This window comes from Petromyzon marinus, unplaced genomic scaffold (genome assembly GCF_048934315.1).
Source record: "Petromyzon marinus isolate PM22_M1 ecotype Great Lakes invasive population unplaced genomic scaffold, UKy_Petmar_22M1.pri1.0 PM_G_Scaffold_21, whole genome shotgun sequence".
Lineage (NCBI taxonomy): Eukaryota > Metazoa > Chordata > Hyperoartia > Petromyzontiformes > Petromyzontidae > Petromyzon > Petromyzon marinus.
Window position 1 is genome coordinate 3,114,535 of NW_027422773.1, and position 72,089 is coordinate 3,186,623.

General features: G+C 48.9%; 2 protein-coding genes, 1 long non-coding RNA gene and 1 pseudogene across 5 annotated transcripts; 1 reads left to right on the forward strand and 3 right to left on the reverse strand.

Annotated features, from left to right (window-relative positions):
- LOC142912587 (uncharacterized) overlaps positions 1–6,473 on the reverse strand; it is a 6,970-nt pseudogene extending 497 nt beyond the window's left edge.
- Positions 6,474–23,839: 17,366 nt separating this feature from the next.
- On the reverse strand, positions 23,840–27,569 carry LOC116937111 (beta-1,4-galactosyltransferase galt-1-like). The gene is made up of 2 exons (XM_076060703.1): positions 26,872–27,569; positions 23,840–25,688 (listed from the first exon to the last, which is right to left on the reverse strand). Exon 2 carries the CDS (start codon positions 25,602–25,604, stop codon positions 24,225–24,227), a length of 1,380 nt encoding a protein of 459 aa, XP_075916818.1. The 5' UTR covers positions 25,605–25,688; positions 26,872–27,569; the 3' UTR covers positions 23,840–24,224.
- An 8,057-nt stretch (positions 27,570–35,626) lies between these two features.
- On the reverse strand, positions 35,627–53,316 carry LOC142912575 (protein LSM14 homolog B-like). Of its 3 annotated transcripts, XM_076060705.1 has the most exons (9): positions 53,238–53,316; positions 52,244–52,426; positions 48,313–48,470; positions 46,545–46,752; positions 43,626–43,778; positions 42,757–42,909; positions 41,198–41,300; positions 39,762–39,999; positions 35,627–36,267 (listed from the first exon to the last, which is right to left on the reverse strand). In XM_076060705.1, exons 2-8 carry the CDS (start codon positions 52,377–52,379, stop codon positions 39,792–39,794), a joined length of 1,119 nt encoding a protein of 372 aa, XP_075916820.1. In that variant the 5' UTR covers positions 52,380–52,426; positions 53,238–53,316; the 3' UTR covers positions 35,627–36,267; positions 39,762–39,791. The 3 variants fall into 3 exon arrangements, with proteins under 3 accessions (XP_075916820.1, XP_075916819.1, XP_075916821.1); XM_076060704.1 differs by lacking the exon at positions 53,238–53,316 and having other exon boundaries at positions 52,244–53,209; XM_076060706.1 differs by lacking the exon at positions 53,238–53,316 and having other exon boundaries at positions 52,259–53,207.
- A 9,486-nt stretch (positions 53,317–62,802) lies between these two features.
- Positions 62,803–71,818, forward strand: LOC116937266 (uncharacterized). The gene is made up of 5 exons (XR_012934145.1): positions 62,803–62,915; positions 63,600–63,744; positions 64,007–64,232; positions 64,344–64,461; positions 70,173–71,818. It is a non-coding gene; the product is annotated as an uncharacterized LOC116937266 (long non-coding RNA).
- The last annotated feature ends 271 nt before the right edge of the window (positions 71,819–72,089 follow it).

Consider the following 72,089-nt stretch of genomic DNA (forward strand, 5'->3'; position numbering starts at 1 on the left):
TAAAGCATTTGTGACTGCAGTAATTCATATTCTTAGCTCTTTCGGTAAAGTCACATTGAAGGGAAACAATAAAATAATAAAATATATATATAAAAATAAAAATTCTCACGACGTTTCGACACACCTGATGACGACCGTTTGTGTTATGGTCGAAACGTCGTGAGAATTTTTATTGTTTTATATATATTTTATTATTTTGTTTCCCTTCAACGTGACTTTACCGAAAGAGCTAAGAATATCCACTCACGGTGTTTTCAACAGCCTGGTTGGGCACTGGAACGGTATCCCTGACAGTTCCGGATTAAGCTCGTGCGGGTCCTGTGGCATATATTATAATGGTGCCCAAAATAAAATAAAAAAAACACAATTATTAAAACGCAAAGGTTACACATCTACCGGGTCTCCACTTGACTTTGTATTGTCTCGGAGGAAGTCCACCCACACCTCCACTTCCACAAACTGCTGGGAGTTGCCTCACTCTGCCTCAGTCAGAATTCTCCTCCTGCTTCACGTTGCCTCCATCGATGTGAAGGTCCCATTTTGGAGTTGAATCTTCATCTTCACATTTCACCTTCACTTCTTCCCTCTTCACCATCACTTCTTCACATTTCACCTTCACTTCTTCACATTTCACCATCACCTCTTCATATTTCACCTCGATACCTTTAAGTGTCCAAGCTGGGATTTTCCTCCGGTTCGTGTTTCATGAGGGATGGGCTCATTGCGGCACTTTGACTTTCACAAGCTGATTTCAGACTGCACTCCTTGTGGATCTTCTGATGCTTGTGCGTTCTCTGGTGTACTTGAAGATTTGATGAATTTGCAAATGCCTTCCCACACACACTGCACTTGAAGGGTTTCTCTCCCATGTGTGTCCTCTGGTGTATTACAAGAGCAGATGACTGTGCAAACGCCTTTCCACACACACTGCACTTGAAGGGTTTATCTCCCGTGTGTGTTCTCTGGTGTATTACAAGAGTACATGAATGTGCAAACGCCCTCCCACACACACTGCACTTGAAGGGTTTCTCTCCCGTGTGTGTTCTGTGGTGTGCTACAAGATTTGATGAACGTGCAAACGCCTTCCCACACACACTGCACCTGAAGGGTTTATCTCCCGTGTGTGTTCTCTGGTGTTCTACAAGATTAGATGAACGTGCAAACGCCTTCGCGCACACACTGCACCTGAAGGGTTTCTCTCCTGTGTGTGTCCTCTGGTGTATTACAAGAGTAGATGACTGTGCAAACGCCTTTCCACACACACTGCACTTGAAGGGTTTCTCTCCCGTGTGTGTTCTCTGGTGTACTTCAAGATTTGATGAACGTGCAAATGCCTTCCCACACACACTGCACCTGAAGGGTTTATCTCCCGTGTGTGTTCTCTGGTGTGCTACAAGAGTAGATGAATGTGCAAACGCCTTCCCACACACACTGCACTTGAAGGGTTTCTCTCCCGTGTGTTCTCTGGTGTGCTACAAGAGTAGATGAATGTGCAAACGCCTTCCCACACACACTGCACCTGAAGGGTTTCTCTCCCGTGTGAGTTCTCTCGTGCCGTGTCAAATCTCGAGTACAATCCGTGCTGTATGCACGCCGGTCGCATTGTTGCCTTGTCCTACCGAGCTGCGCTGAGTGCATTTGCTCCATCAGACCAATTCTGCGGAGGAAGCGTCAGAGGAAGTGTCAGCTGCAGACAGAAAAAAACAATATCCACACCATCTACACGTCAGTATCTATGCACAGAGGAAAGCATATATACACAGTAACACGTGACTTACACGTCTATACTTATTCATATATTCATGATATAGTGGAAAAGTGTCCCAAATTCATCACACGGGCTGTTATGGCACACACTGAGAGGGCAAATGGTCATAAACATGCCTGGAAGCCCTCGAATCTTCAAAATGAATGTTCACCCAAAACTCCGAGCACACAATTTCGGCTGTCTGGCGACAAAAGGAATATTTATGAGAGCTAAATTCAGCTGACATAGCAAAGGGTGTTGAAAACAATACTATTTGTGTTAGGCAGAAATGCATAAATTAACGTTCAATCGCAACTTAGAGGTGTGAATCCAGGCTCAGATGTCCTTAAATGCTGGGATGAACAGTTCCGACTTCAGCTGAATGTGTGTGCTGTGTTAACTTCCTGTTTCCATTCATATAAAGAGTTCCAGAGGAAAACAAAAGTAAACTATTGTTACGCTATAACCTCCGTGTTCAACAGAGTGAATAGACTTTACTGCAAACACAAACTGTACACTGTCACTGGGTAAACAGGCGGTGGCGTGTCTAGAATCACGCCTGGCCACCTTCATCTGCTTGGCATTAATTCTTCCTCACTCCACCAAGAAATTAATTGAGGATTAACGAACATAGCCGAGGCTAACTGGAGTTTGCGTGTCTCTCTCCGTGGTGAGATGTTAACTACCTCACCTGGTATACAGGAAGTCGTGGGTTCGATCCCGACCCTGACGCCTGCTGTATATTTGGAGTTTGCGCGTCTCTCCGTTTAGCGTCTTTGACCGATAGACATTGACACACGTATTCTTGTTGATTTCGGTAAAGTTACGTAGATAGAAAATAACAATAACAGATAATACAATTACATTAAATAAAGACTTGTGTTGCGATCAAAACGACGTGAGTTTTTTGGTTTATTTACAATTTTATTTAATTCATTTTTATTATGTTATTTTTATTGTATTTTCTATCTACGTGACTTTACCGAAAGAACCAAGAATATTAATTCCTACAGTCACCAAAGTTTTAAGTCAAAACATTCACACACGTTGACAAAGCCTCACCTTGTGTTGTTGTGGGCAGGTCGCTTCTGATAACAAGAGCGGTATAGCAGCTCAAGCGGACTTGGCCTGGTGAAAAAGAAAATAAAAACTGCGTGAATATTGACAATAAAACAAAGTTACAAAGTGGCGAGCCGGGTGAAGACAAATTAAACTTAAGCGAGATAATTAAAGTGAATGCAATCAGGCGAGGGCAGGAGGCAAGGCCCCGCGTGGCTAGGCCCCGCGTTGTAAAGTTCCAACCTGGACATCGATTCCCATGCTCGCTGCTACTCAACTGACATCCCTACGAGAGAGAGCGAGGCTCTACCTTGGTAAACAACAACAACCAAAACCACCATGAGAATTTCTCACCTCGGATTTCTGTGCAAGCGTGGATCGGCAGCCTCCTGTTACCTCGCGACGTAACGCGGGTAAGCAGGTAACATGACGTCACTTCCGGGGTAAGAGACACGCCCCTCCCAAAATGAGCAGCTCTGCAACTGAATAAATTATGTTAATGAGGCCAGCCCATATGTGGAGGGATGGGGGCGCGGCTACGTTATGTTAATGAACCGCCAGTCACTGGGCGTACCTTTGCCCAAATAAGGATTGCCACTGGATTGATATCGGCAGTGACCCAAGCGGAGGTGACGTCACGCTCGAGAGCGCCGTGGACGGGGTTGGGGGAGTGTGAATACCTTGGTGACATGACGTCACTAGCGAGGTACACCTCCCCCTGGCGTTTCACGCCGATGAAGTAATGCTGAGTGGTGACGTCACAGAACGGGGTTGGAGTTTAAGTTGATTTAGATTCATTTTCATTGCTCCCTCCCTTGGGTGCGTGGGCTCAGCTACAACAAAGTGGACATTATTGTGTATACACTGTGTGTGTGTACACTGTGTGTACAGTGTGTGTACACTGTGTGTGTACACTATGTGTGTGTGTACACTGTGTGTGTACAGTGTGTGTACACTGTGTGTGTGTGCACTGTGTGTGCAAGCCAACTGTGGACCGGTTTTGGTGGACAATGTCTCAACAGCAGTGGGGCTTGCTTCAAGCCATGGTTGTGAACATCCAGACGTTAATCAGCAAGGAGCACTTCTAGTCCAAGTTCGACAAAATCTACGTCAACACGTAAGACAAAATTATAATTCGTGTTGTAGAGAATGTATCTCCTCTACGTGTAACTTTAAGGTGGTATGCCTTGTAACTGATGAATGATCCGAGTGTGCTTCCTATTTCAAAGACAATGAGTTGCTCCAGATGCTTCGTGAAACACAAAATTACCCTTTGACCTGTATCACAAGAACAACGGGTCTCACCTGAGTTCTCTGTACAGGTTACTTACAAAACACACACGCACTTTGTCCTAACATCGCTTATTCAATGGTTGACCCTTATAAATGAAATGATGCATGTACACACAAAATCAGACAAGTGTTCATTCTGAATTATTGACAGGCATTTTAACAAAATGTAATTACTGCAGTGAAATATACTGCATCAGATAACATCTGATTAAGAAACTATTTTAAAAAAATATGCAGCGTCTGCTTAACAGTAGATGTAAAACATACTATTGTCATTCAAAACGAGTAGGCCATTGCATGCTGGCAAATTCTAAACATTAGCGACAAATTACACAACTGAGATGAAACATCAATCATCGCCCCCTACTGACAGCCTCTTGTTCACATACTCTTTGGTTCTTTCAGTAAAGTCACGTAGGTAGAAAAAATAATAATAGATAACGACGTTTCGATCGTAACACAAGCGGTCATCCTCAGGCGGAAAAAAAAATAAATGCAGGCCGGTGCAGGGCCACCACCCTGTGCCACACAGGGGCAGCTGCTACTTGGGGATGCTCTTCGAGTGTTTCAGACGAGATACAAAACTCGGAGTTGCCAAGCACCGTGTAAAAGCAATTATTATAACATAGTGAATGCTTGGGGGCGTATTGGCTCTCGCTCCTGGTCAGAGATCTCCCCAACCCACAGGTCCACAAAGACTGGCCGCCCTTACTCTGCAGGTTGCACCTAGGAGCTGAGTGTTCAACTTCGCATTCTTGTCATTAAAGGCCTGTGACAAAGGTGCTTCTATTGTAACGACATTGTCTCAAGCTTACACATCTACCGGGTCTCCACTTGACTTTGTATTGTCTAGGAGCAAGTCCACCCACACCTCCACTTCCACAAACTGCTGGGAGTTGCCTCGCTCTGCCTCACAGTCAAATTCTCCTCCTGATTCACGTTGCCTCCATCGATGTGAAGGTCCCATTTTGGAGTTGAATCATCTTCACATTTTACCTTCACTTCTTCGCTCTTCACCATCACCTCTTCACATTTCACCTCGATACCTTTAAGTGTCAAAGCTGGAATTTTCCTCCGGTTCTTGTTTCATGAGGGATGGGCTCATTGCAGCACTTTGACTTTCACAAGCTAATTTCAGACTCCACTCCTTGTGGATCTTCTGATGCTTGTGCGTTCTCTGGTGTACTTGAAGATTTGATGAATGTGCAAATGCCTTCCCGCACACACTGCACTTGAAGGGTTTCTCTCCCGTGTGTGTTCTCTGGTGTCTTTGACAATTTGATGAATCTGCAAACGGCTTCCCGCACAGAGTGCACCGGAAGGGTTTCTCTCCCGTGTGTGTTCTCTCGTGTCTTTGAAGATGTGACACATGTACAAACGCCATCCTGCACAGAATGCACCTGAAGGGTTTCTCTCCTGTGTGTGTTCTCTGGTGTACTTTAAGATGTGATGACTGTGCAAACGCCATCCCGCACAGAGTGCACCTGAAGGGTTTCTCTCCTGTGTGTGTTCTCTGGTGTTTTTTAAGAACAGATGAATGTACAAACGCCTTTCCACACACACTGCACTTGAAGGGTTTCTCTCCTGTATGTGTTCTCTGGTGGGTCTGAACAACTGATGAATGTGCAAACGCCTTCCCGCACAAGGTGCACCTGAAGGGTTTCACTCCCGTGTGTGTTCTCTGGTGGGTGTGAAGATCTGATGGCCGTGCAAATGCCTTCCCACACACACAGCACTTGAAGGGTTTCTCTCCAGTGTGTGTTCTCTGGTGTATTTTAAGAGCAGATGACCATGAAAATGCCTTCCCACACACAGTGCACTCGAAGGGTTTCTCTCCCGTGTGTGTTCTCTGGTGTTTTTTAAGAGTAGATGAATCTGGAAATGCCTTCCCACACACACTGCACTTGAAGGGTTTCTCTCCCGTGTGTGTTTTCTGGTGTTTTTTAAGAGTAGATGAATCTGGAAATGCCTTCCCACACACACTGCACTTGAAGGGTTTCTCTCCCGTGTGTGTTCGCTGGTGTCTTTTAAGAGCAGATGACTGTGAAAATGCCTTCCTACAAACACTGCACTTGAAGGGTTTCTCTCCCGTGTGTGTTCTCTGGTGGGTCTCAAGAACTGATCGCCATGCAAATGCCTTCCCACACACAGTGCACTTGAAGGGTTTCTCTCCTGTGTGTGTTCTCTGGTGGGTCTGAAGAATTGATGGCCATGCAAATGCCTTGTCACACACAGTGCACTTGAAGGGTTTCTCTCCTGTGCGAGTTATCTGGTGCTGTGTAAAATTTCCAGTCCGATCCGTGCTGTATGCACGCTGGTCGCATTGTTGACTTGTCGTACCGAGCTGCTGTGCTGACTGCCTTTGCTCCATCAGACCAGCGTCAGCTGCAGACAGAAAATAAGAATATACACACCATCTACACGTCAGTATCGAGGCACAGAGGAATGCATATATAGAGTCACAGGTGACTTACACGTCTATACTTATTCATATATTCATGATGTAGTAAAAACGTTTCCCAAATTCCTCACACGGGCTGTCATGGCACACAATGAGAGGGCAAATGGTTATAAACATGCCTGGAAGTCCTCGTATCTTCAAAATGAATGTTCACCAAAAACTCTAAGTACACAATTTCGGCAAAGGGTGTTGAAAGCAAAACTATTTGGGTTATGCAGAAATGCATATATTAATGTTCAATCGCAACTTAGAGGTGTAAATCCAGGCTCAGATGTCCTTGAATGCTGGGATGAACAGATCCGACTTCAGCTGCATGTGTGTGCTGTGTTCACCTCCTGTTTCCATTCTTACAAAGAGTTCCAGAGGAAAACAAAAATAAACTATTGTTTTGATATAACGTCCGTGTTCAACAGAGTTAATAGATCTTCTTTGGTTCTTTCTGTAAAGTAACGTAGAATGAGAATAAAATAATAAAATAAAACAATTTAATTATCACGACGTTTCAGCCACAACACAAGTGGCCTTCTTCAGGTGAAAGGAACAAACCTGTCGGGACGACATAGCTACAATGAACACTGCTAAGATTTGCTGCGTCTTTTAAGCTGGTTGAGAGAAGTGAGGCACCTTGACAAAGGGGATTACGTATCAAACAGGATAATTTAGCATAGACTTTACTGCAAACACAAACTTGACACTGTCACACACTGGCACAGGTCAAGAGGCGGTGGCATGTCCAGAATCATGCCTAGCCACCTTCATCTGCTCAGCATTAATGTTTCCTCACTCCACCAAGTAATTAATTGAGGATCAATGAACATAGCCGAGGCTAACTGGAGTTTGCGTGTCTCTCTCCGTGGTGAGATGTTAACTACCTCACCTGGTATACAGGAAGTCATGGGTTCGATCCCGACCCAGACGCCTGCTGTATATTTGGAGTTTGCGAGTCTCTCCGTTTATCGTCTTTGACCGATAGACATTGATACACGTACTTGATGAGACCTCCTTTGCCAGTAACAAGATATAGTAATAGGTTTTACCCTTTTAACTGGCACAAAAACTGACACCTTTATTCAAGGCATCATGTTTGCAATAACCACAACACAAGCAGTCAAAATGCAAACAAAAGGGTAAAACCTATTTCTATATCTTGTTACTGGCAAATGAGGTCTCATCATGTAAATGCTCACCCCGAGCCCTCAATAACTCTGATAGTGCGCTGTTTTTGAGTTGTACGCATTTTGGCATCTTCTGGTCCAACACCAGTGGAGACTAGGCTCTAAGAAAAGTCGTCTCGGGTGTGGACCAATCAAATTCAAGGACAGTGCCAATATTATTATCAGAATTGTCTCTTTTTTGTTTGCATTTTGACTGCTTGTGTTGTGGCTATTGCAAACATGATGCCTTGAATAAAGGTGTCAGTTTTTGTGCCAGTTAAAAGGGTAAAACCTATTTATATTGACACACGTATTCTTGGTTCTTTCGGTAAAGTTACGTAGATAGGAAATAACAATAACAAATAATACAATCAAATTAAATAAAGACCACTTGTTGCAATCAAAACGTGGCTTTTTTTTGCTTTATTTACTATTTTTTATTTTTATTGTTTTTATTTATTTTCTATCTACGTGACTTTACCGAAAGAACCAAGAATATTAATTCCTGCAGTCACCAAAGTTTTAAGTCAAAACATTCACACACGTTGACAAAGCCCCACCTTGTGTTGTTGTGGGCAGGTTGCTTCTGATAACAAGAGCGGTATAGCAGCTCAAGCGGGCTTGGCCTGGTGAAAAAAATAAAAACTGCGTGAATATTGACAATAAAACAAAGTTACAAAGTGGCGAGCCGAGTGAAGACAAATTAAACTTAAGCGAGATAATTAAAGTAAACGCAATCAGGCGAGGGCAGGAGGCAAGGCCACGCGTGGCTAGGCCCCGCGTTGTAAAGTTCCAACCTGGACATCGATTCCCATGTTCGCTGCTACTCAACTGACATCCCTACGAGAGAGAGAGGCTCTACCTTGGTAAACAACAACAACCACCACTACCATGAGAATTTCTCACCTCGGATTTCAGTGGAAGGGCGGATAGGCAGCCTCCTATTACCTTGCGACGTCACGCGGGTAAGCAGGTAACGTGACGTCACTTCCAGGGTAAGAGACACGCCCCTCCCATGAGCAGCTCTGTAACTGAATAAATTATGTTAATGAGTCCGGCCCATATGTCGAGGGATGAGGCGTGGCTGCTGAACCCGTCGCAATAAACTCTCAACGGCTTCAACGAATACATTATGTTAATGAACCGCCAGTCACTGGGCGTACCTTTGCCCAAATAAGGATTGCCACTGGATTGATATCGGCAGTGACTCAAGCGGAGGTGACGTCACGCTCAAGAGCGCTGTGGACGGGGTTGGGGGAGTGTGAATACCTTGGTGACATGACGTCACTAGCGAGGTACACCTCCCGCTGGCACTTCATGACGATGAGGTCATGCTGAGTGGTGACATCACAGAGCGGGATTGGAGTTTAAGTTGATTTAGCTTCATTTTCCATTGCCCCCTCCCTTGGGTGCGTGAACTCAGCAACAACGTGGACATTATTGTGTATACTGTGTGTGTGTACGTACACAGTGTGTGTGTACACGCTGTGTATGTATGTACGTACACACAGTGTATGTACACACAGTGTACGTACATACACACACACAGTGTGTACGTACACACACATAGTGTGTGTACGTACACACACACACTGTGTACGTACAGTGTGTGTGTGTACGTACAAACAGTGTGTGTGTAGTCGGGGGCAAAGGCGGTGCATTGGCCAGTTATCTGAGTCAGTAGACCCATGGCATCTTATCATCAATTAATTTTTAAAAATGTATTATTTTTATTTATTCGTATTAACTTTTTCATTTTTAAATATTTCATTGTTTATTTGTTGTTTTCTATCTACGTGACTTTACCGAAAGAACCAGGAATATGGTAGCGCATTCTCTATTTGTTGCAGAGGTTCAAGGTTCAAATCCGACAGGCATATCTGGCTACCCCAGTAACATTCACCACAATATGCGCTGTCTGCTTAACAGCGGATGTCAAACAAACCACTGTGTCACTCACAACGCACATTGCATGTTGGTGTCACGGTCAAAATTGTGGCAATTCCAGACACTATCCAGAAACTCCACAAGGGAGATGACGCGTCAATGATCGCCCCCTGCCGACAGACTCATGTCCACGTGCAGGCCGGTGCAGGGCCACCTTGTGCCACACAGGGGCAGCTGCCACTAGGGGGCGCCCTTCAATTGTTTGAGATGAGGTTTGATACGAAACACCGAGTTGCTGAGGCAATTAGGCAAGCGACTTATGAGTGCAAATGTTGTTTATAACGTAGCAAATGCTTGGGATCTTGTCTCTTGCTCCTGCTCACAGATTTACCCAGCCCACAGCTCCACAGATACCAGCCGCTCCTCCTGGGCAGGTTCGGTTACGTACGGTGCGAAATAAGTTCCAGATGCACACACAGAGACTCACACAGAGCCCCATAGATTATCACGGTTGGCTACGTACGGTGCGAAATAAATTACAGATAAACACTCCTTTGAGCAAGTTTGAGTCGCGGGCCGTGGAAGTTGACCGGGCGCGTGTTGCTACTGAGAGTCGTTGAATACGGTTGGATAGACGCTGATAGAGAGACACAGACAAGACAGGCGGACACAGACAAGAGGAACACAGAGACGACAGAGAGACACAGGCAGAGAGAAACACAGAGGCAAACAGATGACACAGACGGACAGAGAGATGTTGAATCGAACACACTGAACTCGCTCCATTGAAAGAGATTCCTCGATCTTCGCAATGCCCGGAAGTCGTTCTTATTTTTATTGATCTAATTGCGTGTGGTGTGTACGTGCAAGCAATGTGGGATATCGATGTACACAGATATGAACAAGATCAGCAGACAAGACGTCTTTAATTTAATCGGTCTCTCCACTAAACAAAGGAATGTTGAACACGAAATATAAATCCCACGGCCTTCGTGCGAGTCCATAATTACTGCAGCATTGATTCAGTGCAAGCCAACTGTGGACCGGTGTTGGTGGACACTGTGTGTACACTGTGTTTGTACACTGTGTGTACACTGTGTGTGTACACTGTGTGTGTGTACACTGTGTGTGCAAGCCAACTGTGGACCGGTTTTGGTGGACAATGTCTCAACAGCAGTGGGGCTTGCTTCAAGCCATGGTTGTGAACATCCAGACGTTAATCAGCAAGGAGCATTTCTAGTCCAAGTTCGACAAAATCTACGTCAACACGTAAGACAAAATTATAATTCGTGTTGCAGAGAATGTATCTCCTCTGCGTGTAACTTTAAGGTGGTATGCCTTGTAACTGATGAATTATCCGAGTGTGCTTCCAATGTCAAAGACAATGAGTTGCTCCAGATGCTTCATGAAACACAAAAATACCCTTTGACCTGTATCACAAGAACAACGGGACTCACCTGAGTTATCTGTACAGGTTATTTCCAAAAACACACACACACACTTTGTCCTAACATCACTTATTCAATGTTTAACCCATATAAATGAAATGATGCATGTACACACAAAATCAGACAAGTGTTCATTCTGAATTATTGACAGACATTTTAACAACATTTAATTACTGCAGTGAAATATACTGCATCAGATAACATCTGATTAAGAAGCTATTTTAAAAAAATGCACCGTCTGCTTAACAGTGGATGTAAAACATACTCTTGTGTCATTCAAAACGAGTAGGCCATTGCATGCTGGCGTCTGAGTGAAAATGTAGCAAATTCTAAACATTACCTACAAACTACACAACTGAGATGACACGTCAATCATCACCCCCTACTGACAGGCTCTTGTCCACATGCAGGCCGGTGCAGGGCCACCACCCTGTGCCACACAGGGGCAGCTGCTACTTGGGGATGCTCTTCGAGCGTTTCAGACGAGGTACGACACAAAACTCCGAGTTGCCGAGGCGATTAAGCGAGCAAAGCGTAAAAGCAATTATCATGAGAACATCGTGAATGCTTGGGAGCTTATTGGCTCTCGCTCCTGGTGAGAGATTGACCCAACCCACAGGTCCACAAAGACTGGCCACTCTTACTCTGCAGGTTGAACCTAGGAAATCAGTGTTCAACTTCATATTCTTGTCATTAAAGGCCTGTGACAAAGGTGCATCTATTGTAGCGACATCGTCTCTGGCTTACACATCTACCGGGTCACCACTTGACTTTGTATTGTCTAGGAGGAAGTCCACGCACACCTCCACTTCCACAAACTGCTGGGAGTTGCCTCGCTCTGCCTCACAGTCAGAATTCTCCTCCTGCTTCACGTTGCCTCCATCGATGTGAAGGTCCCATTTTGGAGTTGAATCTTCATCTTCACATTTTACCTTCACTTCTTCGCTCTTCACCATCACTTCTTCCCTCTTCCCCATCACCTCTTCACCATCACCTCTTCACATTTCACCATCACCTCTTCACATTTCACCATTACCTCTTCACATTTCACCTCGATACCTTTAAAAGTGTCCAAGTAGGGATTTTCTTCTGGTTCGTGTTTCATGAGGGGTGGGCTAATTGCGGCACTTTGACTTTCACAAGCTGATTTCAGACTGCACTCCTTGTGGATCTTCTGATGCTTCTGTGTTCTCTGGTGTACTTGAAGATTTGATGAATGTGCAAATGCCTTCCCGCACACACTGCACTTGAAGGGTTTCTCTCCCGTGTGTGTACTCTGGTGTGTTTTAAGAGCAGATTAATCTGAAAATGTCTTCCTACACACTGCACTTGAAGGGTTTCTCTCCCGTGTGTGTTCTCTGGTGTGTTTTAAGAGCAGATGACTGTGAAAATGCCTTCCCACACACACTGCACCTGAAGGGTTTCTCTCCTGTGTGTTCTCTGGTGTTTTTTAAGAGTAGATGAATCTGAAAATGTCTTCCCACACACACTGCACCTGAAGGGTTTCTCTCCCGTGTGTGTTCTCTGGTGTCTTTGAAGATGAGATGAATCTGAAAATGCCTTGTCACACACACTGCACCTGAAGGGTTTCTCTCCCGTGTGTGTTCTCTGGTGTGTTTTAAGAGTAGATGAATCTGAAAATGCCTTGTCACACACAGTGCACTTGAAGGGTTTCTCTCCTGTGTGAGTTCTCTGGTGCTGTGTCAAATTTCCAGTCCGATCCGTGCCGTATGCACGCTGGTCGCATTGTTGACTTGTCGTACCGAGCTGCTGTGCTGAGTGCATTTGCTCCATCAGACCAGGGTCAGCTGCAGACAGAAAATAAGAATATCCACACCATCTACACGTCAGTATCGAGCCATGGAGGAATTAATATATACAGTCACACGTGACTTACACGTCTATATTCATTCATGTATTCATGACTAGCTGTACTACCTGGCTTCGCCCGGGACTTGGATCCACCACGTCCGGCCGCCTTTGTCTCCCCAGTGGCGATGTTCACACCACCACAGCAGTTACTCGTTTGAGGCTGAGTCGACCTAGGGGAGGCCCAGAAGCGGTTCAAATAATCATTACCGGTGGTGGCCGTGAGCGGGAATCGAACTCGGGTCGCCGGGTTCGTTGCGCAGCGTAGCGCTAACCGCTACACTACAATGAGTTACTCTTCCACACACACACACAGATACACACACAGACACACAGACACACACAGACACACACACACAGACACACAAACACACACACACAGATACAGACACACACAGACACACACACAGACACACACACACACAGATACACAGAGTCACACAGATACACACACACAGACACACACACACAGACACACACAAACAGACACACACACAGACACACAGACACACACACACAGACACACACAAACAGACACACACAGACACAAACACACAGACAACGCTAACCGCTAGACTACAATGCGTTACTCTTCGACATGCGAGGGTCACGTGACAGATTTGACGTCACAGCTCACTTGCCGTCCAAAAAATCTATACATTATTGAGCTCCCCTCTACCCACCTAAAAAAACACAAAAGTGTATTTGTATAATGTTTGCACGGTGTACAGCCTGGAAAGTACCCACATGGCAAATTTCCAGTTTGTTGCATGTCGGGAAGTACGCTAAACATTTTGAACAGACAACACACACAATCACAACTTTGCCTTTTATATATATTTGGAGATGCAGTGAAAAACTTTCCCAAATTCATCACGCGGTTTCAGTTTTTTTATTTTCAGTTTGATTTATTTTGGTTATAGTCCCGTGAGCCATTCGGCTCTTGAATCGGGTGCAACCACAACTAGCAACAAAACAAAAACACGACCAAGAAAAACATCTTACAGTGACTATGTGTGACTGTGCAAACAGCACTGTCATGGCACGCAATGAGAGGGCAAATGTCATAAATATTCCTGTAAGCCCTCGCATCTTCAACATTAATGTTGCCATAGAAACGTTGTGGGGTGTTTTGCTTCATTGTAAAAAAAGAAAAATTATTATCTGTTATTTTTATTTTATTTTCTATCTACGTGACTTTACCAAAAGAACCAAGAATATTAATTCCTGCAGTCACCAAAGTTTTAAGTCAAAACATTCACACACGTTGACAAAGCCTTACCTTGTGTTGTTGTGGGCAGGTCGCTTCTGATAACAAGAGCGGTATAGCAGCTCAAGCGGGCTTGGCCTGGTAACAAAAGAACGAAAATAAAAACTGCGTGAATATTGACAATAAAACAAAGTTACAAAGTGGCGAGCCGGGTGAAGACAAATTAAACTTAAGCGAGATAATTAAAGTGAACGCAATCAGGCGAGGGCAGGAGGCAAGGCCCCGCGTGGCTAGGCCCCGCGTTGTAAAGTTCCAACCTGGACATCGATTCCCATGCTCGCTGCTACTCAACTGACATCCCTACGAGAGAGAGGCTCTACCTTGGTAAACAACAACAACCACCACCACCACAACGATGAGAATTTCTCACCTCGGATTTCAGTGCAAGCGCGCACACGGCAGCTTCCTGTTGCCTCGCGACAGCAGGAAGTAGTATGACGTCACTTCCCTCCCACGAGCGGCTGTGTGACTGATTAAATTATGTTAATGAGGCCGGCCCATATGTCGAGGGATGGGGGCGTGGGCGCTGAACCCGTCGCAATAAACTCGCGACAGCTTTAACGGACACATTATGTTAATGAGCCGCCAGTCATTGGGCGTAGCTTTGCCCAAATAAGGATTGCCACTGGAACGATATAGGCAGTGACCCAAGCGGAGGTGACGTCACGCTCAAGAGCGCGGCGGACGGGGGAGGGGTGAATACCGTGGTGACATGACGTCACTAGCGAGGTACACCTCCCCCTGGCGTTTCACACCGATGAAGTAATGCAGAGTGGTGACGTCACAGAGTTGGAGTTTAATTTGATTTAGATTCATTTTCCATTGCTCCCTCCCTTGGGTGTGTGAGCTCAGCAACAACGTGGACATTATTGTGTATACACTGTGTGTGTGTACACTGTGTGTGTGTACACTGTGTGTGTACACTATGTGTATACACTGTGTCACTGTGTCGCTGTGTGTGTCACTGTGTGTCACTGTGTGTGTCACTGTGTGTGTGTCACTGTGTGTGTACACTGTGTGTACCCTGTGTGTGTACACTGTGTATACACTGTATGTACACCGTGTGTACACTGTGTGTGTATACACTGTGTATACCCTGTGTGTGTGTACACTGTGTGTGTACACTGTGTGTGTGTACACTGTGTATACACTGTGTGTGTACACTGTGTGTGTACACTGTGTGTGTATACACTGTGTGTGTGTACACTGTGTGTATACACTGTGTGTGTACAGTGTATGTGTACACTGTGTGTACACTGTGTGTACACTGTGTATAAACTCTGTGCCACTGCGTGTGTGTACACTGTGTGTGTGTATATATATACACTGTGTGTGTACCCTGTGTGTGTACACTGTGTGTATACACTGTATGTACACTGTGTGTACACTGTGTGTGTACATTGTGTATACCCTGTGTGTGTACACTGTGTATACACTGTGTGTGTGTACACTGTGTATGTGTGTACACTATGTGTATACACTGTGTGTGTACACTGTGTGTACACTGTGTGTGTACACTATGTGTATACACTGTGTGTGTACACTGTGTGTGTGTACACTGTGTGTATAAACTGTGTGTCCACTGTGTGTGTACACTGTGTATACACTGTGTGTGTACATTGTGTGTGTACACTGTGTGTGTACACTGTGTGTGTGTACACTGTGTGTACACTGTGTGTGTGTACACTGTGTGTGTACATTGTGTGTACACTGTGTGTCGCTCTGTGTGTCACTGTGTGTGTGTCACTGTGTCACTGTGTGTGTGTCACTGTGCCTGGCACAAGCGTCGTGGTGACGTCACCACCACTTAGTTGCGAATGGCGATTGTTGTTGTGTCACTGTGTCACTGTGCGTCTGTCACTGTGTGTGTGTCAGTGTGTGTACACTGTGTGTGTACACTGTGTGTATGTGTACACTATGTGCATACACTGTGTGTGTACACTGTGTGTGTACACTGTGTGTACAGTGTGTGTGTGTAAACTATGTGTATACACTGTGTGTGTACACTGTGTGTGTGTACACTGTGTACATTGTGTGTGCACAGTTTGTGTATAATGTGTGTATACTGTATGTGCACAGTGTGTGTGTACACTGTTTGTGTGTACACTGTGTGTACACTGTTTGTGTATGTACACTGTGAATATACTGTGTGTGTGTACACTGTGTGTGTGTACACTGTTTGTGTCCACATTGACCCGAACCCCCGGCAAGGCCATCTACTTAATGACGAGAGAAAATTCACACGAAATGTCCCTTTCAATGAAGTCTTCCAGATGTAAATTGATACAAGCTTTTAATGAAGAAATAAAATCATCTAATTCAAAACACAACACAATTCAAAGATGTTTCATTTTAAAACTTCAAAACGGAGCATGGGGTACTTGCGTGAATGCGTCCTTCGTGTGCAAATGTTGTGACTTTCCTGGCCTGAAGGCCGTCAATGTGTTGGACCCTTATTGGTGCACAGCGTCTCAACAACAGCAGTGGGGTTTGCTTCAAGCGATAGGTAACGAACATCCAGACGTCAATCAGCAAGGAGCATTCATAGTCTTAGACAAAATCTACGTCAACACGTAAGACAAAACTACAATTCGTGTTGTAGAGAATGTATCTCCTCCTATACGTTTAACTTTCAAGTGGTATGCCTTGTAACTGATGAATGATCAAAGCGTGCTCCCTATTTCAAAGACAATGAGTTGCTCCAGAGGCAGAAGCTTCGTGAACCACAAAAGTACCCTTTGACCTGTATCACAAGAACAACGGGTCTCACCCGAGTTCTCTGTACAGGTTACTTCCGAAACACACACACACTTTGTCCTAACATCACTTATTCAATGTGTGACCCTCAGACAAAATGATACATGCACGCGCACAATCAGACAAGTATTCATTCTAAATAATTGACAGGCATATTAACAACATTGAATTACTGCAGCGAAATTGACTGCATCACGTTACATCGTATTAACAAGAAGTTATTTTACAAATACGCACCGTCTGCTTAACAGTGAATGTACACCGTACTATTGTTGCGTCATTCAAAATGAGTAGGCCGTTGCATGCTGGCGTCTGGGTCAAAATGTATCAAATTCTAAACATTACGCTACAAATAATAGATCACGGCACTTCGATGGCAACACAAGCAATCGTCATCAGGTGGGACAAGCACAGCAGCAATAAGAAGAAACTGCTGGAGTAGGCGCCTACTACTTCAGCAGTTTCTCTTGCTGTGGTTGTCCCACCTGATGACGATTGCTTGTGTTGTGATCTAAACGCCGTGATCTGTTATGTTTCTACCCACGTGGTGACTTTACCGAAATAACTCAAGAGTGTGGATTCCTGCAGTCACGAAAGCTTCGAATCAAGATTGCCTACAAACTACACAACTGAGATGACGCATCAATCATCGCCCCCTACTGACAGGCTCTTGTCCACATGCAGGCTGGTGCAGGGCCACCACCTTGTGCCACACAGGGGCAGCTGCTACTTGGGGATGCTCTTCGAGTGTTTCAGGCGAGGTACGACACAAATCTCCGAGTTGCTGAGGGGATTAACCAAGCACCATGTAAAATCAATTATTATGATAACATAGTGAATGCTTGGGAGCTTATTGGCTCTTGTTCCTGGTTAGAGATCTACCCAACCCACGGGCCCACAAAGTGTTCAACTTCACGTTCCTGTCATTAAAGGCCTGTGACAAAGGTGCATCTATTGTAGCGACATCGTCTCAAGCTTACACATCTACCGGGTCTCCACTTGACTTTGTATTGTCTAGAAGCAAGTCCACCCACACCTCCACTTCCACAAACTGCTGGGAGTTGCCTCGCTCTGCCTCAGTCAGAATTCTCCTCCTGCTTCACGTTGCCTTCATCAATGTGAAGGTCCCATTCTGGAAATGAATCTTCATCTTCACATTTCACCATCACCTCTTCATATTTCACCTTTATACCTTTAAAAGTGTCCAGGCTGGGATTTTCTTCCGGTTCGTGTTTCATGAGGGATGGGCTCATTGCGGCACTTTGACTTTCACAAGCTGATTTCAGACTCCGACTTTGCTCCTTGTGATTCTTTTGTGTTCTCTGGTGTCTTCGAAGATTTGATGAATCTGCAAACGGCTTCCCGCACAGAGCACACTTGAAGGGTTTCTCTCCTGTGTGTGTTCTCTGGTGTTTTACAAGATCGGATGACTGTGCAAATGCCTTCACGCACACACTGCACTTGAAGGGTTTCTCTCCCGTGTGTGTCCTTTGGTGTACTTTAAGCTTTGGTGAAACTGTAAACGCCTTCCCGCACAGAGTGCACCTGAAGGGTTTCTCTCCCGTGTGTGTTCTCTGGTGTGTTACAAGAATATATGAATCTGAAAATGCCTTGCCGCACAGAGTTTTCCCGGTGCCAGGAGATTGGCCGACCCCCCACAGGACAGGTTACACTGCGGTGCCCCTAAATTGGCTGAAGATTTTATGGGCGCAGAAGGGAAAGGTTCACTGGACCAACCGCGATGAGTTACTCACGACCTTGGGATAGGCGGAGTGTGGAGTAATTGGCCAGAAGAGCAGACCAGTGGGTTAGAATTAATGAGCACGGGAGGACAATGGGTGAGCGGCAGCAGACCCCGTGGCCCTCCATTTAGACGGCGCAGGTTAAGCGCGCGATTGGCCGCGCGGTACAATTCCACCCTGGGCCTTTTAAGTTTAGAGAATGAAGGTGGGAGCCCCGGGACGATTGGGGCAGTTGTCTTCAACCTCCGGGCAATCCAGACCCACTGCCTGCGGTCCTGCCTCCTCGAGCCGCTCGCAGCGTCCATGTGATGCCAGCGAGTGCTGCTATGAGGCAGCGATAGGCAAGGGTTTCGCTTGTCCGTCTCCCTCTGACCCTCATAGCGTCCGTGCGATGCCGTGAGAACAGCTACGAGGTACATGGTAGGACGTTTGTGTAACTGGGGTCATAGGCAGAGTTAGGCTAGGCTCTCCTCACGAAATATTCCCCCTCCAGGTAGCGGGTTTTTGTGCCGTTAATAAACTTTAGTTCATTTCTGTGTGTGTGGGTAGAGCCTCGGCGTGGAGTCTGTGATTTTTGTGGGGAGACGGTGTGCATGAGAGGGTGTGTGCGGGGCTGCAGGGTTTCGGCGTGGGGCCCACTTGCTGGCACTCGCGCGCACTTACACAGCGTGTGCATAGTAAAAACAGCCTTAGCGGCGAGGCGTGCACCCAGAGTCCTGCCGCAGCCATCCCTTTTTCGTTATCATTAGCATTGGTACACAGCGGATTAGGGCCTCGCCACGGTACATTCCAAATCCACTCACTCACATGCTCACTCACCCTCATGCAGAACAAGGGGAGTACATTCCAACTCCACTCACACGCTCACTCACCCTCATGCAGAACAAGGGGAGTACATTCCAACTCCACTCACTCACACGCTCACTCACCCTCATGCAGAACAAGGGGAGTACATTCCAACTCCACTCACTCACACGCTCACTCACCCTCATGCAGAACAAGGGGAGTACATTCCAACTCCACTCACTCACACGCTCACTCACCCTCATGCAGAACAAGGGGAGTACATTCCAACTCCACTCACATGCTCACTCACCCTCATGCAGAACAAGGGGAGTACATTCCAACTCCACTCACTCACACGCTCACTCACCCTCATGCAGAACAAGGGGAGTACATTCCAACTCCACTCACTCACACGCTCACTCACCCTCATGCAGAACAAGGGGAGTACATTCCTACTCCACTCACTCACATGCTCACTCACCCTCATGCAGAACAAGGGGAGTACATTCCAACTCCACTCACTCACACGCTCACTCCACCTCATGCAGAACAAGGGGAGTACATTCCAACTCCACTCACATGCTCACTCACCCTGATGCAGAACAAGGGGAGTACATTCCTACTCCACTCACTCACATGCTCACTCACCCTCATGCAGAACAAGGGGAGTACATTCTAACTCCACTCACATGCTCACTCACCCTCATGCAGAACAAGGGGAGTACATTCCTACTCCACTCACTCACATGCTCACTCACCCTCATGCAGAACAAGGGGAGTACATTCCAACTCCACTCACTCACACGCTCACTCACCCTCATGCAGAACAAGGGGAGTACATGCCAACCCCACCCAAAAAAGCACACGAATCTGGAATCGATCCCAGACACATTCTGGTGCACCACTCTGCCCCCCAATAGAGCGTGATTCAATTATTTCTGTCAATATGTAGCGTTGACTTCGGATGCACCTCATGTAACTCCTGAACCCCGTTAAATTGGTTGCGTTGGATTGTTGCAGCCAACTCTCTGGGAACCAGTTCCTTCAACAAAGTGCGGGCTTGCGTGTGGCGGTCTGAGTGTCTGGAGGCAACTGGAATTGGACTCTGCGATGCCTGTAATGTGAAGGTTTCTGGTCTTTTTCACAAATGTCCAGCAGGGGCGGATCAAGTTACAACAAGCAATACAATTTTGTTAGGAGTACAAAATAGAAAAAAGTAATGCAAGTCACTAAAAATGTACGACTATAAATATAGTATCTAAGTACAAATTAAATGAGTACATACATGCCTGCCGATGTATCAATACCGAACGCAAGCTAGGGCAAGGCAGTAAAACACCAACAAAACAGTCCCAGACCACACCAAGACAACACGCAGTCATTTTATTAAATGTTCTGATCTGTGTTCTGACTTTAATGCTTCCTAACTTGTATTCTCCTGCAAGAGATGATGACATTCTAACTTGCAACGTTCATCAGCTAGCTGAGACCAGGCCAATGTGGCTTTGAATGGTGTCCTAGATGGACACCCACCACCGGAGTGGAAAATCTTACAGATGTCAAGCATATGGTCAACGGGCAGATCACCTCAACGGTAGGTCCTGGTGTCAAGGACATGGGCTTGCATTCGGTGTTCTGTTACTATATAGTCCAGCAGATGTCCCTGCTTGGACCCAGTGTGCATCCATGATGCTGTGTGGATGCGCCGATGCCGGAACAGCGTGTTGGTAAGCCCAGAGTGCCGCATAGAAGTCTAGCAGCCTCCTACCGTTGTTATTGAGCTGTTCTGGCCGATGCCTTCCAATCACTTTGGCCCAGATGCCAGTGTCATGACCCACTCAGGCATTAAAGTCACCCGACAGGATGACTCCATCCCAAGGGGCGACTTTAGCTAGTACTTGTGACAGGTCATAGAAGGCATCTGACTCACCGGCCTTGCCTCCATCCCTCCACTGGTGTTAATAGTCGGTGGAGGCGTAAGCAACCACCCTTACCATTCCTCGTGTTTTGTTTATGGGAAGGCCAGACCATAGAATCCTGGGACTTACAGTTTCCTAAACCTCAGCGCCATGCTCCCACACCTGTTGTATATATGCCTCTTCCAAAAAAATGTTAGTGTAATATTGTCTATTTTTATATCATGGCTCCTTGGAGACAAATATGCGTTCCCTGCATGCTGAAGCTTGGGAAAACCAGATGACGAAGCCAAAACAGCACTATAATGAGAAACGGGTAAACATAATACAAGAGACATTGATCAGATGGGCATGATGAGAATAACCAGAGCTGAGGAAGGCCTTAAAGCCGTCGAATATTTCGCTTCTCAGGAATAAACCTAACTCATGTAGCAAAAGGTGAAACGTTAATGAAAGGCCATAAAGGAATAACTCTTCCATGGGCAAGAAGTGACTCAAGGAATTTCTGAGAGAGCAAGGGAGGACCCATGGCAAAACACCATAAACTCACTGCACCCAAAGGCAAACAGAGGACAAAGAGACGAGAATGTCCCTTGCTGTTTCACTCTCTGAATTAACAAACCCGAGTGCCTGGAAAGTTGAAACGTAAAATTGCCAACCGCTGCATGTGAATATTGTTAAACGTCACGATTTTAAATGTTAACTTTTGTGAACGGATACATTGTTACATGACAATACAGAAGGTTTTGACTACGACTAGTTGCATGTTTTATTAACATCCACTTATCAATATGTAATCAGCGTCTCCGACATGGGTTAAACTTCAGTTGTATTTATTCTCAAGTTGCAGTACAGCACGTGTCTCCCTGCGCGGCTGGCTTCTCTCTTGCTCCCGGGACGGCGGCGCACGCTTTGCCTCCCGCCGCCGTGGCACTCACTCTTTCTCCACCTCGCCGCTGGCTGACGGCGTGTCGGAGAGAGGGGAGGCTCAGCTGGTGGAGCCCGCCACGTGGCCGATGGGTGGTAGCGCAGGTGGTGACGACGTTCGGACCCAGGCTCTTCACACCGACGACCCAGAGTCCTCTGCTGCTTCTGCTTATATCCCTCTCGGCGGTGCTAAGCTCCGCCTCTAGCCACGCCCCTCCCGGAACATTTTAGAGGGCTCTCGAGGCTTCCCGCTAGCTCTACCCATTTACCTTTCACCCAGATGGGATCCCCCTTACTGATTGGATGTGAAACAACATAGCACGTGTCTGCAATAACCCCCCGGTCGTCCTGTAGGTGGCGCACTCTCATTACAAATACATAAGTGCCATGATATCTGGGTTAAGCATATAAACTTGTTAACGACTTATGGAAGTTTTGTATTGAAGTATTCTACCAAAGGATCATCCCTAAGATAAACACGTACAAATTACATATATTCTCCACTCTCACTCACTCTTCTCCTCACCATCCTCCTGTCACTCACCCTTCTCCTCACGCTCACTCACCCTTCTCCTGTCACTCTTCTCCTGTCACTCACCCTTCTCCTCACTCTCACCATTCTCACTGTCACCCTTCTCACTCTCACTCACCCTTCTCCTCACTCTCACTCACCCTTCTCACTCTCACCATTCTCAATCACCTTTCTCCTCACTCACTCTCACCCTTCTCCTCACTCTCACTCACCCTTCTCCTGTCACCTGTCTCTTCACCCATCTCCCTCAGGGCAGTAGCGGCCCGAGCACGGCTCTGCCTCAGGGCAGCATCGGGGGGCGTACATGTTTGGGAGGGGCTCATCTCTGCTTGGATGGTTGCTCGCGGTCACGTGACACACTTAAACCAATCCGGGGGCGTACATGTTTGGGGGGGCGCACCTCTGGTTGGCTGCTTGCTCGGGGTCACGTGACGCACTTAAACCAATCCGGGGGCGTTAATCACAGTCACAGAATGACAGGACAGATCTGTGATATTATATATGTAGATACAGAATAGTAAAAGCATTTTGCTGTATATGTTTAAAACTGGTTTGCAAGATTGATAGTACGTGATAATGATGATTTCTGCTGAATAATCCATCGTGAAACTATCTAATGCAACAATTCAGCAATGTAAACTCCATGTATTGTTTAGGAATACATTAACATGGCTTTATAATTTAAAATGAGTTGTATGTATCAACAGCTGGTGTTGTTACATATTCAAATACACAACTATATACATTTGGATATATAAATATATTCCTACTGAATCTATTATAATGTTTAATGTGAGTCTTTACTAGCTCATTTGGCCCAAAACACACCTGTCATTCAAATTATCACTCAAATTAAAAGTTTAATATCGTATGTACATTTTTTTTTATCACCACAGGATTTACTTTTTAAAATCCTGCCACCATCCTCTGGGATTTGACTATCCTCCGTGGACACGAGTCATGAAAACAATAAGCTCATTAGAGACTGGTAGAACATGCACACTGAACATTTATTTAAATCAATTTGTGCCACATTTTAAATGTTTTAACCTGAAAACATTTCGAGTGGTACTCCCAAAAGCAATAGAAATAATTAGGATTGGTTTAAAATAAACCAATGTTAACTTTCCTAGCTTCCATAAGACATACCAATACAACCCCTATTGTGCCCTGTTGGATTAAAATGCAGAAAAAAATGAAGATAACAAATTTTAACTGTAAACGCAATCATAAGATTAGCAAATAAATATGTCCCATACATTGACCACATTTGCAAACGGAAAACTCACAAACACCGGTGTTTAACTTAAATTGCAAGACCGCAAAAAACGCAAGACGACAATCAACGCCGCCGCCGCCACCGCTGCCCGTTGTGCCTACTCATTCCAGAAGACCCTGTTGAGGACCTTGTTGACATTTCTGATCAGAGTGGCATTGTATCTCCACAGCGTGAGGTCCACGACCAGCGAGTCGAGCGCCAGGTCGGGCTGCTCGGGCGATCGGTAGTGGTGCATGATCGCGATGTCTCCGGGCACCGTCTGCGAGATGCCCAGCGCGTTGAGCGTACTGTGCACCGACGTCTGCAGCACCGTGCGTGGGTTCAGGATCATCTTGGTCGGGTTGAAGACCTCCGGCAGGTTTGGCTCCCGTCTAATGTGGCGCATGATGTTGACGCCCGGGATGGCGTTCCACGCCTGGAACTTCGACCCAAACTCTTCCGATACCGTGTAGGGAAACACGTGGTTTTCGAATGTGTAAATGTCGGCGCCGTACTTGTCGTTCAAGTACCGCATGAGGTCCTTCCAGTTTGTGTGCTTCAAAGGGATGATCACTTCGTCGATGTCCGTGAGGACCAGGTAGCGCGTGCTGTACATGTGCCGATACACGCAGTCGTTCAGCGCCGCTATCTGGCCATAGTAGTGCAGCTCGCCTGGGTGCTCGGGGTAGTGCCACCCTCTGGACACCCGCACGTAGTCCGTGATGGGCCACTGAACGACCTCGACGAGGCCGGTCTTGATGTAGTAGAGGAGCACTTTGTTCAGCTCAGAGCTGCAGCTTGTGTTGTACACCGTCACGCGGCCCGCACCCAAGATGCGGTACATTTCGATCGCCTGCACGAACTGCAGGACGTTGCCGTAGTTCCCGAAGAGCGTGGAGATGCAGACGCTGAATTCCTGTGTGATGGTGGGGGGCATGTAGAGCCGATTTCGCACGGGCATGAAGACCCACTCGGCCTCTTCCTCGTCCGGTATTGTGCGCATGCGCTGGACGGACACGTGTCCCGGCTCGCAGTCCAGCGGCTCCGTGCACAGGAAGTCGGCCGTGCCGTACGGGAAGTCAAAGTGATCCGAGTGGACGTAGGCGCTGGCGGTGACCGTCAGGATCTCCGAGTGCCCTCGGCAGCAGAAGTGGCAGGAGAGCACGTCCGGCTCATACCGGTTGGCGATGCCGATGATGCGTGTGCTCTGACCGGCCTCGCGCTGGTCGTGGTACGCCGACACCAAGAATATCTTGGTGTCGCGCACGCGCATCATCGACGTGTTCTGCAGCGCTCCCCGTTGCCCGCACAGCATCACGTGGTTGATCTTATCGGAAGCAGACCCCGGCTTTGGCCTGAAGACGGACGAGTTGCCGAGTGCGTCGAGGTCGCGAACGAGGAAGCCCTTCCAGCTGTACATGTACCAGACGCTCAGCAGCAATGAGACGCTGAGCAGCAGCAGCGAGAGGAACAGGACCGGGAGGCGTAGCTTCATCATCCTTCGAGGCGTGCAAGGAGATAAGACGTCTGGATCAAATCTCTAGACCGCCGTCTCGGGACGAAAAGTCTGATATCGCTCGGCCTGTGATTACATTTATGTAAAAACACACACACAGAGAGCTTCGCGTTAAAAATGCACAACACTTTACACAATTCCATTTCAGGTAAACCTCACAGAAAAACAAAAGCTCTCCAAAATCAAAAGACTGTATTGGCTTCAGGGCGGATATGTACAGGTACAACTCTCTGCAAGTGAATGCAATATTTGACGCTTGTGTTGCGCCCGAAACGTCATGATTTAATTTAGTTGTTTTTATTTTTGTTTTATTTTATTTTTACATACGTGACTTTACCGAAAGAACCAAAGAGTAACCATACGATAACCTGGATATAAGCATGCGTTAAATGTATTACTAAACAATACGCTCCCAGCAGCACTGAGCCTGCAGCTGTCAGAACGGTGAAATAGTTTTTTTTATTTCTCTCAATTTCAACAGATGATCTAAATAGTCGTGGCCAATAATAATTCGTTTTACACAAACATCAACATATTTCTTTGGTGTTATTTTAGTCTTAATACTGGCCAATACTAATTATAAAATCTATTGAAATTGAGAGAAATACAAAATATTGTCAACCAATTACACAGCCACCACCACAACCAGAGCCGCAACCACCACAGCCACCACCACCACAACCACCACAACCAGAGCCACCACCACCACAGCCACCACCACAGCCACCACCACAGCCACCACAACCACCACTACCACAGCCACCACCACAGCCACCACAGCCACCACCACAACCACCACCACAGCCACCACCACAGCCACCACCACAGCTACCACCACCACAACCAGAGCCACAACCACCACCACAGCCACCACAACCACCACCACCACAGCCACCACCACAGCCACCACAACCACCACCACAGCCACCACAACCAAAGCCACAACCACCACCACCACAGCCACCACCACCACAACCACCACCATAGCCTCCACAACCACCACCACTACAACCACCACCACAACCACAGCCACCACCACAGCCACCACAACCACCACCATAGCCACCACAACCACTACAACCACCACAACCACCACCATAGCCACCACAACCACCACCACTACAAGCACCACCACAACCACCACTACCACAACCACCACCACAACCACCACCACCACAACCACTACAACCACCACCACAACCACCACCATAGCCACCACTAACACGACCCCAGGCCGCCACCACTGCACCTGCCAGTCGAGGGCGCTGTGCTCCTGCTGCTGCTGTTCCTCTCCGTAGAAGCGCCGCTTCGCGTCGCCCTTCGGCTCGCACGCGAAGCTCAATGCAACCCGCGGGCACCGGCGGCAGCAGCAGCACAGAGGGCAGCAGCAGTAGCAGAGGGCAGCAGTAGCAGAGGGCAGCAGTAGCAACAGAGGGCAGCAGTACAGAGGGCAGCAGCAGCAGAGGGCAGCAACAGTAGCAGCAGCAACAGAGGGCAGCAGCAGTAGCAGCAGACGGTAGCAGCAGCAGTAGCAGCAGCAGAGGGCAGCAGCAGTAGCAGCAGCAGAGGGCAGCAGCAGTAGCAGCAGCAGAGGGCAGCAGCAGTAGCAGCAGCAGAGGGCAGCAGTAGCAGCAGCAGAGGGCAGCAGCAGCAGAGGGCAGCAGCAGCAGAGGGCAGCAGCAGTAGCAGAGGGCAGCAGCAGTAGCAGAGGGCAGCAGCAGTAGCAGAGGGCAGCAGCAGCAGAGGGCAGCAGCAGTAGAGGGCAGCAGCAGTAGCAGAGGGCAGCAGCAGCAGAGGGAAGGGCCGCACCCGATTCAAGAGCTGAATGGCTCACAGGGTTATACCAAATACATGGAACTGAATTGAGGCCGCGTTGCCGCCAGCACCACGTGCTTCCTGCTGACCTCCGACCCCGCCGCGCGCTTCCTGCCGACCTCTGACCCCGCGCTTGAACCACGACCCCGCTGATCTATGGCTGATTGTGTTACGTTATGTAAAACATATAAATATACCATATACACTTCGTATTCACAATGTACAGCTAAAGTTGACAGTGTAAATGTATTACAATATTCTTGGTTCTTTGCGGTAAAGTCACGAAGATAGAAAATAAAAATAATAAAATAACATTTCAAATAAAAATAATAAATTGAACATTAAAAATAATAAAAGCGATGGTTTCTGCCTGTAAATTTTGCGTGCAAACAGTTGCTGAGTAGAGGCCCAACGCGCGAGGCGGCCAGGCACAAACAGCACTCTGATGGGAGCTGTGGTTGATGGGAGTGGAACGCGGTTCTTGATCTGAGCCAGAGTCATGATTTGTTGTACGTGCACGTGTGACATTCAAGGCAGGGGTAAGCCTGTGGTCACAATCCTGCCTTGTGCTCAAAATGTCAATGAGCCAGCAACAAACAGTGCACTAGAAGATGCAAAAAAGAAGCGTCAACACACTTCCTGCAATAAGCAAGGTAATAAGAACTTAAGAAAAGTGACGAGGGGTATTTTATGTTTATATTTGGTGTTTGCAGTTTCTCCCCGTGGTCCGGTTTTCCCTCCGCATTTTTGAAACATGCATTTGGAATATTTGGCTGCTATAAATGTCCACCACACACAACATAAGCACACTTCGCTGAGCTATAATGTGTGGCCAGGTTGCTCGCTTCTGACAAAAATATCTGCCTGTGTGTAGCTCAGTGGGGCCTTTGCTGGTGAAATGAAAAATAGTTCAGAGTTTCGTTTTTAGTTTATTTCAAAGTCGAGCAGTGGGAGGAAAGAAGGAGAGAAAGAGAGGACTGCAAAAATTGGCTGACTGTGATGACTTGTGGGGCTCAACATAAAAAATCGTGTTCTTGGTGACAGAACGCCTCGAGGGCGTGTGACAATTTTTCTCGGAATGCACCAGGTCATCAAAACACTCAGAAGCTAAGCAGGTTTGAGCCCAGCTAGTGCATGGATGAGTAACCACCGTGTACAAGAGGGCTGGGGCAACGCGGTGTGGTAGGAGAAGGCAGTACAGGAAAGTTCATTGTTGTAGAGTTCTTCTACGCTCCCACTTCATACGCACCTCCATTCTCACCAACCTGCACTGACCGGCGCGATGAAATGTGTTCAAATAACGCACACGGACCGCTCGGCATGGGGAGGCATTCATCCCGCAGTTGATCGACGTAAAAGAACAGCGGATTAACATGATGGGGGCAGAGAGAGAGAGAGAAGTTGGTGTTGGAAAAGATGTTTCAGAGTAAAGCCAGAAGTGAGCACCACAGTGTGTTGAGGAGCACACTACCTGCCACTGCTGACGTAAACATTCCATTTCTAACCACAGCGGGACCGCCAAGTCCATTGGAGAGATTGCTGAGATTTGCTTTCATAGACGTTCTTCAGCTCTTCAAACGTGACTAAAACAACGGTCTCTTAGAGATGATGCACTGATTCATGTTGAATTATTAACCTCACGATGCATCATCGTGTGTGCGTGCACATGTAAGAATAATATTTGTTTTGGTGAAATCGTATACGTATGTTGCATGTCATGGGATCGTGTAACCCTCGCAGCAGCCACTAGTGGCCGATACATTCACCGCAATTTTATATATAAAAGAAGAATGGATTATTTAATCAATTCGCGACCCTGAATTGTGACAATTCATTGAAATTGCCTGGTGAGTTGGGATGGGGGCAGAGGGTTGGGGGTTACACCACGGAATAAATGTTTGCTTTCTAACCTTAGGCCTTCACCCAGCAGTGGATCGATCATAGCTGCTGATGACGGTGTAGTAAATGTGGCTTTGGGAAGTACGACAAGGACTCAACAGTACCGTGGAACTTGTGCTGTGTAAGACATTACATTCATAATCATTGTAAACATCCTGCATGTGTGTTCCGTGTATACATGGTACTGTGTTTGCGCGCACACATCGTGTACGTGGCGACATGGATACTGTGGAATATTGAGGAGAGTTGTAAATAAAGCGTGTTCGAAGAAAGACAAAAGTTGTCCGAGTGAAATCGAACACTACATATCTACCCGATCCAAATTCACATTGGTCCGGTGGATCTTTGCACCGCTTACCATATATACGCGTAAACATATACAAAACATTTACAAAAAAATATTGAAGGTACAATTCACGCACGCGTAAATATGCACATGGAAATAAAATGGTCCGCACCTAGAGAATGAAATGTTTCTTGCCAAAATAATCCCGCGGACCCACCCGAAGTGAGACCTGGGCTGGAGGGCCCACCGTGGGCTCCCTGGATGCGCTGAATGGAGCTCTCCTGCGCATCTCACTGCAATTGGATAAATTCTCGCTCCAAAGGTTTCATTGCCTTGCGACGGACGCCTTTTAAGGGACGTACAAAAGGCGTGCCCGTTGTGTAGATCAGGAAGCCGATTCACTGGAGGAGCGGCGCTTGACGTCACCTTGCGGGTGCCCCTTTCTCTGACGCGGGGCCACGCGCCACGCATTGCCGTGACGTCGATAACAAACGGCGTGAAATAATGGAAAACAACAGCAAAGGTGGCAAACAAAATAAACGTTCTGATATTATTTTAACGTGACCATCACTAAAGGATTCGTGTACGACGGTGTTTCACCTTACTAGTTGGCTGTGTCGGGTGGTAGCGGCTTTAACGACACATTTAGATATTTACGCGATCTAACCCACACACCTCTGTTATGGATGAACTGCTTCGTTTTGCAAGTCGTCAGACTGGACGAAACGTTTGCGTTTCGTCCAGTCTGACAGGGTGACTGTAGCTGTGACACACAGCTACAGTCACCCTGTGTGACACACAGCTACAGTCACGCTGTGTCACACAGCTACAGTCACCCTGTGTGACACACAGCTACAGTCACGTGACACACAGCTACAGTCACCCTGTGTGTCACACAGCTACAGTCACCCTGTGTGACACACAGCTACAGTCACCTTGTGTGTGACACACAGTTACAGTCACCCTGTGTGTCACACTGCTACAGTCACCCTGTGTGAATTGTCTTGCAATTAACGTCAAGCTGCAAACGTTTCGTCCACTCTGACGACTTGCAAAACGATGCAGTTCATCCATAACAGAGGTGTGTGGGTTAGATCGCGTAAATATCTAAATGTCGTTAAACCCGCCACCACCCGACACAGCCAACAAGTAAGGTAAAACACCGTCGTACACGAATCCTTTAGTGATGGTCACATTAAAATAATATCAGAACGTTCATTTTGTTTGCCACCTTTGCTGTTGTTTTCCATTATTTCACGCCGTTTGTTATCGACGTCATGGCAACGCGTGGCGTGTGGCCCCGCGTCAGAGAAAGGGGCACCCGCAAGGTGACGTCAAGCGCCGCTCCTCCAGTGAATTGGCTTCCTGATCTACACAACGGGCACGCCTTTCGTACGTCCCTTAAAAGGCGTCCGTCACAAGGCAATGATACCTTTGGAGCAAGAATTCATCAAAATGAAGTGAGACGCGCAGGAGAGCTCCATTCAGCGCATCCAGGGAGCCCACGGTGGGCCCTCCAGCCCAGGTCTCACTTCGGGTGGGTCCGCAGGATTATTTTGGCAATAAACATTTTTTTCTCTAGGTGCGGACCATTTTATTTACATGTGTATATTTACGCATGTAGGGTGCGAAAGAAGATTCAATGTAACATGGGGGACTCACAGACGACCCGTAGACTCATAGATTCACCCATAAACTCACAACAGACACCCACACACAACAGACACCCACACACAACAGACACCCACACACAACAGACACCCATGGGTGAGTCTATGAGTCTACGGGTCGTCTGTTAGTCCCCCATGTTACGTCGAAACTTCTTTCGCACCCTAAAGCCGAGTGTGCGGTGCAACATCGGGGAGGTGATGGGGATTCGCCTCCCCGTGGAGAGGCAACAGGCAGAGTCCACGCCTCGTTGCCATGTCGTCATCTCCTGGCGAGCCAGGGGGGGCTGCGTGGCTTGTCGATTGACGGCCACGGTGAAGGGAGTTGGCACAGCATCATTTGTGGGGGTGGACGCCCACCTCCCCACTCCCCGTGAGCAGGCAGGGCGTGACGTCCACCCCCTCAACTCCCCCCTCCTCCTCCTCGTTGGCCACCTCTCGCCGGGCCCCCACCGATCGAGTAATCGCCCCCCCCCCGCACCAGCTCCGAGGGACATCTCTACACGGCCGGCTCACCGCCGCCGGCATTCTCCCGCGCACGCCGAGCGCTAAACAAAGAAATCGGCTGCTGCTGTGTCAGTAACACGCGCGCACCTCCTGGGATTAAGGCCTAATCCACGTGCCCGCAATGCTAACTGAAAATAACTGGCAGCTGTATGAATATGTAGTGGAGCAGGAAGGTGTGTAGTGCAAACAGCGTGATTACATGATAACACAGACAGTACGGGTTATCTTCTTTGGTTCTTTCGGTAAAGTCACGTAGAATGAGAATAAAATAATAAATTGATAAAATAAAATAACACAATAATATTCTCACGACGTTTCGGCCACAACACAAGCGGCCTTCATCAGGTGAAGGGAGCGAGACTGTCTGGTAGGACAGCGCTGGAGTGATCTGAACGTGGCTCTCTCACTCCAGCGCTGTCCTACCAGACAGTCTCGCTCCCTTCACCTGATGAAGGCCGCTTGTGTTGTGGCCGAAACGTCGTGAGAATATTATTGTGTTATTTTATTTTATCAATTTATTATTTTATTCTCATTCTACGTGACTTTACCGAAAGAACCAAAGAAGATGAATCATTGCAGTCACGAAAGCTTTAAATCGAAAAGTACGGGTTATGTTGGGTCAGCCTGTCGCGAAGGCAAATACAGTGCAGGTTATGTTAGGGCAATTAAGCTGGGAGAGCCAAGGACGGCTGTGATTGTCTGGAGCTGTGGCTAAGGCTAGAGTGGCGCCTAAAGGTCTGGGTGAGAAACAGGTGCGAACGACGCGGGGCGTCGTTGGGGCACGGACTAATTAATTGGGGAGTAATGAGAGTGGGGATAAATTGGGGAGTCGGGAATTGGAGCGAGGTTGTTGAAGTTGGAGAGCTTGGAGTCAGCAGCAGGGAATTGAAGGGTGGAGAACTTTGCGACAGAGTTGTAGGGACAGAGTTGGAGAGACAGAGTTGGAGCCGGAGCTTGGAAACAGCGTAGCGATAGCGGAGCTGAAGAAGAGGAGCAGCCAGCAGTGGCGACAGCGTAGCGATAGCAAAGCTGAAGAGAAGTATCCAGCAGTGGAGAGAGCGTAGCGTTAGCAGAGCTGAACAGAGACGAAGCAGTTAGCAGTGGAGAGAGCATCGTGATAGCGGTGAATAGAGACGAAGCAGTTAGCAGTGGAGAGAGCATCGTGACGGTGATAGCGGAGAGCGGAGACGAAGAAGTTAGCGGTGGAGTAAGCGCAGTAATCGTGGGGAGCGGAGAGACAAAGGTGGCGAGCGAGTCGAGTGAAGCACGGCGAGCGAGCCGTGGCGACATGGATGCTGTGGAATATTGAGGACATGTGGAGAGTTGTAAAAAAAGCGGTGTTCGAAGAAAGACAAAAGTTGTCCGAGTGAAATCGAACACTACAAATATGCACACCCCCCCCCCCCCCCCCACCGTGGATAAGCCTTAATCCGCTGTGCACAGGTGCTAATGCAAGCGGGAAAGGAATGGCTGGGACCAGGCTATGGGGCACGCCTCACCGTTAACGCGAGCACAGCCGCTCCGTGTGCTGCAGTACAGGGAGTGCCTCACGCGCACCGCGCTCAAATCACTCGCACGGCGCTGCAGACGCGCATCTCACACACCACGTGAAACCCTCGCGTAAATCGTAGCGGGTCGTAGAGATGGCGATCTACGCACACGGCGGTGGAGTGGATTTAGCGCACCCCGAACCCCACCTTAATCACTCACGCTGCGCTGCAGACGCGCGTCTTCTACACACACACACACCGCGCGATACCCCGTGTAACCAGTGGCGGTCGTATAGACGGTAATAGATGTGTAGTGATGGTAGCATCACTACTGCGTACACACGCACACGTGTGACGTCACTATGCGGGGGAGCGTCACTACCACGCCGGTCTACACACACACATGACGTCATCCCGGCTGGAGGCGGGAATGACGTCAGGGCCGGTTCTGGACTCGGGAGGCCACGAGGGTGGTGTGAGGTCGTGGCCCTCTCTGTGACCAAGGCTGGACACGTGACTGGACCCCAGTGCGGGCCGGGGGCCTAGGAGGCACCTCGGGGGGCATGTGGACAGAAGGGGGGGGGGGGGGGCTTCGAGAGGGTTCTTCGAAGGGAGGCATGGCCAGGACGGAGCCCGGGCACGCCGAGGCCCATATAAGCAGCCTCCTCACGAGATTCGAGGCTGCCCGTATCAAGAATGAAGATGCATCGTGAAGACGCCAAGAGATCCATGTGTAGGTCCCAGCCGGAGGACTCTAGGATAGCGGTAGACGTGTAAGTCCCGCCAAGACAGGAGGCTGTACCTCCCTAGGGTATCTGAGAAGTGTGTGTTAGCTAGAGTAAGTCGGTGGTCACCACCTTATGCGTAATGTAAGAGTTAACTGTTGTGTTCATTAATAAAAAGTGTTGCCTCCCAAGAAGTTGTGTGTGCACCTAATTCGAATTCACTACAGATGCGCACCTCACACACCAACCCCGTGCCAACACTCTGCAGCCCTGCGCTCGCTCTCTCACGCACCCCGCCGCCCGCACGCAGTCGCTCCACTCAAAAATCACAGACACCATGCCGAAGTTCGCCCACACGCGCACACAGAAATCGCACCACACCGTTCTTCTGAACTGAAGTTTATTAATGACGCGTCTAAAGAAAACCCTGTGCGGCCCAGTAGTAAATATTCCACGAGCAGCACGTAGCCTATCCCTATTCAATCCCTGGGTGTACCCCCCACACTCTACTTCTCAACTCGCAGACACACTCACGGTGTCGCACGGAAGCTGCGGGAGTCGGAGGGACGATGATCCAAGAGGTCTCCGCCTGGGGTCGAGTCGTAGCGGTGCTCGCCAGCGTCCCTCGGACGCCGCGAGTGGCCGGGAGTCAGACTGGGGTGGCTGGACGGCTGGAGGAGAACCACCTGAACGTTTTTTCACCTCCCTCCCTTTGACGCCCTGGGAATCCGAAGATCCAGGGTCACGTGGTGTTATCCTGCGCAGACCAATCGAGCGCCTACCTATCGATTTTAAACCGATGTCCCCGCCCTTACCTGGAGCGTGACTTTCCATTGCGCCTTGACCCATTGTCTACGCACCCCTCCTCACAACCCCCTCCTCCCCACCCGGTCCTCCCCACCCGGTCCTCCCAACCCCGCGCCAGCAGAGTGTTCTGCCCTCGAGGCCCCATCTCCCGTGTTGCGTGCGCTTCATTGCGGCCAGCCTGTAAAACTCTATGCACCCCTGCGATTTTTTAAAGCTGATTTTAGGGGGGGCCGCCGTGTAATCCGGCCTGGGGGGGGGGGGGAGGGGGGTCGGCCAATCTCCTGGCAACGGGAAACTGGGGGACATCCCTGCTAGGGGCCCTTCGGATGAAAGCCCGTGGGCCAGGCACCCCCCTTCGAGACCCTACGTGGGTGCGTGTGTGTGTGTGTTAAGTGGGAGTGTGCGTACGTTCGTGTGGAGGGGTGCGAGGGGATGGTGGCGCCGGCGGAGTTGCTCCGTTGCTGTGGCACCACAGTATCTATGGAATCGATAGTCATATCTATTGACTATAGTATTATCAGCTGACTATAGCAGTGTCCGCTTACTCTATAACAGTATTTAATTACTCTAAAGTAGCATCTACTCTGCAGCAGTATCTACCAACTCAACACTAGTATATACCGACTCTATTGCAGTTAACTTCTTACTCAGAGTACCGTGGTGAGGCCTAATCTCGTGCAGAGCCCCCGGCCTCGCCTAGATTGCCCAGCTGGCCGAGGTGGCATCTTGGCAGGCTGGGGCTGGGCTGCCACACCACGCTGCTTAACATACCAAGCACAGATTCATTTTTCAAAATCGGCCCTCAAGCTGGAACAGATGTCTCAATTTATTGAAATGCACTTTACTTTTTTTCAAATACAGCAAACCTCCCCCCCATCCCCGATCCTGTTAAAGCCATGCTTTGTACTACATTACAGCCAAAGTTTACAGGAATCTAAAGCAATGCAGTAAAAATTCAACGAAGCAATGTTGTAAAGCTACAGTTGGCCAACTTAATTATTTGCCGGCCATTTCACCACAGCGAATGCACCGATATAAATTCCGCAACATTTAATGCTGCCTTGTGAAATACAAACACAACTCAATTAAATTGTCATGTCCATGGTTATTACAGCTTAAGACCGGTCGCACAAAATAACCAATTTTAGGAGACAATTAAAGCTTTAAAGTTAAGTCCGACTTTACAGAAATGTTTTACCTCACCCATTAGACTAAGGTTAAAAACTATACTTACAATTATAAATGTGTAAAGTGTTCAACAAAACGAGGTGTGTATCTTATTTACACACCATAGACATTAAAAGAATCGCATATCAATTAACAAAACCCACATACAGTCCTCGGACTACCCCTCTACGTAACGTTTCTTCAGACCAAACAAATGTGTTTTTAAATCAAGCAAACCCCCAATATATGTGCACTCTGGGAGGAAGTGTGGTTCTCTGCAACCTGCAACAACAAAGGCAAGCATTGTCGACATCAAGAAGGAAAACCAACAGATTGTCGTCGACCCCACAAAGGGCTCCATTCTCATTTGGAGAATTTGGTTTGCGTGGTCCCAATTTAGGCCAAGATTTGGTGACAAGGTGTCTCTCCAAGCTATCCAATGCCCTTCGTCAATCTCTAAAATTGGGCACGAGAGCGTTGCCAACCAACTCCATTTGAAAGAAACTACTCTACATTTGTATTTTACCAGGTACGGCCCACGGAGCTATGGAGCGCTCTTTCAGGAGAGACATGGCCACTGTTCTGCCCCACGGCAGATATGGAGCTGTGTTTACAGAAGAACTTCCTGATATGATGGTGCCGAGTTTGGTCACGTGACCAGGAAGTGACGCGTTAAGGGTCTCGAAGCGACGAGGCAAGGCAGGGGTGTCAGTCCTTACAAAGAGTACAACATGGAGGCACAATTACCATCTCAGCGAAGACGGGTGCATCTGCTCCTTGTGGGACTTTAATAATCATTGTCTGCAAGTTCGTTTATCGCCATATATATAAAAGGCAAAGTTGTGAATGTGTGCCTGTTCAAAATGTTTAGCGTACTTCCCGACTTGCAACCAACTGGAAATTGGCCATGTGGGTACTTACCAGACTGTACACCACGCAAAAATGATAAAAAATACACTTTTTTTTTTAGGGGGGGGGGGCGGGGAGCTCAATAATGCATATATTTTTTGCACGGCAAGTGAGCTGTGGCGTCAAATCTGTCACGTGACCCTCGCATGTGGAAGCGTAACACATTGTAGTGTAGTGGTTAGCGCTACGCTGCGCTACGAACCCGGCGACCCGAGTTCGATTCCCGCTCACGGCCACCAAACGAGTAACTGCTTGGGTGTCAACATCACCACTGGGGAGATAAAGGCGGCAGGGCGTGCTGCTGGCCACCAAACCCCCTCGTGTTCTTATAATTACTGGGACTCCTGTTATGTTAGGATTGCCGTTATAATGCTGTAAATGCCTTTATAATGCTGCTAAATTGTTACGATAAATATGGAGGCCTGGTTAACAACGAAGCCTGCCACTTGCATTATTGTGAATAGTTGTTTGTAATTAGATAAGTCGAGCCAGACTTGTGCCCATGTAACTTTAATGCATTCTTGAGAGCAAGGATGAAGATGTATCTCGTCTACAGTTCAGTGTTATGTGCAGCAGCGCTGTACATTTGGGCTGCAGTATGGTGATTACACAAAGTGACCTTATTGAACATAGTAGCTTATTCTCTTGTTGTAGAGCTATTCAGTGCTAATGTAGGTACCTGGTCCATCCAGGACCTATGATTGAGATTCATGTTGTCCAAGACAATGTTATGATGCTGCAGTGTTAATTAATTATATTGATATTGCAAGTATTAACAGATGCTCTATTTTGTGCTGTGTTTTCCCATGAGTTTTATGTCGTTCTATTCGTTAAATACGTTGGAGTCGGATGGTCACCCTGGCTCTGAAGGTTTACTACTCGGACAGTGATGCAACGCAGCGTAGTGAGGCCGAGACAGCCACCACAAATGGATAGCTCAACGAAGTGGCTTATCGTGTAGACATTTATAGCAGCAAAATACTCTAAAACGCATGCTTTTAAAAACGTGGGAGGGAAAAAAAAACAGAGGACCCGGAGAAAAATCCACATGACCACGGGGAGAACTTGCAAACTCCAAATATGCAGCAGGCGTCGGGGTTGGGATGGAACCCCAGACCTCCTGCTGCATACCAGGCAAAGTGAGTTAACATCTCCTAGCCACCGTGGCATCCAAATAGAATCGTCAAGAGGACATTCTGACACTTGAAGAAAACCTGTACCAATCTTGGCCATAACCATTCTTGTATCTCTTGATCTTCCAAACACGTGTATAGGTGTTACGGGAGGGTGACACGCGGTTGTATAATGGTGGCCACAAACATGTCTGCTACGGTCACCACCCTGGGGGGCTGTGGGGGATGCTGTGATCACTCCCAGCCCCGCCCCTCAGTGAGAGACAGTATAAAAGGTGGGACCCGGGGAGCTGAGAGGCAGTTCAACTCAAGCAAGATGAAGAGCCAGTGAAGAACGAAGATTGACTAGCCAGACCCTGGAACTCCTTTGATTCGCTGACCTTCTGAGGGCCGGGCAAAGCAAGCCAGGGTGCGACACCGGAGCCGCGAGGGCCGATGTCCCTCTGAGGGCCGGACTCGTGTGGCTGGTGATCGGGACCTGCGCCGAAGCTGGGCCAGGTCAGATAGCCTCCCGGGAGAGGAACAGGATAGAGGGAACCAGGGAGCTAGCGTGGGCTAAAGCTCGGGGAACGTTTCCCTCTATAAAGTACGGGTGAAGAGGCCATTACCTCTTCAAGTATAAGACTCGCAACTGTAACAGAAGTGTCTGTAATAAATACGTGTTGCCTCAAGTAAACAGTCTCCGACGTCAATAAGGCCACTACACATGTAGCCCTCCAGCAGGTCAGATCGTACAAAAGCATTAAATTTGGCATGCGATTGATCGATAAAAAAAATCTAGTCATGTTTAAGATTTTATATAAATGATGATTGAGAAGTTGTTCACGATATAATACGCAAATTATATTATGTGAGCAAATGCGGTAGTGTACCCATACTCTTTGGTTCTATTCGGTAAAGTCACTCCAGCGCTGTCCTCGAGACAGCCTGATCCCTTCACCGAGAAGATGGTTTCAAATTAAGCAACCATTGGAAAGATGTTCTAAATCGAACTAAACATTAAACTAATTTTCAATGGTACAGTATATTTTTCAAGTAGTGGTACCCCAAACTTTCGCAGCTCTTAAAAATTCCCCTTTCACACCATCAATAGGTAAACTCCCCCCCCCCCCCGCCAAACGGCATGTTCACCCGCACGTACACCACCTCTATGCTAAGTCGGCCAATCAAATGCTAATTTTTATGCTAATTCCTTTGTCAAGGCACCTTGTTTCCTCGCACACAGCTTAAAGGTCGCGGTCTGAGCGTGGCTGTGTTTCACTCCAGCGCTGTCCTCGAGACAGCCTGATCCCTTCACCCGATGAAGGCCGCTTGTGTTGTGGCCGAAACGTCGTGATTTTTGTTGTTTTATTTTTTACCTACGTGACTTTACCGAATAGAACCAAAGAGTGTGGATCCTTGCAGTCACGAAAGCTTTAAATCTAGAAGTGTACCCATGGCTACAACCACGAGAAGGCGAGTAGAGTCAAGGACGTAATGAATGGGAAGAGGAATAGAAAGAGGTAGAGGAGACAAATGGAAAAATGGGATCAGAGACAATACCTTAAAAGGGTCTCTCTATCATCCTCCACGGAGCAGGGTATTTTCACAGGGGGGGGGTTTGGGGGCAGAGGGTAAGGGATTCAGCAGGGATGGCCACACAAGTCACGTGACTTCCTCAGGGAGGCACGAGCAGATTCTCGATATTTTTGTTTTGCAGCTTAACGGGAGTGCAGGAGCGGGAGCTGCCCTTACCTGCACGTGCTCCTCATCCTCATCATCTGTCTAGGCCTGCACCTTGGCCGGCAGAGGAGACTGCACCCCTGCTTTGGGCATGCCCGGCCGCCCGTCCCCACCCCACAGGGTCCGGCGGTTGAGCCAGGACGCGTGGCCCCAACTGTGCCAGAAGCGGCGATTGCGCGCGGCCGGGAGGTTCTCCCCGAACGTCTGCATGTTCAAGCGCTGCTCCTCCGCCAACGTCACGCGGCAGTTCCTTACAAGATGGAAGGAAGGGGGTGGCGGGGGTTGTGAGCACAGCTGGTGCATCTTGCCAGTCATCTCAGTCTATCCATGGCCACCTGGGGTCTGTCCCATGACCTCCTGTCAGCGAGCCTTCGACATTCCACGTGTACCTTCACCGAGCAGTGAATGGCGCGTGTTGGTATTGGAGGTGGAGGGAGGAGATAAAGATGCAGTGCTACAACTTCTTGCTCGTGCCACTACTACTGGCAGAAGGGCCACAGTAAGTCACTCATTTTCATTTTGGCAAATATCGCAGTTTTTACACCGGCACACGAAAAATGCCTGCCACTTGTAAAACACGTCACGGGATTCTTTGAATGTTCCCTGCCAAGCAGCAGGCGTACATCCCTACGGTTAATGCGCCCGCAGTATTATAAATCAGAGCAGCCACTAGATTTGCACCGCGAATAGTTTTGTTGTTACGCGACAACGACTCTGTCTGACGCTCCGAGCAGTGGCTCACCCCACACCATGTTGAAGAGTGGCCTGTGGATGACGACAGATCACGGTACTACAGAATTGCTCGAGTGAACGCTAAACCCTACATTAGAGGTTCCCTGCACGGTTCCACACCATCCTGCGTTTTAGAGAAATGTTCGCCTCGTGCCCAGTCAAATAATTACACGGTTCTTCCTCTTATTTTCGAGCTAGGATTTTTTCCCGAATCAAGCGCAACACCGCAATTCACGCGGCGTGCATTTTCTGCGCAGAGTAATTAAAGTTAACGTCACACATTTGCAACGCCCCAAAGTTTCCAGATATTCAGGAGGCGTAGTCAACCGCATACGAGTGAGAAGGCAGCCAGCAACGGCACCAACAATTGCCCGAGATCTGTCATCCTATATTAGGATGGTTAGGCCAACTCCATTTGTGAGTTTTTATTACACGAGGGACGAAACCAAAGAAAACCCACACGTGCAAAGGTGGGAGAGTGAATGGGGGGGGAACAGCAACCCCATCTCCGTACAGATGGAGATGAATCAACATGCTGTACTGCTACCTCCTGGCAAGTCGGTGCACATGGCAGAAGATTGTGAACCACCAACCCGTTGCCTCCTCCAGGCGCTGTATATAAAGGTGTGCCGCCACCACTGCCCGTCCGAGACCATCAACCCAGCGATGAGCAAGGAGACCCAATTAAAAATCACAAGTGGCAGAAATGCCATTACCTGCCGCCATCTTTGGAAATGTTGTCAAAGAAGCATCTTGTTTTGTCGTAGAAGCATTTGTCAGGAAACACGGCAGAGCTCCTGCTGGGACCCCTCTGCATGTCTGCAGCACAAAGGGAGACGTCAATGTCAGAAACTAATTAAGGGATGGCCTGGACAATTAAAGACAAAGATCCCCACCCCGTTTCGCTTCAGACTATCGGGGCAAGTGCTCTTAGTGAGTGGCACCCCGAGGCCGGCACGGCACACGAAGGCATGGGTGGGCCTAGCACCATGCCCGGCCACCTTCGTCTCCCTCATGGCGATGGCTGAGGTGAGCCACTAGAGGGGGGCGACGGTACAGATTTGTTGAACCAAACTTTTCAACAGAAGACGCCGTGGCAGCAGTGGCAACAGGCCACCGTGATGGACGCTCGTGGAGATTGCTCCTCGTGAACAAAAATTGTCAAAAGTGCATCATGGTCCTAAAGGGACCAACATTTAGTACAGGGGATTCTCCAATTTTTTTTTACCATTTGTTAAAATACAACCATTCACCAATGCGAGTCAGGGCTAAAACAATACGACCATAAACTTTGCATTATATTTCAGGCCCATCAAGCTATATGGCTCTTTTTCAGAAGAGACCTGGCCACAAATGATAGCTCAACGAAGTGGCTTATTACATGAACATTTCTGGCAGGTAAACTCCAATAAGTGCACGTTGATTCTAAAATGTGGAGGGAAAACCGGATGACTCAGAGAAAACAGGTTTTTTTGGGTTAGATCGTGATCCAACCCAAAAAAAAATCTATCATGGATGATATTGGTCGCAAAAGCCTACATGTTCAACCGACCCAGAGAAAAATCCACACTACCACGGGGAGAGAGACGCATGCAAACTCCAAATATACAATGGTCAGGGTTTGGGTCAAACCCACGAGGCAAGGTAGCCCCCCCCCCCCCCCACAGCCGCCTAATAATTTGTTGGCACAAGAGAGGCGGTGTAAGACAAATCCGCTGTTGCACTGCACATCCATGCTTTACATTATCCAAGCTCCACTCTTTCTGCAACCCACACCTGACCAGAGTGATGCGAGGCCCTCACCCACAAGTGCAGTGACAGCCAAGCTTACTAAAGGCTGTCACATGCGGAGAGTTTCTCAAGTTATCATTCCTCACGATTACTCTAACTCGTATGAAAAAAAGGGCCTAATATAAATGTCCACATAAGCTACTTCATTGAGCTATCATTTGTGCCCAGGTTGCATCTGAAAAAGCGAATAGCTCAGTGATCTTTACCTGGTAAGACAAGATTAGTTGATTTTTATTTTTTCAAGCGATTTGTTCACTTGACCTATAGACTGTGCACTCCCATCGTGTTTTTGTATTGTATGTTGTTACATTCTGACCCGCCCCTACTGAACATCTGTGGACAAAAAAACCTTTGTAGCGCATCGAAATCCCCCAGTGGACAAATAAATATTCTGATTCTAAAAGGAGACATCCCACAGGAGTGGTGGTGGTGGTGTGAAACCGGGTCCCTCAAAGTGCTCCTTTTAAAAAAAAAGGTCCACCACCTTCTCCTTGCTTGGCCTTGTTGTTCTGGAACTCCTTGTCCAGCTCCTCGCGGTCCAGCTGCGCGTTGCTGCTCTCAAAGTCAAACTCCGCCTGAAACTCATCGCCCAGGTTCAGGGCCTGTGCCTTCTGGGGGCGCCCATGGCGGCTCGAGCCTGCGGGGAGAGAAAAATAAACGGCAGCTCGGTTTGTGATCCACCAACGCCGCGGTGGTGGCGGTGGTGAGATGTTAACTACCTAGCCTGGTACGCAAGAGCTCGTGGGTTCTATCCCGACCCCCTGCTGTATACTTGGAAGTTTGCATGTTCTCCCCAAATGTGAAACATTTCCTGCAAACTTTCTCCATTGGAATAATGCATCAATGAGTACACCCTGCTGCAAAGAAAAAAAAACTTTTGCTGGACCCTCATGGACAAATGTGAGTCTCTTACTTTCGACCCAGGTTTCCTGGGTAAATATTCACGACCATAAAAAAATAGCGCACCGGCTGCCCGGTATTTAGGTCGGCACCAGCGGCCAAGAATCTGTTATTCTCTCCGCCCTCTGCACATGTTCAAAAGGCCATTGCCAAAGTCCAGGCTAATGCACCGCGTCGCCTTTGAGGCAACGTCAGTGATAAAAGTGGCAAGGGGTTTTTGCCTTCCCACCGCGATTTACAAAGCCCCACGACGAATGCGTCCACAGAAGCTGTGCACGGCGAGCCTTCAATACGCAAACGCATTAATTAGTCTCCGTCGGTACGAGACGCCGACTGTAAATTGGGACAAGTTGCTTCAAAACGAACTTACAAATTTGATGAAAAGATGAATGACGGCATGGGGGGGTGGCGGGTGGGGAGGGCGAACACCACCCACACCACCCGTAGCCGTACCTGCAATCTGCTTCACGGGGGCCCTCCGCCACCGCCGCCGCCGCCGGGGCGCCGTCTGCACCCCCCGATCCACCGTGCCGCTCTTCCTCGCCGGCTGCTGCGGCGTGGCGTTGACGCACGCAGCGGCCGCGCCGGCCGTGGGCGCTGCCGCACCTGTGGGCGATGGGCACAGCCGGCGCGCACCCACCGGTCGTCTCGGTTCGTCAACCCGTCGGGGGGGCCACGTGGGACCCTCCCGCGACCTCATCTGGCACGGGCGCCGTGGTGACGTCACCGTCACTTAGTGGCGAAAAGCGGCTGTTGGTATTATGGGGCGGGGGGGGGGGGCGTTCTACAACAGCTGTGTGGGCAAGACACAAGTGCCATAGCCCTCCATCACCCATCGTGGTGTCAGTGTCATCATCATCATTACCACCACAACACCTCCCCCCCTATCGTTCCTCACGACTGCAGGTCACACGTTTGTGTTGTCACCAGGCAGAGGGGCTCACCGCACACAAATCCCAGTGTAGCCGAGCGTGCCATTATTACGTCGCTTCGAGAGAGGCCGTCAAAACCGCACAGATCACTCGGCGGCCAAGCGCAGAGCTTGCCGACCACCCCGTTTGCGTCTCCGACATTTACGAAATGGAAACTCCGCTTTCATTTGCTCTTGATGCAACCAAATGCCATAGCCACGTAGGTAAAAAATAAAATAACAAAAATCAGCGCTGTCCTCCAGACAGTCTCGTCCCTTCACCTGATGAAGGCCGCTTGTGTTGTGGCCGAAACGTCGTGATTTTTTGTTATTTTATTTTTTACCTACGTGGTGACTTTACCCAATAGAACCAAAGAGTATGGATCCTAGCAGTCACGAAAGCTTCAAATCTATAATTGCCATAGCACCACCATTCATATATTTCGTCAAAAATGATTATTTCGCACGGTTTAAAATATAAAAATATTAGCACACGTTTGTCGTTAGGGGCGTTTGCGCGCAACTTTTATGGGTCTGGCAGCATTACATTGGGGGGGTGGGGGGGGGTTAACATTAATAAACGAGACGGTGGAACGAGGGTCACCGCGCAAGCCACGGCAGACTTCACGACTCGTCCTCCCGCCTGCAGAGGGAGGCCTCGGCTACACCAACACGGGCGGCGCGAGGATCCACGATGCTTCCGTTAAAACCGGTGGCTGTTTGTAACCTTTGCCGCAGCCTTGCAACCCCTTTGGTTCTCAATCGTTCACAAACAACGTGCAACGTCAACAGACGTAGGGGGTTTGATGAAACAAAGCGGTTGCACTTGGCCCGCGCGCAATCTGTATTTCGATGATATACCTTCGAAATAAATCCCCAGAACGGGGATCTTGCAACCCCCAAGGGGTGCGTGCACCCCTGGATTAAGAACCACTGGGCGAGACGATCGTGGGGTAACACAGCAACATCAATTTACAACTTACACCCCTCTCACGTCGTCGCTTTATTATGAACACCGCTAACGCAATTTACGTCGGTGACAGCATCGATCCTTTCTCGTATCCCCATCGCTTCTTGCTTCACCTATCCTGTAAACTACCCTGTGGTGTCGCGCGCATGACGACATGTACTGTACTTTCGATGACAAAATATATTATTGATGTACAGTATTTTGGGAAAAAATTGTTTCAATTTACGTCGCACATTTCAGGAACGCATCACCAATGTAAATTGGGGTACTGCTCTACAATGGCCAATGTTCTGCTACACCGTCTGCCACCCAACAAATCAAATTTGTCACCTGGAGCACCACACCAAATTATGTGCTTTCGGCAAACCAGAATGTTGAAAAAAAAAAAACAATCAGATTTCCGTACGACGTCTCATTGGACATTACAAAATCGGGCGTCAGGTGTTTGGTAAGAGATGCTGGTGTAGATTCGATCAGAAATCCTCTCATCTCTCAATACCCAGCCAGTGAACAGGGTGGCCACAACCTCAGCACCACGACAGCACCTCATTGAGATCAATATAGCAAGTTGCCTCTGGCAACCTCGTTTCTCACAAAACCACAGATTTTAAAAAAGAAAGTCTTAGTTCATCATCGCCATGGAGAAATGCATCGTGCAGGACCTTGAAGCCGCAATTAAATTTTGTTGGTGCAAATCTTAATTGGGTTAAGTTGTGGAAGAGGGGTAATTTTAAAACGTTTTTATTTTTTATCAGGCAAGACACCGAGCTATATTTGCACTTTTTCAGAAGCCACTTTGCCACAAATGATCGTTGAATAAAGCGGCTTTCTTGGTAAACGCCATTATTGCAAACAGCAAAACCCATTTAGCACCACATTTGTATTATCTCGTGGTAGAAGAGTGGCTCTCGAACAACTACGAACCCAACGACGCAAAAAATAACTCGATTCTCAGCCACATCACGAGCGAATTATATCCAAATCGGTGGTTGGCTCCCCACCTACCCATTCACCACAACCGCACAAGTGAAGCGTGGCAGGTCAAATAACCACCCCACCCCGCATGACAAGACAGCGTGGCCTTCGCCGAGCAGTCCATTGACAGAGGGCACCAAATAATAACGCTTTAAATGACGGGTTATTCTGAAAAGGCGACAATTTAAAATACAATCACTGGGTATCACCATCAAGCGCAAAGTAAAAACAAAAATGCTCGTCCGCATGCACTATGCATTATCATCATCATCGAGCTGTTATACACAGAGCCTTTTATTTTCCTGCATGCGCTTACGGAAATAATTCCATGAAGATAGCTGCAACTCAACTGCGTTCAATTAAGATCGCATTGAAATCACGCCTCTAAACGAGCAAAAGGCGAAAACGACCCGAGGCAAGGCCACTGGGCAACGGAAACCACGTGGCATTAAGAGGGCAAAGGTGCAGCCCTGCAGTGCCGATGTTTACCGCACACCGCACCCCCCCCCTCCCGTACCCGCAGCTCCTCCGTACGCAGGCTGCACGAAGGGACGGTGCCCGACCGCTGTGGCCCAGGCGTCGTGCCGCGCGTGGCCCGGGTGGCCGCCCGTGGCACCGCGGGGGGGTCCGGTCGGCGTGCCCGGCGCGGAGTGGCAGCTCGCCGCCGCTCCGATACCGCACGTGTGGCAGCGAGCGGCGGCCCCCCCCGGGGTGCCCGGCGAGGACTGGACGGGGGGTGAGGGTGGGTTAGGCAGCGATTAGAACAAATCACGACGGACGACGTACGCATGTCAAACTTCTTATGCACCTTCTTGGTTCTTTCGGTAAAGTCACCACCACGTAGAAGGGAAACAATAAAATAATAAAAATATAAAACTTTAAAATTCTCACGACGTTTCGACTGCAAGACAAGCAATCATCATCAGGTGTAAAAACCACAGCAAGACATTTTTTTTAAAAAAGTGGCGGGTTTTTTTTTTACATTATCACCACGGAGAGCGATTTGGCAGTTATTCAGATGGACAAGTCCATCTATGTTCGGAAAAGAGGAGGGGGGAGACGAAAATGATGGATGCGGTCTGAAAGCCACCGTAAGCGTGAACAATAAATTAAGACCCGGAATGGTTTATCAAATCCTTCCAATGATTGCTAAGCCAGAATTCCTTCCTCTCGGTTGAAATTGTCTCTGTGTTTGTATATGTGGATAGCCTCATGAACGAATCTCTCATGGTAGCCAGATGGCTTACAGAGAACCTCTGTAAGCCATCAGGCTACCATGAGAGATTCTCCCGTTTCGGTCTTAGGAGGAGGGATAATTGCGATGTCATCACCCGAGAGCCAATCAGGTGCCAAGGGTTGCGCAATTCAGCCACTGGCACGCTGGCACCCGGGCTCGGATCTTGGTAGCCTCTTCCATCTCCTCCTCCTCAACCTGTAAAAACCCTCCACAGCTACCACTGTTAGCTAACTATTGTAACTCTCAAATGCAACTTTCATCAAGCCCCCCGAGTGTGAAGTGCAGTCTCCAACCTCGTATTCTCCACCATCTCTGGCTTCCTCGATTCCAGTGCCGTGAAGGGAAAATTTGCCCGAAATGCGGCCGATCAGCGTTGACTTTTTTTCCACATTTTGTCAACATGTTGCCAAAGATGTCCCTTAAAGGCTTAACGGACGTTCGGGGCAAGTGCAGTGCGAGCAACTACGAGGCCGGCAAAGTACACGGAGGAGGTGGGGAAGCCAGACCCACGCCCGACCGCCTTCTCCCCAGTGGCGATGTTTATACATCGCACCAGGTGCTCATTGGATAGACCTCAGGAAAAGCCCGGGACCGTTTCAGATAATCGTCACCTGGCGTTGGCCGTAAGTGGGAATCAAACCCCGGTGGGTCGTAGGCGGGTTTGTGGTGCAGCGCATCAACCACTGTGCCACCGCTCCCCTAAACCATGGCACTGCTGCAGTGGCAAGATGTTAACTACCTCGCCTGGAGTACAATAGGTCGTGGGGTTTGATCCAGACCCCCGACGCCTGCATATTTTTGGAGTTTTCAACGTCCTCCCCCGTGGTCACGTGGATTTCTCTGGGTCATCCAGTTTCTACCTCCACGTTTTAGAACCGACGTGCATTTGGAGTATTTGGCTGCTGGAAATGTCCACGCGATAAGCCGCTTCGTTGAGCAAATCATTTGTGGCCGGGTCGCTTCTGAAAAGAGAGTTAAGTAGCTCGGTGGGCCTCACATGGTACAATAAATAAATAGTTTAATGGTAAAGAGCGGCTGCACCTCTCACCTGCACCATGGCCACGTCGTGGTGCAGAGCGGACAGCATGTACTCGCACGGGGTCAAGTCCTTGATCTCGCTGATGCGAAAGACGATGTGTTCGAAGACCTCCTCGCGAGGGGCAATGGGACGGTCGGCGGGGCGCCCCTCCGTCCCGCGCAAGCACACTGCGCGCACACAAAGACGCCCGCCGCCGGTACAGACCTCCACGTACCCGTTTGGTCAAGCGTTGTTACGGTCGAGAGCACCTATGCAGGTCGGAGCAGGTGCGTGGTTGTGGGTTTTGGGCGCCACTGTGGTGAGAAGTTAACTACCTCGCCTGGTATATATCGAAGGTCATGCGTTTCATCCCAACCCTGACAACACCTGCTGTATATTTGGAGTCAGCGAGGTTTTCTCTTCCCATGGGTCGAGCGGATCCCCCCCCCCCTCCAGGTCCTTCGATAAGCCACTTCGTTGCGTTACCTACCATTTGTGGGCAGGTCGCTTCTGAAAGAGCGATATAGTAAGTGGGCCTTACCCGCAACTTAAACAATTCTTTAAAATAGTTTCTAGCTGGTTCAGCTACCTTCATCCTCCCCAGTGCTGATTTAATCATCTTTTTTACTTACACACCACACCAGGTAACTTCACTTGAAGGCAGTCTACCTACGCGAAAACCAGAATGTGTTGGGATACAAGGCCACCACCGACGACGTTGTCTGTAGCCAGGAATCAAATCTAGCTCGCGGGGTTCCGAGCTGCACACATTTCTCAACTCTGCAAGCCATGCAAGCCAAAAATTGAGATTCATTTATTTCCTGTAACAAGCTATATTAAATATTCTTGTTTCTTTCGGTAAAGTCACGTAAAAGGGAAATAATAAAAATAAAACATAATAAAATAAAAATGAAATTTATTTTATTTTTATTTAAATAAAATTAAAATGAAATGTATTTTATATGTATTTTATTTTATTATGTCTTAGCTGTATTAAAACCAATAGCCCATCATCCATAAGCCATATGCCTGCAGGTATTGAATGTTTATGGGTATCAACATCACAAATCCCTATCATCACTGTCGCAAAGAAGAAGTTCTCCATTGTGCCAATTTAATCTCGACAGGTGCCGTTGGCCCAAATCTGTGAATCCGTTTAGAGTATTTGGCGGCTAAACGTTCCCACGCGCTAAGCCACTTCGTTGTGTTACCTACCATTTGTGGGCAGGTCGCTTCTGAAAGAGCGATATAGTAAGTGGGCCTTACCCGCAACCTAAACAATTCTTTAAAATAGTTTCTAGCTGGTTCAGCTACCTTCATTCTCCCCAGTGCTGATTTAATCATCTTTTTCACTTACACACCGCACCAGGTAACTTCACTTGAAGGCAGTCTACTACGCGAAGCCCAGAATGTGTTGGGATACAAAGCCACCACCGACGACGTTGTCTGTAGCCAGGAATCAAATCTAGCTCGCGGGGTTTCGAGCTGCACACATTTCTCAACTCTGCAAGCCAAAAATTGAGATTCATTTATTTCCTGCAACAAGCTGTATTAAATATTCTGGTTTCTTTCGGTAAAGTCACATAGAAGGGAAATAATAAAATAATAAAAATAAAACATAAACTCAAAATGAAATTTATTTTATTTTTATTTAAATAAAATATAAATGAAATTTATTTTATATGTATTTTATTTTATTACGTCTTAGCTGTATTAAAACCAATAGCCTGTCATCCATTAGCCATATGCCTGCAGGTATTGAATGTTTATGGGTATCAACATCACAAATCGCTATCATCACCGTCGCAAAGAAGAAGTTCTCCATTGTGCCAATTTAATCCCGACAGGTGCCGTTGGCCCAAATCTGTGAATGAAGGCAAAAATGAATCTGGAACATTTCCAAATTAACTGTTTTGGGGCCGTCCAGAAATGACGTCACGCACCTGGGGGGGGGGTCAGACATTTGTGACGATGTGTGACGACTGGGGGGGGGGGAGTTTGATAAATGTGACGTCACATCAAAATGCGCAACTTTAAATATAGACAACACGTTCCACTTAATTAGACTTTTTAATGTTTTCTCCTACAAGATCAGAGTGCAGCGGCACATTAAATACGCACTACAATGACAACAATAGTTTAAAGCGATTTGAAGCGTGTTTTTTTTTTGCGGGGGGTGAGGGGGGAGGGGGCAGAGCTTTGTGACGTCATATTTGAGGGCGGGGGGGGTCAAAAAAATCGTTCAGAATCACGTGACGTCATTTATGGACGGCCCCTTATGTGGCACCGCCGGGCTCTTTGGCCGGGTCACGCGCCGTCTATGACCAGCCGCGTCTCATTGCCCTGTGACTACCGACCCGGCTTCAACACTTGATTTTTGCACACAGCGTTTTAATAAGTTTTTTTTGTGTGGAATATTTGCTGGTTTATTCCAGAATGTTTCTGTTACGCGTTGTCGCTTTAAGATGTTCTGTGTTCAAATGTTGTTTGTTGCGGTTGCACCCGACTTAAGAGCCGCATGGCTCACAGGGGTATACCTAATAAATGAAACTTGAAACTTGAACACGCGCACGCACCGAAACCACGAACTTTTTCAGGTCAACGGGGTTAATCGCGCGTTCGTGTTGGCATAGCTGTCAACCCCTTATCAGTGCCCCTAGATTGTTACAGATCGATTCAAACCCTTATTGGTCACCCCCTGCCCTTATAAACATCAACGTTTAGCCAACGAGGTCCCGTTGCCAAGGGAGAAACGCAAACAGATGGACGAAACAATGTGTGCCCGTATTGAAACGGCTGTGCACCCAATAACCTTCGTTGAAAAATACCTGAAACCACTGCGACCCAGAACCAGCAAGAACAACAACCTCAGAACATTCGTGATTAAGCGGGTGACGAGTTGAAGAACTTTGCCCCAGTACAGCTAGAGGCGCCGGCCATAAATGACGTCGCGCGATTTTGGACGATTTTTGCCACCCCCCCCCAAAAAAAAAATATAAAACATGCTTCAAATCTCTTTAAACTATTATCATTGTAGCGCGTATTTAATGTGGCGCTGCACTCTGATGTTGTAGGTGAAAACATTTATTAAAAAGTCTATTTAATTAAGTAGAACGTTTTGATTTAAAGCTTTCGTGACTGCAGGGATCCATCTTATTGGTTCTTTCGGTAAAGTCATGTAGAATGGAAATAAAATAAAACATAATAAAATAACATTTTATTAAAAAATCAAATAAAGTAAATAATAAAACATAATAAAATTTTATTGAAAATTAAATGTTATTGCTTTATTTTTATTATTTTATTTCCATTCTACGTGACTTTACCGAAATAACCAAGAAGATAAGTAGAACGTGTTGTCTATATTTAAAGTTGCGAATTTTGATGTGACGTCACATTTCTCAACTCCCCACCGCCCCTCGTCACACATCGTCACAAATGTCTGACCCCCACGTGACGCATCAATGGCTGTTATTTTAAACATTTCTGGGCAATTCCCAGAGATTAAGGACTCTCTTACAAATCCAGGTTAATTGAAAACGCAAAAGTACATACAGCAATCCAATACAATCATGATTTTATTTATTTCTTTTCATTTATTTTATTGATTTTTTTCACCTACGTGACTTTACCGAAAAAAACCAAAGACTATCTTATTTGTCGTTTGAGCATCTTAACACCTCCTGTTTGATTGCTCTGAAAAGGGTCAAACCCCTCTTTAATACCCCCCCCCACACATTGACCCCACGACACCCACACCAATCTGTCCAGAAGGCGACAACGTCGCCGACACGTTCACCTCCTCCTGGCAAACTTTCCCCAGTCCCAAGGCCTCCTCCTCCTCCTGCTGCTGCTGCTGCCCGAGCGAGTCGCCTGTTAGGACGACTCAAGCGGCTTCATTAAACCCCTAACCCGCAGCTTCGCGGTGTCCACAGTCATCCCGTGAACCACCCACCCCCACCCCCCAGTGCGTAACCTTTCGCCAAGACGACGGTGGAGTCGTCCGTGTTGATGTCACAGAGGATGCCCTCGTAGCGGATGCCCGCCATGGAGAGCAAGCTCATCCTGACGCCCATGCAGGCCGCCCAAGTGGCCATGGTCGCCGGCTCTGGCTACGGGCGACGAGAGGGGCTGGTGGGGCCGCCTTGGTGGGGCCGGGCAGGAGGAGGGGGGGGAGGGGGGAACTTGGCCCGGATCGTGAGACGACGACGATGATGATGATGGTGTTGGTGGTGGTGTTGATGATGGTGATGATGGTGGTGGTGTTGTTGATGGTGGTGTTGATGGTGGTGGTGTTGATGGTGGTGGTGTTGTTGATGGTGGTGGTGTTGATGATGTTGGTGGTGTTGATGATGATGGTCTTGTTGATGGTGGTGGTGTTGATGGTGGTGGTGTTGATGGTGGTGGTGTTGATGGTGGTGTTGATGATGGTGGTGTTGATGATGATGGTGGTGTTTATGATGATGGTGTTGTTGTTGATGGTGATGTTGATGGTGTTGATGATGATGATGGTGGTGTTGTTGATGATGGTGATGATGGTGTTAATGATGGTGGTGTTTATGATGGTGTTGTTGTTGATGGTGATGTTGATGATGATGGTGGTGTTGATGATGTTGATGATGATGGTGTTGATGATGGTGTTGATGATGATGGTGATGTTGATGATGATGGTGGTGTTGATGATGTTGATGATGATGGTGTTGATGATGATGGTGATGTTGATGATGGTGTTGATGATGATGATGGTGGTGTTGTTGATGATGGTGATGATGGTGTTAATGATGGTGGTGTTTATGATGATGATGATGGTGTTGTTGTTGATGATGGTGGTGTTGATGATGTTGATGATGATGGTGTTGATGAGGATGGTGTTGATGATGATGGTGATGTTGATGATGATGGTGGTGTTGTTGATGATGATGATGATGGTGTTGATGATGATGGCAACAACTCACGGCGTATCCCCCACGTGTTCACGGACACGCCACTGGCACTGCAATGCACTCTGGGTAGCGCCAAGTGGGCGGGATTGTGGGGGGAGGGGGATTTGTTTCTCTTCCGCTCAACGTCGTGGGTTTTTTGCTTTGTGTTTCATTTTAGTAATTTTTTATTTAATTTTTATTTTCTATCTACGTGACTTTACCGAAAGAACCAGGAATGTGAACTGCATGAAATATAAAGCGGGTCACGTGCATGCTTCTCGACCAATAGAAATACGCGGCGTTTTTTTAAACCGAGGGGCATTTCCCCACCCCGCCCACCCTGCCCCCCGTCCACCCCGCCCCTTACACCCCCACCCCGCCCCCTTACACCCCGCCCCCTTGCACCGCCCCGCCCTCTTCCACCCCGCCCCGCCTCCTTCCACCACGCCCCCTTCAAACCCCGCCCCTCCTCCACCCACGTCTCTCCGTGACGGTTTGAAGGCCCAGTTCAGTTTTCAGTTTATTTTAGCCCTGTGAGCGATTCGGCTCTTGAATCGGGTGCAACCACAACAAACAAAAAAAACAAAAACACGAACAAGAAAAACATCTTAAAGTGACTATGTGACTGTGCAAACAGAAAATCCATGAAAAAAACAGCAAAATATTCCTGAAAATTAGCCGTACACCAACGCTGTGTGCAAAAAATCCCAGTGGGATGCAAGTCAAACAACAACCACAAAAACTTAGATTAAGGCCATCAGTTTAACTCCGTACTACAACAAAACAAACATGTCCAAACCTAAAAACGTTTTCCAAATCACCAAAAAATAAAGCCATAATTGCAGCGTAACAGTGATCACAGGGACTGTGACCGAATTTTTACAATTAACTACATAAATAACATGTAACACCAAATCCTAGAGCCATAGTTGGCTGCATGAGTTACTCCACAACAACAGATGCATCGGTCTGAGTATCAAATTACTCAATGTACCTTTAAGATCAGCACGCTAAATCAAAATACAGATAATACTTTGCAGCGTCATCCGGAGCGAAACATTTTATTTTATGTTACGCCAATGAATAGCAGTGGCAGCTAGGGGTGTACAACTCCTCGAGAGCAGTTTTGAGAGAAGATCTCATTGGTAGCGATTCAAGTTGCAGTTTATTGGCAATCGCATTCCAGACTCTGGGGGCATCAATAGCAAAGGCCCTTCCTACGGCAATAGGGAATGTGAAGCTGGTAAATGAGCGAAGACCTGAGGTCAAATTTGTTATTTGAAATAGAGTGGAGATCCAGCAGGTAGTCTGTGGATTTTTTTGTAAGTACATCGTGAATAAATAAGATCTGGTGCACAAGCCGTCGAACATTAAGAGACGTTAAGTTTGACCCAATGTAGAGATCACAGTGGTGAGTCCTATATGTGCAGTTCAATGTAAATTTTAAGGCCGAGTGATAGATGGAATCAAGCTTCTTTAGTACAGTACTTGGGGCTGATTTATACACGATGTCACAGTAGTCAAGTAGAGGCAGTATGGTAGCTTTTATCAATTCCAAACGGAACATTGGGGGGAAGCAGTGCTTGTGTCGATACAGAAAACCAATTTTTATTTTTGTCTTTTTACCAATATAATCAATGTGATCTTCAAAATTCAGTTTTGAATCCAGGATGACCCCAAGATACTTATAGATCTTGACTTGCTCTATTTTATAATTATTTAAGGAATGTAATTGGGGAAACATGACTTCCTGCTTTAGTCCTGGTGAGAAGCATAGCACCTTGGTTTTGTAGGTATTCAGGACTAGTTTAAGAGCAACTAGCTGATGTTGTAGTTTGTTGAAATCACCCTGTAGCTTAGCAATCACGTCATCCGGAGAGCGGCCAGCAGTAATCACTATTGTGTCATCTGCAAAAAGATTTATCCTGGAATGATCCAGGTCAGTGCCCAAGTCATTGACATAAAGAGAGAAGAAAAGGGGGCCGAGGATGGAACCCTGTGGAACCCCTTTTGTTATCTTAACACTGTTTGACCTCCAACCATCTGTGAATACAGTTTGGGTGCGAGAAAAGAGGTAATTTTGTAACCATTTTACTGTGTTTTCGGAAAAACCGAGGCAACTTAATTTACTAAGCAGGGTGTTGTGGTCTACTGTATCAAAAGCTTTGGACAGGTCTAGAAAAAGACAGGTACAGTACTGATTATTATCAAGGCTACTGTAAATGTGATTCAGAGAGTCTAATGCAGCAGATGTGGTGCTGTATTTTTTTCCGAACCCAGATTGTTTTAGATGTAGTAGATTGTTGGTGGACAGGAAACTGCTAATTTGGTAGGTCAATAATTTTTCAAAAATTTTCATCAACGGGGACAAAATTGAGATAGGTCAGTAGTTATTTGGATCATCTTTAGGGCCCCCTTTGTGAAGTGGACGGACATAGGAATGTTTCCATTCTAGAGGAACTGATGCTTCTTTGATGGACAGGTTGAAAATATGGGCTATAGGTTTGTATATTAGGTGACCAACAGTTAGTAGAGCAAAGACGGGAATACTATCTGCTCCGGAAGAGGAAGACCCTTTGAGGTAAGACAGTTGTTTCAGAACATTACTTTCGTGGATTGTCTGGAAACTAAATTCGTTTAATGTTTGGACAGGGGTGTAGGAATTTGCATGAGCAGAGGTGACTCCCAATACATTATAAAAAAAGATTACCAGCTTCAGAAAAATGAAGGTTAAAATTGTCAACTATTTTTTTGGGATCTGAAAAATATTCCCCATTTCGGTTAAGCTCAACGGGCAGATTGTCTGTTTTGGATGCCTTTTCGATATATTTGTTTTCAAGAAAATCCTGGCATTTCCATGTGATTCCAGGAGAGTGGAGGAAAAGTAGGCATTTTTTGCATGCCGTTTTTTTTGACGCATCTATTCCTTAAAATCCTGTATTCTAGCCAGTCATTGACCAAATTACTTTTCTCAGCACATGCCCAAGCCTTGTCCCTAGTTTTCATTAGCTTTGTAATCAAATGATCAAACCATGGTGGGCGGTTGCATTTAGTTTTAAATCTAACCAACGGAGCATGTTTGTTAAGAATTTGGAGAAACGTGTACCTGAAAGTCTCCCAAGCCGTAATCAGGTTGGGGATATCACAGACCTTGTCAATATCCGAGTGAAGCACATCATTAGCAAATGCCTGAGTGCTGAAGTGTCTCATAGAGTGCTTCTCAACCAATTTAGGGGGGCTTTGGGTCTGGCTGATGATCTCACTCCAAAAATGAAGGAGTGATCACTAAGGTTATTACCCAGAACACCAGTCAGTGTGAAATTGTGAGGGGCATATGTCAATAGGACGTCAAGCAGAGTTGACTGTCCCGAATATTTTAGGTTGGGTCTTGTGGGGACATTTATTAATTGAAACAGATTAAATTCATCTGCAAAATGTGTGGCCACGGCCGGCGGGTTTAGCCAATTCCAATTTAGATCACCCACTAAAACTATTTCACCTTTAGGGAGGCACCCAAAAAGCTCTCTCAGTGCAGACGCAGCTTCAACATCCTTCCCACTAGGCGGTCGATAGCAGCACACTACCAATATCTGTTGATTATTTGGGAGCGTTATTTTGAGAGCGAGACCTTCAAAGCAACATTTTTTAAACAAGGAGTGAGCTAGTGAACAAGCTCCTCAGCCGCCACCATTTCAGTCTCCGACCGCCAGCGCTTCCTCTGCGTCTTCGCCATCAACAACTCCAAGTCCTTCGAGGACATCCACCAGTACAGGTGGGTCGGTGTGTGTGTGTCGGACTTAACGCATCCACAAGTACAGGTGTGTGTGTGTGTCGGACTTAGTGCATCCACAAGTACAGGTGGGTCGGTGTGTGAGTGTGTCGGACTTAGTGAATCCACCAGTACAGGTGTGTGTGTGTCGGACTTAGTGCATCCACAAGTACAGGTGTGTGTGTCGGACTTAGTGCATCCACAAGTACAGGTGTGTGTGTGTCGGACTAAGTGCATCCACAAGTACAGGTGTGTGTGTGTGTGTCGGACTTAGTGCATCCACAAGTACAGGTGTGTGTGTGTCAGACTTAGTGCATCCACAAGTACAGGTGTGTGTGTGTGTGTCGGACTTAGTGCACCCACCAGTACAGGTGGGTCGGTGTGTGTGTCGGACTTAACGCATCCACAAGTACAGGTGTGTGTGTGTCGGACTTAGTGCATCCACCAGTACAGTGGGTCGGTGTGTGTGTGTCGGACTTAGTGCATCCACCAGTACAGATGGGTCGGTGTGTGTGTCGGACTTAGTGCATCCACAAGTACAGGTGTGTGTTTGTGTGTCAGACTTAGTGCATCCACAAGTACAGGTGTGTGTGTGTGTGTCGGACTTAGTGCATCCACAAGTACAGGTGTGTGTGTGTGTCGGACTTAGTGCAACCACAAGTACAGGTGTGTGTGTGTGTGTCGGCTTAGTGCATCCACAAATACACGTGGGTGTGTGTGTGTCGGCGGTGGATGGCTTACTGCAGCTACCATATCATGCGTCTTGTGCTGGAAGAAATAAAGCCTCCAGTTAAATTTTTGACTTGTTACACAGGTCTACAGCCAAAATGCTTTCGAGAAATAAACATGTAGTCCAACTTTACTAATTCTGTGTCACTGAGCTGTCCACTTGACACTGATGTTCCGGTGTGTCTGTTCCACCTGAAGAAGGAGACTTGTGTTGCCTCCGAAACGTCGTGATTTAATTGTTTTCTTTTGTTTTATTTTATTTTACCTCCGTGACTCCACCGTACAAATTGATTCTCATTGTTTCGTGAGGAGTCGACTCCTTTTTAATCGCATTAAGAATCGACTCCCATTGACTTGCACAGGGAATCGGATTGTAGATTGTATTAGAAATCGATTGCTCATTGAATTGCATGAGGAATCGACTTAGCGTCTGAATCAATTCCTTGTCGACTTGTGTTTGGAACCGGTTCGTGGTGTGGAGTTGGATCCGGGTCTGGGGGGTTCAGCATCGCCTGGTGAGTTTACACTCAACACTCACCACTACTCACCACTAGTACACTCACCACTAGTACACTCACCACTACTCACCACTAGTACACTCGCCACTAGTACACTCACCACTAGTACACTCACCACTACGCACCACTAGTACACTCACCACTACTCACCACTAGTACACTCACCACTACTCACCACTAGTACACTCACCACTAGTACACTCACCACTTACCACTACTCACCACTTACCACTAGTACACTCACCACTAGTACACTCACCACTAGTACACTCACCACTAGTACACTCACCACTACTCACTAGTACACTCACCACTACTCACCACTAGTACACTCACCACTCACCACTACTCACCACTCACCACTAGTACACTCACCACTAGTACACTCACCACTACTCACCACTCACCACTAGTACACTCACCACTAGTACACCCACCACTCACCACTAGTACACTCACCACTAGTACACTCACCACTAGTACACTCACCACTACTCACCACTACTCACCACTAGTACACTCACCACTAGTACACTCACCACTCACCACTAGTACACTCACCACTACTCACCACTAGTACACTCACCACTAGTGCACTCACCACTCACCACTAGTACACTCACCACTAGTACACTAACCACTACTCAACACTCACCACTAGTACACTCACCACTACTCACCACTACTCACCACTAGTACACTCACCACTAGTACACTCACCACTACTCACCACTACTCACCACTCACCACTAGTACACTCACCACTAATACACTCACCACTAGTACACTCACCACTAGTACACTCACCACTCACCACTAGTACACTCACCACTAGCACACTCACCACTCCCCCACTAGTACACTCACCACTACTCACCACTAGTACACTCACCACTAGTACACTCACCACTACTCACCACTCACCACTACTCACCACTTACCACTAGTACACTCACCACTACTCACCACTAGTACACTCACCACTACTCACCACTCACCACTACTCACCACTCACCACTAGTACACTCACCACTCACCACTAGTACACTCACCACTAGTACACTCACCACTACTCACCACTACTCAACACTCACCACTAGTACACTCACCACTAGTACACTCACCACTAGTACACCCACCACTCACCACTAGTACACTCACCACTCATCACTAGTACACTCACCACTAGTACACTCACCACTAGTACACCCACCACTCACCACTACTCACCACTAGTACACTCACCACTAGTACACTCACCACTCACCACTACTCACCACTAGTACACTCACCACTAGTACACTCACCACTCACCACTAGTACACTCACCACTCACCACTGCTCACCACTCACCACTACTCACCACTAGTACACTCACCACTAGTACACTCACCACTCACCACTACTCACCACTCACCACTACTCACCACTAGTACACTCACCATTAGTACACTCACCACTCACCACTACTCACCACTCACCACTACTCACCACTAGTACACTCACCACTAGTACACTCACCACTACTCACCACTAGTACACTCACCACTAGTACACTCACCACTAGTACACCCACCACTCACCACTACTCACCACTAGTACACTCACCACTAGTACACTCACCACTAGTACACTCACCACTACTCACCACTCACCACTACTCACCACTAGTACACTCACCACTCACCACTACTCACCACTCACCACTACTCACCACTAGTACACTCACCACTAGTACACTCACCACTCACCACTACTCACCACTCACCACTACTCACCACTAGTACACTCACCACTCACCACTAGTACACTCACCACTAGTACACTCACCACTCACCACTACTCACCACTCACCACTACTCACCACTAGTACACTCACCATTAGTACACTCACCACTCACCACTACTCACCACTCACCACTACTCACCACTAGTACACTCACCACTAGTACACTCACCACTACTCACCACTAGTACACTCACCACTAGTACACTCACCACTAGTACACCCACCACTCACCACTAGTACACTCACCACTAGTACACTCACCACTCACCACTAGTACACTCACCACTCACCACTACTCACCACTCACCACTACTCACCACTAGTACACTCACCACTAGTACACTCACCACTACTCACCACTCACCACTACTCACCACTAGTACACTCAACACTCACCACTAGTACACTCACCACTAGTACACTCACCACTCACCACTACTCACCACTCACCACTAGTACACCGCTGTGTCTGTTCCACCTGAAGAAGGAGACTTGTGTTGCCTCCAAAACGTCGTGATTTAATTGTTTTCTTTTATTTTGTTTTATTTTACCTCCGTGACGCCACCGTATAAATTGATTCTCAACATTGTTTCGTGAGGAGTCGACTCCTTTTTAAACGCATTAAGAATCGACTCCTATTGACTTGCACGGGGAATCGGATTGAAGAGTTGTATTAGAATTCGATTGCTCATTGAATTGCATGAGGAATCGACTTAGAGTCTGAATCAATACCTTGTCGACTTGTGTTTGGAACCGGTTCGTCGTGTGGAGTTGGATCCGGGTTTGGGGGGTTCAGCATCGCCTGGTGAGTTTACACTCAACACTCACCACTACTCACCACTAGTACACTCACCACTAGTACACTCACCACTAGTACACTCACCACTAGTACACTCACCACTACTCACCACTCACCACTAGTACACTCACCACTACTCACCACTAGTACACTCACCACTCACCACTACTCACCACTAGTACACTCACCACTAGTACACTCACCACTCACCACTAGTACACTCACCACTCACCACTACTCACCACTCACCACTACTCACCACTAGTACACTCACCACTAGTACACTCACCACTAGTACACTCACCACTCACCACTAGTACACTCACCACTACTCACCACTAGTACACTCACCACTCACCACTAGTACACTCACCACTACTCACCACTAGTACACTCACCACTACTCACCACTCACCACTAGTACACTCACCACTAGTACACTCACCACTCACCACTACTCACCACTCACCACTACTCACCACTAGTACACTCACCACTAGTACACTCAACACTCACCACTAGTACACTCACCACTACTCACCACTACTCACCACTCACCACTAGTACACTCACCACTAATACATTCACCACTACTCACCACTAGTACACTCACCACTAGTACACTCACCACTAGTACACTCACCACTACTCACCACTACTCACCACTCACCACTACTCACCACTAGTACACTCACCACTACTCACCACTAGTACACTCACCACTCACCACTAGTACACTCACCACTAGTACACTCACCACTACTCAACACTCACCACTACTCACCACTCACCACTAGTACACTCACCACTACTCACCACTAGTACACTCACCACTCACCACTACTCACCACTAGTACACTCACCACTAGTATACTCACCACTAGTACACCCACCACTCACCACTACTCACCACTCACCACTAGTACACTCACCACTAGTACACTCACCACTCACCACTACTCACCACTAGTACACTCACCACTAGTACTCTCACCACTCACCACTACTCACCACTAGTACACTTACCACTAGTACACCCACCACTCACCACTAGTACACTGACCACTAGTACACTCACCACTCACCACTACTCACCACTAGTACACTCACCACTCACCACTAGTACACTCACCACTAGTACACTCACCACTACTCACCACTAGTACACTCACCACTCACCACTAGTACACTCACCACTAGTACACTCACCACTCCCCCACTCCCCCTCCCTCCCCCCCAGGACGAGGACTTTGTCACCACCATGGCCAACGCGGCCTTCCTGTCTCACGCTCTGCGCCCTGACCCTTCTGCTGTCCCTGCTGCTGTTGCTGCCCCTGCTGTCCCTGCTGCTGCTGCCCCTGCTGTCCCTGCTGCCCCCGCTGTCCCTGCTGCCCCTGTTGCTGCCCCTGCTGTCCCTGCTGCTGCTGCCCCTGCTGCTGCTGTCCCTGCTGTCCCTGCTGCCCCTGCTGCTGTCCCTGCTGCTGCTGCTGCCCCTGCTGCCCCCGCTGTCCCTGCTGTTGCTGTCCCTGCTGCTGCTGTCCCTGCTGTCCCTGCTGCTGTCCCTGCTGCTGCTGCCCCTGCTGTTGCTGCCCCTGCTGCTGCTGTCCCTGCTGCTGCTGCCCCTGCCGCCGCTGCCCCTGCTGCCCCTGCCGCCGCTGCCCCTGCTGTCCCTGCTGCTGCTCCTGCTGCTGTCCCTGCTGCTACTGCCGCACTGCCGCTTGGCTCCCCGCTGTGCCGCTGGTGGCTCGGCTTCCTGGGCGCTCTCAGACGCTGCTGCTGCTGCTGCACCACCACCAACACCACCACCGCTGGCTGTGGTGTTGGTGGTGGTGTTGGTGGTGGTGTTATTGGTGGTGGTGTTGGTGGCGGTGGTGTTGGTGGTGGTGGTGTTGTCGGTGGTGGTGTTGGTGGCGGTGGTGGTGTTGGTGGTGGTGGGGGTGGTGGTGTTGGTGGTGGTGGCGGTGGTGGTGGTGTTGGTGGGGGTGGTGGCCGTGGTGGCCGTGGTGGTTGCGAGCAACCCGAGGAGTGGGCGGTGGCAGTGGTGAGGGCGGCTGGGACGCCGCGCTCACTCCTCACGCTGCTCACTGACCGTGAGGACGACGACCAGGTGAGACCACGGGTGGGGCGCACAAGGATATGTGTCTGTGTGTGTGTAGGTCGACTCAGCCTCAAATGAGTACCTGGAGGGATGTGTAAACATCGCCGCTAGGGAGACAAAGGCGGCCGGGCATGGTGCTGGCCACCCACCCCCTCGTGTGCTGTGCCGGCCTTTAAAGGCGCTCGCTAACAGCACTTGCCCCTACAGTCTGTTAAGGCTATACGGGGTATCTTTGTCTGTGCGCGGGACGGGCTATAGAAGAGATGGAGTGACGTGGTACAAGAGGATGTGGAGCTGAGTCGACTTCCCGATGACTGGTACCAGCGGTGTAAAAATCGGCCTCTGTGGAGGAGGCTCGTGAAGGACGCTACTGGGCAGTTGGAGGCAGTCGCCCTCCAACAACAACGGAGGGCGGAGGAGCGACGCTCAGAACAACGAGCGGAGCGCCGGGTGGCTAAAGCACAGCAGGTTGGCACAGGAGGGGGCACAGGCGGTGCATCAGCCAGTCATCTCAGTCAGTCGACCCGTGGCACCTGGGTCTGTCCCTTGACCTTCTGCCAGCGGGCGTTCGACACTTCACGTGGCCTCAAGGTGCACATAGCCTGGCACAAGCGTCGTGGTGACATCACCGCGACTTGGTGGCGTATGGCGGTTGTTGTTTGTGCATCTCCTCATCTCCCCGTGCCCCCACAGGTGCGTGCATATGCATGTGAGGTGTTGCAAGTCCTCAGCTCCAACCATGTTGGCGCATTGGCCCTCTGCAACAATGGAGGCATCGCGGCCTTCGCCAGCCTGCTGGGACGCACTCACAACCCTCACACCCTGGAGAAGATCACCGGTAGCAACCCACCCACACTCACCACCCACTCTCGCCACCCACACTCACCACTCACCACCCACTCTCGCCACCCACACTCACCACCCACGCTCACCACCCACACTCACCACCCACACTCACCACCCATGCTCGCCACGCTCGTCACGCTCACCACTCTCACCACGCTCACTACTCTCACCAGGCTCACCACTCTCGCCATGCTCACCACCCACACTCACCACTCACACTCACCACCCACCCACCCTCGCCACCCCTACCCCAGGCACGCTGTGGAACCTGTCGTGCCACTAGCCTCTGAGGGCTGCGCTGGTGGAGCTCTGCCTCCCGGCGCTGGTGGAGCTCGTGCTGGTGCCAGAGAGCGGCTGGAGGAGCAACGTTGGAGACAAACCCTCCTCACCGTCCTCACCCAGCTCGCCCGTCTCACCCTCCTCACTCAGCTCGCCCGCCTCGCCTTCCGCGGCGTTCTGCAACGCCTTGGCGTGCCTGCGGTAAGGCGCGCCGAGGCAGACCTGACGGGGACGTCGCGGTGGACGCGACGGGAATGTCGCGGTTGACGTGACGGGGACGTCAGGGTTCACGTCACGGCGGTGACGTTGCAGGGAGTTGAGCTCGGCAGACCCGGACAGGCGGCTGAGCATGCGGCAGTGTGAGGGGCTGGTGGACTGCGTGCTGCACTTCATCCGCTCGGCACTCAAAGGCCACAACATCGAGACTCAGGTGACCCCCACACCAAGATGGGTAGTGGTAAAGTAGTGGTTAGCGCTACGAACCCGGCGACCCGGGTTCAATTCCCGCTCGTGGCCAACACCGGTGAAGATTATCTGAAATGGTCCTGGGCCTCCCCTAGGTGTACTCAGCCTCAATTGAGTACCTGGTGTGGTGTGTAAACATCGCCACTGAGCAGACAAAGGTGGTCGGGCATTGTGCTTGCCACCAACCCCCTCGTGTGCCGTTCCGGTCTCTTCATAGGTGCTCGCTAACAGCACTTGCCCCTACAGTCTGTTGAGGCTATATGGAGGGTCTTTGTTTATGTATGTGTATGTATGTACACGTGTGTGGATGTATGTGTATGTGTATGTATGTCCGTGTGTGTGTATTGTCCGGCAAAAACAACCCCCTACCTCCTCGAGGTGCCGGACGGCAAAATTGTGGTGGGCAGTGCCGTGGGGGGAGGGCCAATTTAGATTGGCCTTTCCCTTCATGGCATTTGTTACCACCACAGCGGCCAAAAGGGGGCTTTGGACCAGTGCGAGGGACTGGTAACCCCTCCACTTTCAATTAACTACCACTAAAATACGAGGTAATGCATTTATTAAGTTTGTGCCGGAGGCACCAGGGGTACGGGCGTCTATGACGTCTCCTGGCCAAACCCCATTTGGCGGAGCGAGGAGATTGAATCTTTACCCTCGGGGCTTCTCCTGGAACAACAAAAAGCCTCTACAGATGGCCACGTGGAATGTTCGAATGCTCACTGCGGAGGAGAGGCTTCCATTCTTTTGTTGGGAGCTGGACTGGTACCGCCTGCATCTCTGGTATTCAGGAGGTCCAGGGGACCGGCTCTGGCTCCTGCCACCATGAGGGGTGGACAGTCCTTTACTCGGGGCAGGAGACTGCCAAACAACAGGGAGTGGCTCTTCTTCTGAACAAAAGAATGAAGGGGGCGTGGGAGTGTGGCGGTCAGGTGTGGGTTGCTGTAATCCCCAGGCTACTTTGGGCTCGCCTTCCCATCAAACAGAGGCGAGGAGTGGTGGTCATGGTTATGTATGCCCCCACTGAAGACGAACATCTGGAGGGATGCAGGCAAGGCCAATGAGTCAGATGGCTTCTATGACCTCCTGTCACAGATACTGGCTAAAGTGGCCCCTCGGGATAGAGTCATCTTGTTGGGTGACTTCAATGCCCGAGTTGGTCATGATGCTAGCACCTGGTCTGGAGTGATTGGAGGGCATGGGCCAGATCAGCTCAATAACAACGGTAAGAGGCTGATAGATTGTTGTGCAGCCCATGGGCTTGTAATTACCAACACACTGTTCCGGCATCGGCACATCCACACAACATCATGGATGCATGCCAGGTCCAAGTGTAGCGAGTCCAACTGAGTCGCAGACGTCTTGGGAGCAACACTTTATTCAGAAACTCAACGTAACGTAACACAACCTACACTTGGGTGTTGAATGCTCATTGAGCCACGCTACGGCAGAACTAGACGCGGTTCGCTATCCCGCCCCAGACCACAAGCTGGGTCCCGGACCACGTGGCTAGAGGCTTCTTCAACCCGACGTGGATCTTCATCACCAGCAACACGAAGAACCCCGAGCCCCTACCGGGGCCCCCGTTATATCGGCCTGGGCTGGGGTTGGCTCCGCCCCTCGCCCCGCCCACCTTCCAGATCTCTCCGGCTCTTTCCCGAAGGCTCCCCGAGAGCTCTGCTATACCACGTGACCGCCCAGCGGCCCCCCTCCACCGGAGGCCCCCCTCCAATATCATCCGGTCACGTGTCGGCAGGCCAACCAGCGTATCATGTCCCAACGTAACCCTGCCTGGCTGACACTCCCTCTCGCTCCCTCACCGGGAGCCCGCACCGCACACTGCACGTTAGTGCCTCCACGCTGCACAGTGCTCACCCAAGCCCCGTGAGGGCTGGTACTTCGCCCAGTAAGCGGACTACACATATTGCCAAGACATTATCCGCCGCGGTTTCGTAAGCCCGGCACCACACAGTGACAATCACAGTCACTACACAAGCAAGAACATCTGCTGGACTACATTGTGACGGAACAGTGGATGCGGGCCCATGTCCTTGACACCAGGAGCTGATCTGCCCACTGACCATCGACTTGTCATTTTTAAGATGCGCCTGCCATTCTTCCACTCCGGTGGTGGGTGTACACCCAGGACCCCATTCAAACCCATAGTGGCATGGTCTCAGCTAGCAGATTAAAGTTTCAAGCGAGAATTTAATCATCGCTTGCAGCTGGGGTTGGCATCATCCCAAACCTCCTCATGTCGAGGGGAAATGGGCGAGGTTTAGGACTGTGGCTTATGCAGCTGCAATGGCTTCTTTGGGTACACGGTCCAGACCTCCTCAGAGACCCTGGCTGACAAAGGAGGTGTTCAGGCTGGCTGAGAAAAAGCGACAGGCCCACTCTCATCATCTACAACATCCCATGTCAGAGAATGAGGAGGCTTACCGCAGCCTTCGCTCAGAGGTTCGTAGAGCCGTGAGGCGCCTCAAGGATGGTTGGTGGTTGCAGGTTGCTGAGGAGATGGAGTCTGCCCCAATGGCCTGCGATCACAAATTCCTATTTAACTCCATAAAAAAAAGTAACCTGCAGCGCCACACCTATTACCATCAATAAGAGAAAGAACGGTGACCCAATCTCCGACCCCCAGGAACAGGTTTGCAGATTTGCTGAGCATTTTTGGGAGGTCCTGGGGGAGGGGAAATCCCCCAACCTGGAAAACATCGTGGGACAAAGTGGGGATAACCCTGCTGAGGCTGCGGTGCCTCATATATTGGAAGAGGAAGTCACCCCCTGTGAGTGGCTGGCTGAGGTGCCATCTGTTGAAGAAGTACTGAAGGCGATCCGGAGTCTGAGACCAGGAAAGGCACTGGGTAGAGATTATCTCCCAAGCAAAATGCTGAGGGAGGGTGGCGTTTGTGCACAGACTGCCCTATATGACATCATAACAGCAGTCTGGACCACTGGACGGGTTCCGCAGGATTGGAAGGATGCCCTGGTGGTCCCCCTCTTTAAGAAGGGGGACCGCACAGACTGTAACAACTACAGGGGCATGTCATGCCTCAGTGTGCTGGGAAAGGTCCTGGCAAGGATTATTCAACATCGCCTTGCCAGGCACGCTGAGGCGAGGCTTGCAGAGCCCCATTGCGGTTTCAGGAAAGGGCGGTCCTGCAAAGATGCCATATTTTCTATCGGTCTGCTACAGCAGAAGTGTAGGAAATTCTACATCTCTGCTTTTTTGACCTGCTCAAGGCCTATGATACCATCAGTAGGCCTGGGCTCTGGGTTGTTCTTAGTGCTTTCGGAATCCCTAACCCTCTGCTCATGGTCATTAAGGACCTTCATGATGGTGAGCGGGCCCGGGTAGAACTTCGTGGCCAGGGTGCGACAGTGATGTCCTCTGGCTCCCACATTATTTAACATCTATTTTGACCACGTAGTTCGTGAAGCCTTCAATAGCTGTACCGGGGGAATCTCCATTTGGTACAGATATAAGGGAGGCTGATCGATGCCCAGGTGCGGTCAAGGGATGGCTCCCTATTGCTCAACCACGTTATGTATGCCGATGATTTGGTAATTGCTGCTCATTCAGAGGAGGAGTTGGAGATGCTGGCTGCTGAGACTGGAGCGTGCCACTAAGAGATGGGGCCTTACCATCACCCCCACCAAAACTAAGCACCTGCCTGGGTATTTTGTACCATCGGACACTCCACCCCCACAACTCCCAATCGGTGATGGGGCAGTTGTGGAGAGAGTAGAGAGATTCCCATATTTATTTTTTACCTACGTGACTTTACCGAATAGAACCAAAGAGTATGAGTTTCCCATACCTGGGCAGTGTGCTCATGACCGGCTCCAGTTTAACAGCAGAGGTCTCACTCCGAATCAGTCGAGCGGCAATATCTTTTCATCGGTTGCGTAACGCTGTGTGGAAGCTACCTGGTCTGTCGCTCCGCACTAAGCTTCAGGTCTTCTCGGCCACGGTCATTCCCTCCCTTCTCTACGCTTGCGAAACGTGGACCCCCCTAATGGAACATCTTCGCCGATTAGAAACATTTAGGCTGGCCTGCCTACAATCCATCCTGGGTTTAACCAGGCTGGATTGTGTGAGGAGCTCACAAATCCTTGAAAGATCTGGGCAGGGTCCCATCGGTGAGCTCCTCCGGCGGGGAAGGCTGCGATGGCTGGGTCATGTAGCCCGCATGCCCAGCCAACGCATGCCGAAACAGCTTTTGTTCGGCCGGATTGAGGGGGCTAAGCGGCCGCGGCACGGGCTAGAGAAGAGATGGAGTGATGTGGTACAGGAGGACGTGGAGCTGAGTGGACTTGCCGATGACTGGTACCAGCGGTGTCAAGATCGACCTCTGTGGAGGAGGCTCGTGAAGGATGCTACTGGGCAGTTGGAGGTAGTCGCCCTCCAACAACAACGGAGGGCGGAGGAGCGACGCTCACAACAACGAGCGGAGCGCCGGGTGGCTAAAGCACAGCAGGTTGGCACAGTAGGGGGCACAGGTGGTGCATCAGCCAGTCATCTCAGTCAGTCAACCCGTGGCACCTGGGTCTGCCCCGTGACCTCCTGCCAGCGGGCGTTCGACACTTCACGTGGCCTCAGGGTGCACATGGCCTGGCACAAGCGTCGTGGTGACGTCACCGCCACTTAGTGGCGAATGGCGGTTGTTGTGTCTGTGTGTGTCTGTGTGTGTGTGTCTGTGTGTGTCTGTGTGTGTGTGTGTCTGTGTGTGTGTGTCTGTGTGTGTGTCTGTGTATCTCTGTGTGTGTCTGTGTGTGTCTGTGTGTATCTGTGTGTGTCTGTGTGTGTCTGTGTGTATCTGTGTGTGTCTGTGTGTATCTGTGTGTGTCTGTGTGTGTCTGTGTGTATCTGTGTATCTGTGTGTCTGTGTGTGTCTGTCTGTCTGTGTGGGGGGAGCGATAGTGTAGCGGTTAGCGCACTGCGCTATGAACCCGGCGACACGGGTTCGTTTCCCGCTCACGGCCAACACAAGTGACAATTATCTTAACCGGTCCCGGGCCTCCCCTAGGTCGACTCACCCTCAAATGAGTACCTGGTGCAGTGTGCAAACATTGCCACTAGGGAGACAAAGGCGGTCGGGCGTGGTGCTGGCCACCCACCCCCTCGTGTACCGTTACCGGCCTTCATAGGTGCTCGCTAACAGCACTTGCCCCTACAGTCTGTTAAGGCTATATGGGGGATCTTTGATCTTTGGTCTGTCTGTGTGTGTCTGTGTGTATCTGTGTGTGTCTGTGTGTATCTGTGTGTATATATCTGTGTGTGTGTCTGTGTGTGTATGTGTGTGTATGTGTGTGTGTCTGTGTGTGTGTCTTGGGAGCGGTAGTGTAGTGGTTAGCGCTACGCTGCGCTACGAACCCGGCGACTCGATTCCCGCTAACGGCCAACACCGGTGACGATTATTTGAACCCGTCCCGGTCCTGGGCCTCCCCTAGGTCGACTCAGCCTCAAATGAGTACCTGGTGCTGTGTGTAAACATCGCCACTGGGGAGACAAAGGCGGCCGGGCGTGGTGCTGGCCACCCACCCCCTCGTGTACTGTGCCGGCCTTCATAGGTGCTCGCTAACAGCACTCGCCCCTACAGTCTGTTAAGGCTACACGGGGGATCTTTGTCTTTACCTTTGTGCATCTGTGTGTGTGTGTGTGTGCTGCGTCAGGACGGCATGGAGCCAGGATGTATTTGCAGCGAGGGCTTTGCTCACCGCTCTCTGGGCTCACCGCAAGCTCCACGCCAGCTACAAGAATGACGGCTGGGACAGGGAGCACTTCCTGTCACAAAGATTCCTCGAGCAGCAGCGGAGTCAGCGGCAGCTGTGGCAGCAGTGGCAGCTGTGGCAGCAGTGGCAGCAGTGGCGTCTGTCGCAGCGGCCGCAGTAGCAGCGGTAGTAGGAGCAGTCGTGGCTGTGGCATTGTTGTTGTTGATTTGGTTGTTGATGTTTATGATGTTGTTGATGATGTTGATTTTGATGATGTTGATGATGTTGATTTTGTTGTTAAAGATGTTGATGTCGTTCGACTGGTGGGCTACGGGAATGAGGTAACGACGGTAGAATCTGCCGGTGGAGCGAGCCTCTGGAACAAGCGAGACCGTTCGGAATTGGGGAGATGCGTGGGAGAATCGGGGCTGTTGCAGTGGAGGTCTCCGCCTGTTTGAGTGAACGCGTCTCTACAGTAAAGAAACCATCTCAAGATAAGTGTGACAAGTCTTCATCGCACATGCAATGAATGCACTTGGCACACGCCACACACTCAGAATGCAATTTGACTCGACGCAATCTATTCCTAGAATGAAATTGTTCCGCCGTCCACCTGGTCACCAAATAGTCCAGTGGGTTTATGAACAAACACATTCTCTTGCAGAGGGAGCTGGTAGGAACGTTGGGTTGCTCGGTCAATGGCCAGGGTCAACGGCACCACCACGTGGTGTATTCCGCAAATATGCCCGACTGTGAGGGCGGGCACTAGCCGGCGTGAGTAGGTTACACGTTGAGTTTAATAAGGGCACCACGGGGTGACCAGCCCCTCCCCTCCCCACCCAGCCCCACCCCTCCCACCCCTCACCCAGCCCCTCCCCACCCTCCCCTCCCCACCCAGCCCCTCCCCACCCTCCCCTCCCCACCCAGCCCCTCCCCATCCTCCCCTCTCCACCCAGCCCCACCCCTCCCATTTTTAGATGCACGACGGACGGACGGACACAATAATCCCCTGTGGGCTGGTGGTGTAACCAGGAGGTTCCTACCAGTATCATTGAGCTTCAAATCTAATTGATGCATAGATTCGAATCGCAACCCTTGCAGTCACTAATCTACATAGTCAACACAGTTTGATTGTTTTTTATAGATATGCCAATTAGGACATAGTTTCATGATGTTTAAGTCTCAGTGCGAGTGATATATGCTCGTCATTGCCTTGCTGCTGCTTGAACGAGCGGTGGGGAGCGGTAGTTGTAGTAGCGGTCAGCACTGTGCCGCGCTACGAACCCCCGGACACCCGAGTTCGATTCCTTCTCACGGCCAACACCCAGTGACCAATAAAAAAAAAAAACGTCTGCAATTCTGTTTAACGTCCAGTAGTAGTAGGCTTCTTTAATAACGAGGAATAACAACGTGAACAATAAACATCTACATTAACATCCAGAAGTTGTAGGCTTCCGTGACCAACGTTGACCATAATAGACGTTGTTTTTGGGTTAGATCGTGTCGTATTATTGCTCTTTGGTGTTGGCCCCACTTTTGTATGCTCTCGTGGTTTGTGACGTTACGGTGTTGTAATTAAATAAACATTGACGACAATGTAAAATAAAGCAGTTTGTTTCGTGTTGTTTCTTTGCTGGTGGGTTAGGGAATTGAGAACATTCCACACATGGAGTTGTTTCCTTGACGGTGGCTTTCATAAATAGGTGGGATAGCAAGATGAGTAATTTTATTATCACTTTCATGTGATCACGCGACCAGGTTTCACATGTCTGCATGAAGTCTAGGGCAGTAAGACTGTTTTTAGAGTGCTCGACATACAATGTGAAGGTTGGTACCGTATTTTCCCGCATATAGCCTGCGGACGCATATACCCCGCAA

What these genes read in the sequence shown, in the direction of transcription:
- LOC116937111 (XM_076060703.1), bottom strand. Translation starts at nt 25,604, where the DNA reads ATGATGAAGCTACGCCTCCCGGTCCTGTTCCTCTCGCTGCTGCTGCTC.
- LOC142912575 (XM_076060705.1), bottom strand. Translation starts at nt 52,379, where the DNA reads ATGGCCACTTGGGCGGCCTGCATGGGCGTCAGGATGAGCTTGCTCTCC. An exon ending in ACGACGTGGCCATGGTGCAG is followed by an intron (nt 46,753 to 48,312) that starts GTGAGAGGTGCA and finishes CCCCCCGTCCAG; the next exon opens with TCCTCGCCGGGCACCCCGGG. An exon ending in CCCCGTGAAGCAGATTGCAG is followed by an intron (nt 42,910 to 43,625) that starts GTACGGCTACGG and finishes CTCTCCCCGCAG; the next exon opens with GCTCGAGCCGCCATGGGCGC.